The 60,948-nt window shown below is 40.7% G+C and overlaps 2 protein-coding genes across 2 annotated transcripts; one reads left to right on the top strand and one right to left on the bottom strand.

Annotated features, from left to right (window-relative positions):
* The first annotated feature begins 220 nt into the window (after positions 1-220).
* CGGBP1 (CGG triplet repeat binding protein 1) lies at positions 221-4,187 on the top strand. The gene has a single exon (XM_083884842.1). The coding sequence runs from the start codon at positions 633-635 to the stop codon at positions 1,134-1,136; it is 504 nt and encodes a 167-aa protein (XP_083740968.1). The 5' UTR covers positions 221-632; the 3' UTR covers positions 1,137-4,187.
* A 283-nt stretch (positions 4,188-4,470) lies between these two features.
* HEMK2 (HemK methyltransferase 2, ETF1 glutamine and histone H4 lysine) lies at positions 4,471-13,368 on the bottom strand (the record flags this gene model as incomplete). Its single annotated transcript, XM_083884841.1, has 6 exons — positions 4,471-10,562; positions 11,213-11,354; positions 11,458-11,541; positions 12,099-12,189; positions 12,579-12,668; positions 13,235-13,368. The coding sequence occupies 6 exons, from the start codon at positions 13,366-13,368 to the stop codon at positions 10,456-10,458; spliced, it is 648 nt and encodes a 215-aa protein (XP_083740967.1). The 3' UTR covers positions 4,471-10,455.
* Positions 13,369-60,948: the final 47,580 nt, after the last annotated feature.

Genomic DNA, 60,948 nt, shown 5'->3' with positions numbered 1-60,948 from the left:
AATACAGTTTCTTATTTTGCTTTGCAATTTATGCAGTTCTGTGTTCCCATTAGGCTGTTCTAGCAGTAACTGCACTGACAAAATTATTTGCTCTAAACTCCAAGTTCAGGTTCAGTCTAATAGCTGTGGTTTAAAAACTAGGGCTGTTTCCAAACAAGTTTGGTTTGGAAAAGCTTTGGTTTGGTTTTGCTTTGGGGTTGTTTTTTTGTTAGGGGTTACTGGCTTTAAAAAGTGACAGCAATGGTTTTCTTGCTTGCTATGGACAAAATAACACAGAAAAATACTTAGTTTAATTAAGCTGTCGAATAGGTTGAAAAATGGTAAAGAAAGTACCCTTTGTCCTGAAGTGTAAAGGATAAAAAAGGGTCTTCGAGAAAAGCAGAAAGTGTTTTTGTTTAAGTGATTAAGAGTTTGGGTTTTGAAGGTTCTGTTGAGAAACTGGGAAGCGTTTTACTCTGACCCACAAGGAACTCCATTTTCCCAGTTCCTCTGGACCTCCAGCTGAAGAGCCTTTCCCTAGCAGCATCCCAAGTGTGTCCTGCGTGTAGTTAATGCTATTTTAACTGGGCATTAAAAGTCTGGGTACTGAATCAGCTCTTGTTCTGTCTCGCAGCCGTGCCGGGCGGAGCGGGATGGAGCGGTTCGGGGTGAAGTCGGCGCCGTCGCGGAACCGCTCCAAGACAGCGCTGTACGTGACGCCGCAGGACCGCGTCACCGAGTTCGGCAGCGAGCTGCACGAGGACGGGGGAAAGCTCTTCTGCACCTCCTGCAACGTGGTGCTCAACCACGTCCGCAAGTCTGCCATCAACGACCACCTCAAGTCCAAGACGCACACCAAGAGGAAGGCCGAGTTCGAGGAGCAGAACGTCAGGAAGAAGCAGAGGACTCTGACTGCCTCCCTGCAGTGCAACAGCGCTGCCCAGACAGAGAAAAGCAGCGTGATCCAGGACTTTGTGAAAATGTGCCTGGAGGCCAACATCCCCCTGGAGAAGGCTGATCACCCCTCTGTGCGAGCCTTCCTGTCCCGCTATGTCAAGAACGGCAGCTCCATACCCAAGTCGGAGCAGCTGAGGAAAGCCTACCTGCCTGACGGCCACGACAATGAGAACCAGCTCATCAACACTGAAGACCGTTGAGAAGAGAACTCTTTTCATCCTCGTTGTGAAGTTTTACATATTGATGGTGTGGTTTATTTTTATATTCATGCATATATACAGTGTTACATATTGATTTTACAAGCTATTTTGTATTCTTGTAGAAATGACAATCTACTCCTGAACTCAGTGGTGTGCCACAGATTGTTGCAAACCCTGCCGTGGACTTCAGAGCTACGTTGATGTAGAGCTCGTGAGGAATGTAGGGAGCATCCCTGGCATACGCCTGATCTCTGTTCAGTCCAGCTGTGACTGAGGCTGAGGAAAAGGCACTTGAATGGAGGACCACACTCCACAGTGCATCTAAGAAGATGGTGTGGCAGAGATTGCTGTCGTGGCAGTGGATTGCTTTGTCCAGTATCCTGTCCCCAAGTGACCAAGAAGAGGTGCTGCACCTTGGAAACTCAAGAAGCTCTAGGATGGTTAGTTAAAATATCACTGCTCTGTTGGGGGAGGACTATTGCAACTTTCTATTCAAGCTTGGTTTACGTTTTGAAACAGGAAACATTTTTCTTCTAGATCTCTCTCTTCTGCTGTTTGGTGCAACTGTGGATGTATTCATTATCCAGCTTAACCAGCCAGTCTCTTTTACTGACCTCTGAACTCCACTATTCTCATAAGGCTGGGAGTTCTGCAGGTTTGCCATATCTGCTTTTCTAAAGTCACTGTTCCTTTGTCTTGGTTTCACATGCCCCCTTCCATTTCAGTGCCAATATCTGAAAGCTGAGTAGACAAACCAGTAACTGAGTGTGGTTTGCAGTGCAGCTGCTGTCAAGTGGAACTTATGCTGGACCAAGTTCTTAGCAGAGAAGATTGATGCCTTTTTCCTACTAGCAGGACTAAGCTAAATCTAAATTGGGGATGGCAGAAGCACTAAATTGAGGAGTTGGGAAGGCTTTTTCATTGTGCACAGAAGAAGAGGCTTTACAGGTCCTTTACACCTCTGGCCTTGTCATGAGCCTTGCAGTCAAGGGAGGTGAAGTGATTAAAATAGTTTTTAAAGCAGTTACTGCAAAGGCTCTTCAGTACTTGTAAACACAAGCAGGAAGGCACATACACTCTGACCTTGTACTAGAATTACAGACCTGGGCTGTATTTCTTACTCTGTGCCATGGCCACATCTATTGGACTAGCAAAAAAGCAAAATGGGAAACTGAAGAATTTCAATAATGTTACCCTCTCCAAAATCTAATCTGTTACTGAGCTATTCCCAATGATGACGCCAAATAGTTCACCTGACACAAGTATTCTATGAGGGTTTTAAATGAAATGAGGGAGTACTGTGCAAAGTGCTGGAACACAACTGACCTCTGCCTGCTCTACATCTCCTGGAGATGCTCTGGGTTCAGAGAGGTGCCAAGCATCTCCTGGGAGGACAGGAATCCTCCCTCTCCATGGGTACAGTGGCATAAGGATGCTTTAACTCCCGAGGGTGGAGCCAGTTGTCCAGCTTCCTTTCCCCAGCAGAGTTTCCCAGCAGTTTATTTACAGCAATACCAAGGAACTGCTGAAAAGAGACAAAATAACCAGATCATTTGGGGTTTGGAGCTATTTCCCCAGCCGTATCTAGAGCAGTCTCCTGTGCTGGGCTGAGAGAGGCTTATATCCTTAGTTACAACTGGGTTTTTTTGTGCAGTTAGTCTGCAAAAATGCACTTGTGTTCCATGTCCTCCTATGAAACCTGCTGGGATAAATGGACAGAGCCAAAAAGCAGAAGGTTTCTTACCCATGTGCATCAGCCTACTGCTGGTCTAGGACTTCAGACAGAAATAACAGTAGCAACTTTTTAATCTAATGCTAGAGATCAAGATATGCCTTCCTAAATACCATTTTTTATTGCACAAGCTTGGGTTTAGCTTAAAATCCTTAACTGCCTTGGGCTAGAACTGTTAAATAAATCTTCTGAAGCCAAGTGAAAGGTAAACTGCCAATAGCCTTTTCTGTCCTGACAAGAATTGAAAGTATTTTCTCATAGCTGCTGTTTCCTTACAGTGAAACAACATCCTTGCTTTAATTTTTAATCTTTTTTGAAACCTCAGCAATGCTGTGTTAGGATTGATGCAAATGGAGAATAGTGGGATATAGAGAAAACAAAGGCAGCTGGAGAAATGGGATAATCAAAGGGTTGAAATTTGGGATAGTTCACTCAGTTTTTGCTAACATGGGATTTTCCAGGCTACACCCCATAACAATTTTATTTGTGATTAGATGCTGGATGTTCTTCCCTTGACTGACAGACTGACAGACATTTTGAAATGCTTCATGGGAATATTAATTAGGCTCCTGCATAACTGAAAAAAAAAAAAAAAGAAAAAAAAAAAGAAAAAAAAAATCAAGTTGCTTTAAAAGTTGCAGTTTTACATAAAAATAAAAAAAAATTGTCAAGTGTAATTAATTGAATTTGCAGGACACTGCTGTCTTAATATTAGGATATTTTCATTTAAAAATAAAGCCGTAATGCTTTTCAAGGTATTGGAAAAATCAAGACATTGATCCATTGCAACAAACGTTAACAATGGAGTAAAACTGTGAAAAATAAAGCACTTCCAAGTAATTTAAAAAGAATGAATAAGTTTAGGATCATGAACATAACACAAATCATCATGACAATTTTAGAGAAAATATGAGTAAGTGGTTGCATTCTGTCATGAAACAGAGTCCTGCAAACACTCAAATTCAGAACATAATTTTGCCAGTATGGCTGCAGTTGGATAAAACAAACTTTCCTTTAATTGCTGTTGATATCAAGGAAGACTTACAACAGAAGTTTTCTCATCTATCTAAAGCTAATAACTAAATCCTAGTTTTGAGGCTGTGATGGAGTTGTTTGAGCAGACACCACGGGGGTTTAATTTCTTGCACAAGAATGTATTTCTTGTAAAGAAGAAAATTCTCAGAAGTGAAGGGAGGATGGTACCAATGTCAGCTTTTCACTTTACATCCAATTGTAGGGACAAGCGCTAAGGGACACTTTCTGCCTGGTGGTTTTAGGAATGTATCTGAACCCTAAATGTATTAGAAAAAAAAATTAAATGAAGAAAGATTTTCTTCTGTTACTAATATTTAAACTAATTTGGCCAAATTAGCTAAAATTACTCCCAAGTGTTTTTCTTGAAACAATACTTGAAAAAGTGAAATACAAACAGGAGCATTCTCTGTTGTGTGGCTCCTTACATGGATGTACCATGACAGTTTCAGCTTGCATGTTCTTGAAAAAAACATGAGCAAGCTTCAAAATTTTTAATCATTTAGAAGCCTGTAATTTGCCAGGTCCCATGGGAAGGTGAAGCATTCAGCACAATGAAAGGGAAATGTGTTTTTCAACAGAGAGAGAAACTTGTTCTGCAAAGTATGGGATATTCTCATGATAGAAAAGCCAGAGCCCCTTTTAGCAATTCTGTTGAACTGAAGAGTGAGATGCTCCCTGTTAGGTTTTGCAGCATGATGAGCTGGTTTTCAGGAAAAAAAAAAAAAAAGCTGGAAGTTTGGCAAGGATAATCTCTATTTATATTTACATATAAAGAGAGGCAAGGCTCATTGTTGTTGCATTCACATTGTACTCACTGCTACTTTGTGTAATTTGAGTGCTTGTTGTCTTTGTACAATTTTAAAGTCGTGTCTAACTTTCAAAATATTTTTATTTTAACAAAGCTTCTCACTGTAATAGTGCTGTTAGAGTTTAGTCTCTTTTGGTCTAATGAAGATGCTTTATTTTTGTTTTGGTGGTAGGGATGTTTTGTTGATGGTGAGTGGCCACAGAAATGGTTTTATTTAAAAAATAATAAAAAAAAAAGTCATGAACTTATGATTAGATACTTGGGTGAGGCTGAAGATACCTTGGTCCTGCAGTGCCACAAGACTTCCTGTAGGAACAGTAAGACCAGAGTAAGTGATTTAAGTTTTTATATTAAAACAATACTGAAGAGAAATACTTTACATTGTAAAGTTTTCACTTGGTAATGAAAAAACGGTCTCTTTAAAAAGAAAAATAAAGGTATTCCTTTTTTATAGAATTTTTGCATGATCTCTTATTTTACCAATCAAGTGGATTAAGAACATGGTAGTTCTCATAGAGTGGTGCAACAGAAGATAGAAGAAATGGATGGGACCAGGAAAAATTAGGGAGTTGCTGGTGTAGCTCAAGGTAACATCAGATATTGAAGCAGTTGGTTGATTTATCTGTGCAATGACACTGAAGTTTGTTTCAGGACTGGTTACACAAAACCTCTGCTTCCTGTCAGTTCCCGATTCTCTTCATGGTGACAGAAATTCCTTAATGATTCTAATCATCTGATCATTAAGGAAACCTAATGCCTTCTGCTCCAAGTGAATACCAGGTGGAATGATTGTTGTGCATTCTGACACTGCAGTAAATGATTTGTAGTTACAGGATCTTGCAGCTATCCAAGGCCTCAGATCCAAAAAGGTCAGTTTGATCTCTCTCCCTTGAGGACTTAATCAAAATTGAGCAAATAACATCAACCCATCAAAAATTATCATCAGGTGTGGGTTTGATTGTTTACACATTTCTTTTCCTGAACTCTGACCTGTCTTGACATCTCAGGATGGATCAATGATAAATTCAGCCAACTTCTTGACTGATGAATTCATGAACCATTATTTTCTCATTTTCAGTCATTTCCAGGTCACAGCACATTAAGATCAAGTGCTTTTTGTTGTGAAATGGAAAAGCAGAATAGAAATAAACATACCCTTTGTAAAATTTCCTTGTGTGGACAATTCCTGTATGAAACAGCACGTGCACACTTGCAAAATCAATGCATCAGTCAGGATTTGTGTGGAAGCTGATGCAGAACCAGGTGAAGCAAATATTTAAAGCTTAGTAATTAGGCCATGCAGAATTCTAATGGTGACATTTTACCTTCCTAACTGAATCAAGGCAGTTCAATCCATATCCAGGATCCAGCAGGATCAAGTACACACAACTTTCAGGCCACAGTGATAGTGATAATTAGGTTTGATATTTGTTATTTGCATAGGCTGGAGGAGAGACAATCCGTGGCAGTTCTGGGGTTTGGGTTTTTTTCCTCATCCCACCACTTTTTTTACAAGGGGATTGGAATTTGTGGCTCATGTGGTGGTAGAAGCCACCTCTTCTATATCCAAAAGCACATCTCAGGCAGAAGCAGAAAGTGCAGGATGAGAGCGGGAATACAGAGAGCTACTGCAGCTCACTGGAAGAAATTGTTCAGTAGTTCTGTTCAGAGCTGGAAGAAAAGTATTTAGGGATTTTAGAGGTTCTCAGGAGGGGTTTGTATATTGGTTTGTCTCAAGAGGTTTTTTAATCTGTCCTCCAGTGTACAAAATAGCTCAAATTCAGCACTGGATTTCACTGCAGTAATTGACACTTTCTCACCTTAATTCTTCTATAATTAGTTTTAAATTGCTTCCTCCCTCCCCTGATTTCTGAAGCCTGTCATTACCTCAAGACAAATCCAACAGCTACAATACCCATGGTTGCTCTTAGGGAAGAGTTTTACAGACAGCAAACCCCCAAGTGCAGCTTTAACCAGCTCTGGACTGAATGAGCTGAGCCCCCAAGCTCAGCCTACAATTCAGAGCCTGGCTCAAGATGTGTCCTTTGGTCTAACAAGGCTCAGCTCATCTCCTGAAACTGAAATTGCTGAGGGAAAAGTGGGAAGATGTAAAGAATTTCATGTTGTGAAGGACTTCCATCAAAATGAAGGAGCTGATCCCTCCTTTAACAGGGAATTACAGAAGTGGTGCAGCAGCAAATCCTGAGCTCTGCGATCACCAGTGACAGGCAAGGAGCTGATGGGACATTGGAACATTGCTGTTCCTTTAAGGCACTAAAACCTCCTTCAGGCAGTGTTAAAAGGTAATTTTCAGCAGACTTCCTGGAGCCCACTCTGAGAACACTGTGTCTCACTCTGTGGTTTCCTGCAAACAGCAAAAATGCAGCCCCGAAATAGAACGTTGGTCTTGTCAGAAGAAGAACTGAGGTGGGACAGAAAGAACATTGCATAGATTATGGTTTGGTTTCTCTTTTCACTTGTACTCAGTAAAGTATCAACAGCCCTGACAAAGGGGACTAAATCAGGTAAAGAAAGTTTCTGTGTAAAGCAATTCTCAGGTCTGAATTTCACCCCATATTTTTGGAGCCTCTTCCTCCAAAATAATCGTATCAAACACAGAGAACTGTGCTAGCTGTGTTTAAATTGAATTAGTTCTTTGAATTCAATTGCACTGAATGAGGGTTTTTAAATACCTGACATCTATTATGATTCAGCAAAGAGGTTACTGAGTTACTACAGATAGAGCAAATCAGGTCACATATTTTTCTGCCATCTCCCTTTCCTAATTATACAGTTTAGGATTAGGACTCTCATTCCTTACTTTGACAAATACTTATTTTATATTTATTTAGCTTTTACTATCCCTTGAAATGTGCTTTTAAAGCAAAACTAGACTCTTGCAGTGTCTCAAATCCATGGACTGAGTTAAAATAAAAAAATCTAAATTACCATTTGGAGATTGAAAAGATCTCATTTGTATCTTAATGATATCATAAAAATAGAATGGCTCAAGATGGTAATTAAGTCTCAACAAGAGAAAAACTTCCCTGAATAACCAATTTTTCTCTCAGAGCTGGCTGTGGATGCAGCCACTGAAGAACAACCAGGTGTCTTCAGAGCACAAAACCACAATTTGTGGTGGGAGTGTTTTGGTTCAAGTGGAGCCCTGCTGTCTGTGCACTTACACTCAAGGAGTTTTCTTCCATAAATATTTTCCATTTAGGCTGGATTGGAATTTTTGTCAGGCTTTTTCAGTTCCTCACAAACATCAGCAGAATTCTCCTGATCATCACACACTCCATCCAAACACAAAATTTTTGACAGAAAAAAGAAATACAAACATAACATTTCAGAAAGTTGTTCCATTATTTTCTCCAAAATATTTCTCTGGGAAGAAAATCCTGGTAATTCAGACTTTGGTAAACATTTCCATCATAAGCAGAGGTGACAATTGCTATATACAAAATTCCTGTTTGCCTTCAATTTGGTTCTAACTTTATAAAGAAACTTTATGAAGTTTATGCACAGGCAGAAGTTTTTGGGAACATTCAGCTAAGTGCTTCAATGTCTGAAAAATATTTAGGGGAAAAAAAAATCTTAAAGACATACTGAGAAAGGAACACACAAAATCTAAATTACTTGTCCTTATGAAGATGCTGAGAACAAGCAGCAGAAATCATCATCCCTTAGAGTGCAGATGGTTGTGTGAATAGTGCATTTTTTCAACTTCTTAATTGACTGATGTTGAATTAGAGTCATGCAGAAGCACTGAACAAGTTGAAAATCCTGCTTTGCTTCCCTCCTCTCTGTCATCTTGCTTCTTGTAAAATTAAAGCTTCATTTGCAGGAGCATCTTTCAAAAAACCAAAAAACCTGCAGCTTTGTTCATTGTTCTGAGGGAGTCAGGGGCCAGTGAAGGGGAGATGTTTTTTAAACCCTCAGCATCACCTTCTCTTTCCAATGCCCAGACTCTAAACATTTCTCCAGTCATGTTGATAAAAAGGATATTCCTGTACATTCTTCAGGTAATGCTGGCTCAGAGCATTTATCAAGTCTACAAGAAGATGTGGCCTCATAATTAAACCTGTCTGTAGCTATTAAACATTACAGGTGGAGAACAGAAACCAAAGCAGTGCTCAGTGCACCCAGGGGATAATGAGTCATTTTATTACCATAGCAGAGCCTCCTAATTGAATTGAAAAGGATGATAATGATAATAACTGAGAAATATTCAGTAACTGGCTAGATAAGAACTGCAGCACCTGAGGACAAAGTACTTTTGAACCATGGCCAAAGGTTTTGGTAGCATTCGGCCCTGAGCTCAAAATCTGGAAATCCTACAAGCTATAGGTCCAGTCTGCAGTCAAATTATCCTTTATTTGACAGTGTATCTGTAATTATTTAACCTAACCACATCTAATTGTCATCCCACTTTCAACTCTGAATGGCCACAGTTTTTAATATGAGGCTCTGCTAATTTGGACTGATGTGAGGACTATGCTGTGCCCAGCATCCTCCTGTGATAAAGCACTGCTAAAATGACAGAATGACTACAAATATCAAATAATGCTTATAGGAGCATTACACAAACAAGTCTTGCAAGTCAGTCTCTACGGAACCATGATGGAAATATATTTTTAATGCACTTCCATCTTACCCCTTCTAAACTTGCTTAGTTTTTATTTTGGTCAAAAGTAAGCTGGGAGTTGAAGCCAACTTATTTAAGCTTTGTATGTTGCAAAGCCATCCACAGACAAAATAATGAGAGCTCCAGGAAACCCTCCAGAAAAACCTCAGTAGTGTTTCTTTAAAATAGGGGGAAAAAAAGTGAAAAGGACTAAGATTCAGTTTCTATTTGCAAAATTGCAGTCCTCAAAATAATCCCAATGGCAATATAAATATGTACAATTACTAAAATAAAACTTTCCATCATTCCTTGAGAAGCCTTCTCTGAAGCTCAGCGAAGATGTTTAATGAGTTGCAGAACTGTTGTGATCATTACAAGGGATTGAAGAACTGGAGAATCCTCCTTATCTGCTGCTGGAACATTTTCACATGTTGGAAGAGAAGTTCAGTACCCTGAGTAGTAGAGCAGCAAAACATTTGACAGGTGTGTGAGAACAAGTGAAACAGCTCCTAACTCTGCCTTCACATTTTGCATTGTAAAAAGTGCCACTGTATTTCCATCTGTGCACTCATCCAAACTTCCTCCAAATGCTTTTGTGGTGAACTCTGAGCATCTGTGTATTTTAACCAGGCTCTTTCTTCTTCTCTGAAGGTCAGAGGGACGTGGAAGACTCTGGTCCTTAATCATGGCCAAAGTGATCCATGCTGAGAACGCTGATCCTGGGAGAGGAAAGAACTTTTTAAGCCAACAGCAGGATATCTCAATATACTGCTGTTTGTAAACTTGCAATTTGTTGCTGATGGTGTAAAACGATCCTGGTTCTGACCAATGACAACTGAAGACAACAAATCAGGTGATACATGTGCATGGCTTGTGGGAGTGAGCCTCTCTGGTGTGTGGCACTGATTATGTCAGAGGATATTAGACCATTATGAGCCCATTGATATTTTGTTCCCTAGTTCACTTTTTGGATTCATTTCTTTCTTGATGTTTTGCTTGGATGAGTAAGTTCCTGCCATTAACAGAGGGCAGACTGCATTCACTTCAGTGTTTACCAACTGGCAACTCTGTGTTCAGTTTTCTTCGTGCCTACTACCTGATGAGTGAGGAGAAGTTATCAAGACTTCGTAAATCTGAGGATTGTCAGCATCTCTTGTCCTGCTTGCCTGGAAAGTACTTGTGTGCCTTTTAAGCCACTTTTCTTCATTGTTTCCAGAATTTCATCTGTAATGGAAAGTGCAGTGTTTACAAATGAGTTGAAATTGGTTACAAAAGATAGTTCTAAGGTATCTGTCAAGCTGTAAAGCAAAGCTTATATACTCTGTCCCTCCTACTGTTTCAGACAGGAATTTTTATGCAAAAAAATCTCCCACCAAGCACAAATAAAGCTCAGAGTTTATAAACTGACATTCAGTATGTTGCTAGAATTCCGAATGAAGCTAAACTGTAGAAGAAAGTGAAATTTGTAGCACCTTCTCACAAAAGCTGCCTAATAAATCAGGTGGGAAGAATAATCTTGATATTACATGATCATGGCAATTAAGCATTAGATGAGGAGGAACAAGTCCAAGTCTCTTCTCTACACATGTAAAATGAAAGACATCACATTTCTCACTAAGCCTTTTAGGTTAACACCACCATTCTCTTCCATAAGAAAGAGCTGGCCTGGCATCATTAATTAATTCAGACTTAATTAATCCATCTTTCAAACTTGGAACTGAACTCCTGCAGAGCTGCTGGGGTTCCACACACTTTCACTTTCCAAATTAGCTTGGGGGGTTCTTAGTTTTGATAAATTTCCTTGCATTTTTGTTTTGATTTATACCATGTTAAGTCTGGTTTGGCACATTTGAACGCGCAAGGACAGCGATCACCTGGATTATTTTCTTTAATTGTGACCAAGTAGAATAATCCTCCTGGTGAAAGCAGGTCTGGTACTAATGGGAAAACTCTATCCATTACTTCTCTGCCCTGTTTGCCCCCAGCCCAGGATGCCTCTATTCCATGGCTTTTCACCTAGGAAGAAGGAAAGCAAAGCTTGTCACAATACAGAATGACAGAATTGTTACAACAGACAGTTCCAATACTATTTTTACTGTGTATTTCAAAATTTTCCTACCTCTTCAGAAGGTGTTACCACATATGGTGGGTTAAACAGCAGTAGATCAACCTTCCCATTTAATCTCGGGGATAATCCTTTGACCTGTAGGTGAAGTTGATGATTGTGAGGGGTTTCTTTTTGGGAACATGAAGAATGCAAATGTTTTGTAAAGATACAGTTACGTCGTGCGGTTGTTCAGCCATTTTAAATTCGATTTATTGTGGCCTACCTACATCATCTTTTATAAATATTTAAAAGGGTTAAAGAGATGAGAAAAAATAGCTTTTCTCCATATCAAATGTTTTAAGAAACTAAAGGTAAAAACAAACACAAGTTCTAATTAAATCAGAAAATGCTGAGAACCGAGAATTGTATAACTTTAGACAAAGGGCTATGATAATGTCAGGCCTCTGTAGAATTCTTTGTCCAACACTTTCCAAACTATACCTACAGATATTTTTTTTTTTTTAATTAATACAACGTATTTTAGAGCTTACTTTTGAATTTTAGAGCTTGAGTAGTTGGCTGAGGTTTTTTTGGCAGGGGCTGATGTCCAGAGGTCCCTTCCAACCCCAACTATTGTGTGAGTCCATGACCTCCAGTAAGCATTAAAGAATTACAAACTATGAAGGAGATAGTAATTGAAACCTCTCTCTTACCAAGTCAGTAATGACAGGCTCCAGGTGAACATTGTTGAGCAGAGCTGTCTCCTGGGTACAGTAAGCTGCCATGGGGTTGATATCTGTGCATCTAAAAGGGAAATATTACAAACTGTAAGTTATAGGCTACTGTACCTGGAAGCTTAACCCTATGAACCACCAGCTAGTTTATAGAATCATGGAATATTCTGAGTTAAAAGGGACCCACAAGGTTTAAACCCAGCAAACAAAAGTGTAAGCTTAGCAATTTGTCTGAGAAATGGGAAAATGGATTTCTGGTTACAGCATTATTCATTTGTTACAGAACCTGAAGTAAATAATTCAGGCTGCACCATAAGCTCAGAAATGCTCAACAGGCTCTCTTTGCTTTGATTTATATATCTGTAGAAATAAGAAAAGAATAGTTTTTAAAATGTGAAAAAGAGAGGGCTAAGCATCCTTTTTTATTGCCTACATCAGTTTAGGTGCTGTTACACTTACATGTACAGTGCACTGGGCCCAAGAATGGAAGAAGCCAGAAATGTTGAAACCACCCCAGATCCAGATCCTATTTCAAGGCAGATCTCGACTCTAAAGAGAGAACAAATTCTCTGGGTGACTTTCGCTCGTTACAGACACAGAACTGGTCAAGACAGCGCTACAGAACGTGCTGTCCTCCCAAACTCGTTGCAGTCGAGAATTACAGAGTATCCTGAGCTGGAAGGGACTCATGAGGATCACCCAGTTCAACCCCTGGCGCTGCACAGACACCCCAACAATCCCAATCCCCGGGAGCGCTGTCCCAAGCCTCTCCGAGCTGTGTCAGGCCGGTGCCGTGACCATTCCCTGGGGAGCCTTTTCCAGTGCCCCGCCGCCTCCAGGAGAAGAACCTTTTCCCGATATCCACCCCAACCCTTCCCGACACAGCTTCAGGCCATTCCCTCCGGTCGCAGAGAGCACATCAGCCCCTCCGCTGCCTCTCCTGACAAAGCTGCTCACAGTGCCGCGTTTTCCCCTCTCCAGGCCGAAGGAGCCAAGCGCCCTCAGCCGCTCCCGGCGCGGCCCTTCCCCATCCCCGCCGCCCCTCTGGGCTCTCCTGTGGCTGTAACACCGGCACTCCCCGCTCGGCTCAGCCCTGCTGCCCTGCCCGGCCGTACCCAGCCCCCCGCAGCCTGCCCGCGTCCCTCTCCAGCGCGTCCAGCAGCAGGAAGGTGTCCTCGGCCGGCTCGTACACGGTACCGAAGCCCCCCCCCGGGCCCAGGGGCCCGTAGCGCGGGGTGGGCAGCGCCATCCCGCCCGCATCCGGGGGAAGGGGCGGGACCGGGGCGGGAACGGGGCGGGATCCCCTCAGCATCGCTCGGGGGGTGCTCGCCCGGGATTCCAGCGGGTGAGGGGCCGTGGGATGGGCTCGGTAGGACGTGGAGCAGCCTCGGTGTGTCCCGGACAGGGAGGGCCGCGGCCCCGGCCCCTGGTTTCCCTGTCGGCCCCACAGGTTGTGTTTCCATCGCGAAAACGACCACAGGGAGTCAGCACTGACCCGAAGGAAAGAGGTACTGAGGAAGTTTCTGAAACGCACGGGGAAAGCCCTTATATTGATATCCAAAAAAGCAATATTTTCTAATATTTTCTAATAATAAAAATACTATATTTCTGTGGTTCTTAGCCAGCGACACTAGACAGCATCCTCATGTACCAAATATCTGAACCTCAGAGTCACAGAAACACAGACTGGTTTGGCTTGGAAGGGACCTTAAAGCTCATCTCATTCCATCCCCCCATGGGCAGGGACACCTCCCACTGTCCCAGGCTGCTCCAAGCTCCAGTGTCCAGCCTGGCCTTGGACACTGCCAGGGATCCAGGGGCAGCCACAGCTTCTCTGGAAAAACTGTGCCAGGGCCTCCCCACCCTCACTCAGTAAAAGAATTTCTTCCTGATATTCATTCTAAACTTGCTCTCTATCCATTTGAAGCCATTCCTCACTGTTCTGTCACTCCAGCCCTTGTAAATTGTCTCTCTCCATGTTCCTCGCACGCTCCCTTTGGGTAGTGGGAGGCTGCAATTAGATCCTCCTGAAGCCTTTTCTTTCCAGGCTGAACAATCCCAATTCTTTCAGCCTTTCCTCCCAGAAGAGCTGCTCCATCCCTCTGATCATCCTGGTGCCTCCTTTGAATTCTCTCCAACAGCTCCAGCTCCTTCCTGTGCCGGGATCCCAGAGCTGGGGGCAGTGCTCTAACAGAAATGAGCTCTGCAAAGTTAAGAATTGAGGAAAAATTTCAGGCCACAGATCGGATTAATAATTTTCTCTACTCAACGAAACCCAAAAACATTCTGATCAAAAGCAGCAGAAAGAGCTGAACAGATTCTAATTCACATTAAATGTCTGTGTTGCATTATTAATGCCCTGAACACTCAAATTCTGAGTGAGGTGACTGTCTAGGGCAATGAAGGAAAAAGGTGATGTTAACAAAGTCAGTGCAATCAGATATCCAGAGATTAATATTCACAGATCCAAAGAGGAGGTTTTGAGTCAAGGATTGTTTTTGTCCTGTCACAGAAATGAAACCACACAGCTTTATCTTAAAATAGGCTTCTTGCTCCACTATCTAAAAAAAGCAATTCTAAAAACTCAGAAGTTCAGAAAATTTCAGTTTCCAGAGTAAATTTATTCATGGACCTGATCTTGTACTAATATTACCTTTTAATTTAAAATGTTACGTTCTCTTCAGGAGACAATACCAGCTTTTTTTGGCTCCAAAGGAAACGTAGTAGATGCTCCTTCATTTCATCTGCCTTCCCAAAGATTTGCTGCTGTGCCAGAGAAACAAGTACTTGTAAAACATATTAAGCTTGAATAAAATTCCGTTCCTTTGGCCAAATGAAGTCATGTTAAGAGACAGAATTTTGCACTGTGCCCATATTAGGAAAATTAATTCTTCAGATATATTTTTTTAATCTCTCCAGGTGGTCAAGCTTTGGAGTGCAGTAGGAGAAATGACTTCACCTCCTTCAGCTGTACTGGTTATTATTTTTGGCTGTTTCATACTTCATGAAATCTGGTTAATTATTATTGGGTTTTTTTTTTTAATACTTCTAAGCCCTTGTGGATGAATTTTTTAAAACATTTATTTTTACTGCTTATATAACTACCTACCTAAAATGTTTTTCTTGGTAGACAACTGTACTGTTTTTGCCAAAACAGATTCTATTTCAATTTGGGGAAATTGTTGGAAAGCTGATATTCCCATTTTTTCAGCAGTGCCTGTGCCATGTTATTAAACTGAGCTTTATGGAGATGAAAAATTGATCTTGACAGGAATCATAACCATTTGTTTACACTAAGCTGTATGGCTTCATCCCATCTGGAATTCAGTGCCATGCTTCTCATACAGAATCCTTAACCCATGATTTCCTGTCCACCCTCAAATGCTTCCTCTGTAAAATTCTCAAACATTTCACTGATGCATTTCCTGGAAGAGACCTAGGCCTGTGCTGGACCTGGGAATTCTCCTGTTTTGCTGCATTTGAAGAAGTAGAACTACCAGGATAACTGCAAAGACAGAACTGCTAAAAGAAGGCTGGAAGAAATCTCATAATTTCTTTCTTCAACTCAGGAAGTATCTTCCTAAAAGTAGATCATTTTCCTGCCATCAATATTTGTAATTAAAAGATAACACTTCAGTGCTCTAATAATTAGAAACCTTGTAAATCCTGGCCTAAATACAGAGGGGATAGGTTTTATACTCACTCTTCTGGCAAGTATGTAAACGTAAGCAATTCTTTTCACAGTTTTTCTTGGTGGATTTGTAGGCAGGAAGTTCTCATCAGCCCTTGTTCTGCTTGACTAAATAAAACGTTCTTAAAAGTTTCCTGTCACATTATTTTCATTTCTCTTACCACACTTCCAGACTTTCTGCATATGGATTCAAGTCTGGCTTCACGCTGAATGTGACTGACACAAAATATTACAGATAATGCCTTGCTGATGCTTTGAAGAATTTACAAGCTTCATTACCTTTTGTGGAACTTTCATGGTACATGCCAGGCTTGAAGTTGCATTTGCTTTGCAGAAATTCTTTTTTGCCCTTTTGTGATCAGCTGGTTTTCCTAAGTTTTCCTCAATGATTTCCAAATAACTGACAATGAAGTGACAATTCTGTAGCACTTTATTGGTTTTAATAGTTCCCTTTTGGCATGCCTATTGCTCGCATTCTGATCATTTAATTTTAAATTGATGTCTCCTGATTTCTTGTTGTCATCACAGTGATGCCAAGGATCCTGATAAAAATGCTAAGCACAGTCAGCCCTGGGATTGAAATTTCAGGAGTCACCAGTATAGGGTATGACTAACTTCTATTCAGTTTCTTTTTCACTTCATGCTCCTGCTGTCAATTCCAGCTTAGTTCATACTTTTTCCACATGACATCACATCTCAAGCTGCATGGGAGCCTAAGCAGATGAATTTTTGGTGTTTAAAAATGGAGATAGACACTGCACTAATGTAGCAAGGTGTCCTGCCTCTGCCACATGGCTAAAGTCATCACTTAGCTGTTATTTTTAATTGTTATCCCGGGTCAGTGGCACAGATGTCCTGCTGTTTTCCTTCTTGTCCTCTTGAACACATGTCCAGACTTTTTTGCTCTAGTATTTAATATTTTCAATAGAAATATTGAATCATAAAATGGTTTGGGTTGGAAGGCAATTTAAAGATCGTCTCATTCCAATGCCCTGCCATGGGCAGGGTCACCTTCCACCAACCCAGCTTACTCCAGGCCCTGTCCAACCTGGCCTCGAACACTTGAAATTTTAATAATTCTTATTTTGCATTATGTTTTCTAGCTTCCAAAACATTGCTTTTTTTAGTGATCAGTCTTTTACCCTATTTCTTTTTGACACTATCTTATGCTTGAGATGGTTATTTAACCAATAAACTTTGAAGACTGTTCCTGCTCTTGTTCATTCCCTTGCTTCCCTCTCTTACCTCAATCAAATGTTTTCATCCCCTTCTGACCTTGGCATCCTTGATTAACATGCTCATCACTTAACTAAGGCCAAAATAGTACTATCTTTTTACTGCTTTCCTGGCTATTAAGTGAAGAGCAACTGCTGATGTTGATGTGAAAACCACTGGGATGTGACTAATTTCTAGTCTCTGGGTAATTCAGTTCTTTTTCCAAGTGTCCCATTTCCCAATGAACCTTTCTAATCATACACCTGAGTTCCCTAACCTACCAAACGACAAACCTTGGGGTTTATCTTCCAGTAAACCTCCCCATTCTCCACAGAAACTGTCAGATTAGTCAAATCTGGGGTCACACACAGTTCTTTTGTATTTCTAAGATGAATAGCTCAAATCTCTTTTCACTTCCTTGCTTCCCTCCTGACTGATGAGGATCCTTGCCCTCACATCATTGCTGCAGTACATCATGGCATGGCTGTGGGATTTTTAGACCTGCTGAGGAATGGTCCAGGGGTGACATATTAGAGAACAGAAATGCTTGTTTACAGCCCTTCCTGAAAAGATCCTGGAGTGCATGTTAAGCTTCAAAAACCAATTGCAAGCTCTTGCAGGAATTATTACATCACTCCAACACTGAAATGCAGCTGCCTCAGGGGAAAGGCAGAGCATTTTTAATAGTCCAGAGAAGTATTTCAGCACTTCAGAAGAGAAAGTGAATAATGCCATAATCAACTGAGCAGAAAGGGAATGTTTAGTAAGTAGTCATATATAGTTGTTTTAACTGGATTTAGGCCAGAAACCTGGGAAAAACCTGCTGTGCTAATGGCAAAAATGGAATTGGGGTTTTTAAGTCACCAATGATCAAGTCCTTTTGTTTTCATTTGCATTTTAAACTGCGGCACCTGAGGCATCAGAGTTGTAGTGGAGCTTTCTTCTGTAACAGGTTGCCAACATTTTCTCATTCAGTGAGCAGGAGTGATGTCTCATTTCCCCAGGAACTCACAAGAAATTAAGTTCTATACAGGCCTGTACAGAGAAGCAGCAACACCACAGTCAGATGGTTATTCAACTTAGTCAGTGCTAGAAAAAGCAATAATTAACACTAATTTTTGTCTCATTATAGGTATCTGAGTGGGTTTAAATCTTTACCTATTTTAATTTATCATTTATTTTAATATATCATTTTATTGACTTCATCAGACTTGTAGCTACTCTAGTGTTCATAAACAGAAGATACAAAACCTAGAAAACACAGCTATAATTGTCCTTATACATTTCAGGGTAAATTTATTGTCATCCATCAGAAAATAAATCAGCATCATGGAAAATCAGGGAAAAATCTGTTTGAGATACCACAAGCATACCTTAGGTTAGAAGGAGAGGAAACAAAATTGGAAATATGATTATACTATTATATATATTGATGTTGAGATATATAAGCATGCATATATTTATAATGGCAATTTTAAAAATAGTATCTTATACAGTATATGTTACCTGATGATGTATTTTTATATCATAATTTTTGTGTCCTGGGTTTGTAAAGAATCTCATAAATGGGTGATGGAAAGCTGTTGAAGCCAGGAAAAGACTCAGACTTTCTGGAGAATGGATTAGGATGGGAGACAAGGGAAGAATGAGAATAAAATGTGATTGGAGCTTTTAAAATAGTGAACGTTAGAAATTACACTGTATGAAAGGAAGAAATTGAAACTATGAGGGAATTCTCGGGAACTCAGAAAATTAAAGAAAGGTTTTCCTTGTCTTTATTTTAGTATGAAAACCTAATGAAGAGATATTAAAAAGTGTTATTGCTTCAAAACAACCCTTGAGATGTTCTTCTTAATGAAATTCTGAAATCATACATTGTTCAGTCAAAAATAGAATAGCAAAATTTGGCCCATAATGAGGGATTTTATGGCAGTACAAGACAGGAGCAAACTGCCACCAACACAATCTGAGTGCAAGGGACTATGAATGAGAGACCATGTTTTCTATAGCTTTCCATAACTTTATATCAAGACTTTAATTACTTTTCTTAGCTTTTTTAAAGGAAAAGTAAAAGAAAAAGACAGAAAAATGAGACTGAAAGAAGAATATATTGTGGGAAGGAACCTGAAGATTAGCATATTCCTGGCTGTGTTCGCCTGATCTACAATCAGAATGTGAGATTTGTGAAACTTTTTTTATTTTTGGCTTGTAACATTTTCATTGGACTACACCCAAATGGAGTCTTTGTCCAGTAACAACAAACCTCCTTAAGTTGTCTGTTTTTCACGCTCACACCTGTTAATATATTTTAAAGGAAATACTAAAAATATGTTACAAGTAGAGACATAACATATGTCAGGAAGAATGAATGAGGTGATTTAGAATTAAAACTTTCAAGGTGCCTGGTTGGTGGGCCATGCTCCAAAGCACTGCAGGTTGACCTCAGCTGGATCCAGGACAATTGCTGTGATGGATCCTTGTCATCCCTTCTCCCTCACTTTGATCTCTTAGTGTGGGGCTCAAGTTTGTAAGAAAAACAGGAAAATATTTTGTGATGTGGTGGTGAGTTGAGACAAAGCTCTGGAGATCTGCATCTGCTGCATGTAAACTTGGAGGGCTGAGCTCAAAGGGTTTTGTCCCTTTCAGCAGCAAATACTCACCAAGAGGTATTTAAATTACAAAGGCTGAGAAGTTGAGGAGCACCTCAACTAGGAGGAATTTCCTAGCAAGGAGAAACACAGAACAAATAAAGAAAACAAGAAAAATGCTCTTTGCTTTAGAAAGATCTCAACATCTCTCATATTGTGTAAGAGGAATTGCATTTTTCCCCCTATTGCTGAGTCTGTAAAGGTTTTCATCAGCTGTCACCTGTATCAGTGGTACTTTGGAATATGCCAGAAGATCTGGGGGATATTTGAGCTCCTTGGCACCTTTGGTGCCTAAACACAAGGGTTGCCAGCTTCTAGGGGGGGATTTTGGGACTTATTTCAGGAAAAGGAGTACTAAGGTGGAGTATTGCTTCTAAAGGGAGTAAACCTGTACTATCCTCACTGTGCAAACAACCTTTTGAAACATCACTTTGAAATGCAATACCCTGAACAGATATTCAGTCAAACAAATATTTAGAGAGAGATGTAAGCAAGCCCTAGGAGGTAGAATTTGGGAAGGGAATATAAACCTGTAAATAGATACATAAATATGGTCACTCTTTAATAGGGCCACAGCAATTGCACATGGAAGAAAAATGTTATAAATCATTTCTGATGGTACATATGTTAAAGAAAGCAAAACTAATCAGTCACTGGGAGATGGGCTGGTGGTCTGATTAGTTAATGTAATTCTCCCAAGTCAAAATTATTTTTTTTAAATATGCTAGATGTTACCATGAAACCTATCAAATAAAAATTCCTACAGCCATGTTTTTTCATTGCCAGCTTAAAATAACAATACTGACCTTGGCATGAAATAATTTCTTGAAATTAATGACCAGTTGGGGTTAATGACCTTCATCCCCTCCCAGCCAGGCATTAATCCTCAGGAAATTTGCTGCACCTTGACTGTTATTGCTCACACCTGTACAAGCCTCAGGAGCTGGGGCAAACATGTAAATTGTACATTGCATCAAGAATTCTTACAGCAAAAACCAAAGCAAGAACAGCTTTGAAACTTTTAAAAGGTCAGAAAGACAAATCATCTGATTTTGATCAAAGAATTAGTAACAGCCTTCACTGTGCATTGTTCTCTCTGTATGAGTCTTGGAGCAATTATTGAGGAGTATTACAGAATACAAAAAATATAGCCCTTGGCGTTGACTATCAGGGTCAGGCATTTCTGAAACTTCTATCAGCTTTGGATTTAAATGCCAAATACAATATTTTGCCTAGTTGCAATTCTTCCAAGCACCATCCATCCTCCTTTCACTGGAAATGGTGCAAATCAGAACAATGCTTTTATGAAGGTATGAAATGAATGGGAAGGTTTTGGCTCCTCAAGCCTCTTTCACTACCCACGCATCACATAATTAATTCTTGCACTTAGCTACAGCTTGCAGAGGGTTTGCACAAGACCTTACAAAAAGCCATATGTAGAATTATAATTATAAAATGAGATGTTTCTAGTTAATACTCCTGTTGATGTTCATTGCTGAAGACTTTTTTTCTTCTCTGTGCTAAGGATGTGATGTTTATATACCCGTTGATGGTGTTACCTTTTCTAGCACCAAGAATTTCATCAGAGCTCCAGATACAGAAACAAATAGGAAGAAAAATAAGTGATATGATCGTCTTTTCTACAGTTGTTTGAAGTGGCAGTTTGGAAAAAAAATTACATAAACCTCATGGTTGAAATTAGACATAAATACTTTACTGTATCAGAGGTCTTACTGTTAAATTTGGATCTAACTAAACTTCTTCCTCCTTCTGAAAATGAATACTAGAATACTTTAGCCACATCAGTTAATGCCTGTGGAATTTTTTTAGGCAAAGAGACTTTTCCTTGAAAATTAATGGCTTTAAAGGCCTTGGCAGATCCATCTTCTTCCATTTTTTGTGACTTTCTTGTCCCAGTTCTTTAGCAGCCTAGGTTCTGCATTGCCTCCCATTGGCTAAGGGAAATGGTATGAAAACCTTGGAAATATTATATTTTAACCAACTGTGCAGATAACCCGTGAAAAATGTCAGGAATTTATTTCCCCCACAAACAATTCATCACAATGTTTCCCCCAGCATTCCCATGTCTGCCAGTCTGAGAGGCAAAATACCTGAGGAGCAGGAATAAAACACCTCCTAAATGTTTTATTTCCAGGGCAATTTCTGACTCTCTGTAGATGTAGATGGAGCAAGTGAAAGAGTGGTTTTCCCAAGAGAATAAAAAAAAAAATCAAAATTCTTTTTAAGGACTTTGCAAAGACTGTTGGGCATTTTTTAATTACAATAAATAGAGTCATCTTTCTTCCCACACTATATATAACTCTGTAAAGCTTCCATTAGAACTATTTGTATGTAACATAAGCTGCATCCAAAAATCCACTTAAGTCATTACAAAGTGAACATTTTATAGATAGTTTCCCCTACTACATTTTCATGCCACAAAAGTACAAACAATTTGGCCTTTCTCTAGTTCTAAGAGGATTTTACTGAGATAAAATGAGAAGTTCAGCAGTTGTTCAAAGTTTTAGTGTAAATTCGGTATCTTGCAGTGCAGGGAAGAAGGAAGATTCTCAGGGAGATTGAAAGAACTTAATATGAAAATAATAGAACTTTATACTTTCTGTCAATCCATTTAATGAACTGAAATGTTTTGTTCTCCAAATCTCTTATGACTTTATAGCATTTCACTAACATGAAGTTTATCTAATTTTCAAATATTCATTCTAGCATCACACTAGCGTTGGAATATAAGTGATATTTTTAGAAATAGCAGTGCAGGTAATAAACATTAATGATTTAACTAGGAGTAAAAAATTTTGGATGGCTCATCACTCGACACTATTCTAGCTCTGCCTCAATATCCCATACCTGAGGCAAGGATCCTCAAATATTTATTACTGATTAACAGCAGCCAGCTTGAAAAGATTTTGAGAAATAGAGACTTATTGACAATGTAGACAAGAGCAGATGTGTGGAGAAGAGCATCAGAGCAGGGCAGGAGTGTGAGGATATTCCCATTGCAGTGCTTTGTCTTAAGGCATGGAAGGAAGTGGTTTGTTATCTGACCTCCCAAAATTACCAAGCAACATCCATCCAGGGTAGATACTGCAGCCTCCCCCTCCTGGTGGTGGGAGAGCAGGTCTGTCACTGCTGTGGCAAAGGGAAGGACAGCTTTGAGCTCCCTCTGGTTCACCACCCACAAACCTGGGGGCCACGGAGGGTCGGGGGAGTGCTGAGGACAGGCTGCACACTCTGCTGGCCTGATTCAAAGCTACATGGAGTGCCTGGCACAGCTGAGCCTTGGACAGGCTCAGAGGGTTTTTCTCTGATCTGTTTTCTTGTGAGGAAATAGAGAAAATGCTCAAATCTACCATTACACCCACTTCCATCCACCTGAGGGATTTAGAGTGGCTTTTCTCTCATGCAAGGAAGGACCAAAAAGCAACTGTGGTCATTCCTGACATGTCCTTAAAGATATCCATGACACAGGCTCCAGGCTTACATGTCAACGCTTTTCTTAAAATTAGAAAAGACTTTTCAAAATGCCTATCCCAAACAGCTCTCTTTTCAGTTCAAGCCCAGGTCTCCTTGTTTCCACTAAAGAAATAAGATAACTCCTTGCAGTGTGTCCTGCAGTGAAAGATTGTTGTCATGACTGCCACTTTGGGCACTGTGATGTTTAACACCGACTGGAAATTCGACTCCAGATAAGCTCCTGCCTTTCCTCCCTGCTCCCTTCAGTTACAGAGGGACAGAGGCAGAGACTGAGGGTTGAGATAATTTACTGAAAGCAAACAGCAATGGGGTGAGGAAATGCACAGTAGCAGCAGCAACCCGTTTGAATAGATCAAGATTAAACACAATCACACCTGATTCACTCTATATGTGCCAGAACAAGAGGAAAACAATCAGCCCTTCTCTCCATTCACATCACATTTACTGCGCAGAAAAAGTTCCTTTCTTCATGCTGGACCATTTTTTTTTAAAGGGTTTCTTTTTTCTCTCTAGCCCTGCCAACATTCCTTTCACATGAGGAAACTTGAACAGATTTAAGCTCTTGTTCAGAGCATGGTTTCTAGTACAAACATGCTACAGTTATCAACTCACAATGCCCAAACACACTGGGGCAAATCCAGACTGAGCTCCCACAACTTTATTTTAGAAAGTGTTACAAAAAATAAATGTTCTAAAAGCAGATCACTATTTTATCATCTATTCATGAAAAGTGGTAAAGGTTGTGTTGTCTATAAGATTTAAGACATATACTCAATAATTAAAATGCTCAAAATAAATACAATTGTACAAATTAAAACTCAGCACACTTTTGCTTTGTCTGCTCAGATTCCTTAAAGGTTAGCTTTATAGCGCAGCCAAGGAGACAGGAGTTATTATTGAAATTCCACCTGTCCCCACTGGTATGTACCCAAAACTGAGGCCAAGTCTATCATGATGTCAAAATGGATCCACTCACACAAGAACAGAATTAGCCTAACTGCAAGCACTTGATGTTATCCAGACACTCTTAGAAAAAGGAGAAAAGCTAAACTGGGCTGAATTTTTTGCTAGGAAAAACATGCAAAAACAACGTGCTAAGATTTCTGCTGAGTATTCATCTCTGAAAATTATTGGTTTTAGCCTTCTCACGTTGAGTGGGACACTGCTAAGCAAGGGGATGACAGCAGTATATACACATCTTGCATCCTAGTTGAACAATAGGATAAATTCCAAGCCCTTTTGCACATGGTTAGAGTGCAAATTCATGGATCAGCTCATGGAAGCCTTATCTTGTGAGATGACAGAATAAACCCACAGTCAGATATATCGCAGTGCCAGTCCCAAGTGGGTCTTCTAAGAGAACAAAAATTTTCTGTTTTCTTCTCATGTGGCCACTCATTAGTTTTGAAGCTGTCTGAGTTTTTGTGGAGGCTGTTCTTTTGCATACTGTGTCTGAAGTAGGAACCATTTGGAACAGAGTAGTGGGTTAGATTTTTTCAAGATTGCTTAGATTTATCCTTAAAAAAAAAAAAAAAAAAAAAAAAGAGTAGGCTATTTACAAATAAACTGGCAGAGAAGGAGATCTGAACCCACAATACACTGGGATTTTTGGTGGCAATGATTCCATTAGTTCCATTAGTGGAGAACTAGGTTACTAAGACAAAAAAGGTTGTCACCACTATATGATTTAATGGATGATTTCTATTTCTCACCATTCAATTGCTGAGTCATCCCTTTTAGTATCCATAAGGTTTGCTAAGGTCAGGTTCTTTCTGGTGTCATGTTGCAACTGAATTGATTCATGTAATACTTAGCAAGAAACTCACAAATGTCTATTTTTCCCCTGAAAGAGATATTTAAGTGAGGACACTCAATATTGATTTGGGCATATTTATCAAGAATACAGAACCAAGGAGAAAAAAAAAATGGAGAAGGGAAAAAAAATTGAGAAGGGGAAAAATAATGGAGAAGGAAAAAAAAAAAAGAAGAAAAAGTTCCAGTATTCCCTGGCAGATAGATCTGTAATGACTAACTATCTGATGGTTGTAGTAGCATTTTGCTAAACAATGTTTATAGTTCCTGTAGTGTATAATTTGGCAGGACACTGTTATTCCTTGAGAACATGGAATTCAAATGCCTCAACGTTGGAAACATACTGTAATTAAAACTGCTGCTTTATTAATGGGTGGTTTGTGAGCTATGTGATCCTTCATTCGAGCAAAATTGGAAGTAGTCCCAACAGTTATGCCTGAACTGGAATAAAACCTAGAAATTCAATGTTAAGTGCAGGGAAAGCAGCTGCATGGGTCACAGAGCATGAGCATGGAAATATATGAGATTTTGAATTTAAGCTCAAAGAATAGTTTTAAAAATACAAGTAGTCTGAGATCTGCATAATTTCCTTTGCCAGGCTATACGTGAGATCATCCTTTAACATTTTTAGGAGGACACTGATGAGTTCCGAGGGAGCTGTGTTAAGCTGCAGCATTCCTAACACAATGCCACAGCACAGGCAGTAGAAGGTGCTCTTGTAACAGCAAACGGTGGTGCTTGATTTGACCAGCGAGAGCTCAGAATCCTCCTGCCCCTCATGCATCCTGTGTTCCAAAAGCCACGGAGCCAAAGGATTGCACAACCTGATTGTTTTTAATCAAGCAAGACCAGCTTTAGCCACACTGAAGTGGATAGAGAGAGAATTCCTTCATGGTATAGCGACTTACCCGGTTGCTTTTGTTCCATCTTTCCACAGCACCTGGCTTGTCCCACATTGCTGGAAGATCTCTGATGGTGCAGAATATTTCTCTATTTAAATAGATGAGAAAAGTTAGTTTCTACTAAATATGGTTTACCTGCATAACAATTAGGATAGGTGAGTGTGAAACAACTTTTACTGCTTCACAGTGCCAGATATTGGGAATCCTATTCCTGCAGTCTTCAGGAAAGGGAGCTGAGCTTTTGCCTGAGCAGCTGTTAATGGTGAATGGGAGAAAACTCAACAGTTTTTCAGTTGATTTAACATCCTGTCTGTTTTCATCTCAGCATCGCAGCTACAAGACAGCTAGCACTTTCCAAGCCCTTTGAAACGCCCAGGTAAAACAGAGCATGAAATTGTGAAAAAGGATCTTGTGACTGGACAGTTGCTGATGGTTCTGGTTCCCATTGTTGGGACATGGATCTCAGCACTCACAGAATGAGGTCTGTGGAAGGGAAACAGATAAGTAACACATGTTAACTTAGCTGGAACATTTGAAAAAAATGTTAACATTTTTCTTTAGACATTAGTGGATGAATTTCAGTTTGTCCCTTCAAGACTTAAAACAACTTACAGCTGTTACTTGCTAGAGGAAGGCATATTTTAATTCTCACTATTCCCTGGAAATGACTGTGTGTTTTCACTCACATCTTAGTATCAGTAAACCAATACTACTAGAATTATTCTTTAAATAAATCTCTTCTATGGATTTTTATAGTTAATGGTGATTCCCTGTCTGAAGAAGAGTAAGTGCTAGTGAGTTTTTTCCTAAAATTTAAAGGAAGAAATTATCTTGGGTATCTTTTACAGTAGTGCTTCCTAATAAATGACAGTGTTAATAGTCAGACAAACCAAAAAGGCACATGCTTTAAGAAGTCTCAGGCATCATACATATTGATTAATACATAAGAACTTGTTAGTGTGTAGAAGAAAAAAGGAAATTGATGTTTTGAAGTCACAAGAACAAGTTTGTTTCCTTTTATGTTTTAAATGTGATTTTTTTTTTATTTACCCACTAGTGGGTAAATGTGATTTTTTTTTATTAGCCCACTGCAGTTGTACTCATTAGCAATGACTGAAAAGCTGTGCCAACAAGTTTCCATTAAAAAATTCTAAATAAAAAGAAGAAAAGAAGCAACATAGAATTACATGATCACATACCTTGTTGGTTTTTTCTGAAGCAAAATTTGGTGCATTGCAAAGCACAGAATTCCAGATTCAACAGATATTTCCCTAAAGGAACTGTCCTGTTCTTCTGTACAATACATAGAGATTATCCCTTTAATAGTTTTGGCCTTTAAGCTGGCACAGTAACCCACACATCTTCAAACTGTACCACCAGATAGCCTGATGCTTTTTTTGGCAGAACATCTGAACAGAGGATACATGACAGGTAAAAATGATGAATTCACCCAGAGAATTATCCCTGTCTCTTAAAAGACAACAGCACTTGTTACAAGCCTCATCACTGCAATTGAATCTTCTAGTAGTTGAAGTTATCATACAATGGTAAAATCACAGGATGGTTTGGGCTGGAAAAAAACCTTAAATATAATCTAGTTCCAACCCCCCTGCCATGGGCAGGGATTCCTTCCACTAGATCATGTTGATGCTTAAAGTATCACAAATTTATGGAAATGATGCACTGCCCTAATATGGCACTGCCTCTGTTGCCTCAGAGACAGGACCAGTAGGGACCAGTGTGTCCCCACACTCTCAGCAGTTTCCATTTGCTTTTTCCCATGTGTATTCCTCACACAATTCACTCCTTAAATGGCTCTGACGTACCCTCAGCCACCTCCCTCCCCACATCCCGTCAGAGCACCGATCATCACAAGGCAAAAGAGCCAGGCTGGGCTTTTTTCTTAGATGGAGTTTTGGCAAATGAGCAGATAGTTTTGAGCACAGATGTTATGAACTGCAGTTGCCAAGTCACAAGGCATTTTCCTGATCTTGCTCCTCTCGGCTCTGTCTGATACAGAGATTTGGGTGCAGCTAGTTCATGATGCTGCATTCCCTAGAGACACATTGCTCACTGTCACCTTTGCCAGCTGATGTTGGGTCTTGTGCTTCCAGCATCCTCCTCCTATTTCTGGAAAATTTCTTTTCATCATCCAGGTGCCTGGGAAACCAGTGTGGTTCTAATGCATCCCGTCCTAGCAGCAGACAGAGGAGTTTCAGGAAAATTCATTGGCCTTTTTGAGCCACACATGATGTTTTTTAGGGGCAGACGTAACTGCACCGATGAGAGGTAGACGGGAGCCAGGAGAAGGCAAGCACTGTGCAGACCCCACACACATTTCTGTCATGTATCCTGAGGTCCAGCACCCTCCTCAACCTCATATTCTGCTTCCTTATAAACACAGCCTGCCAGCCATGCTCCATCAGGCAATATTTTTGCAATGGGACCTCTTAGGCATTGATGACATCATTCAGATATTCTCAATAAAGCAGGAAGGCTTTGCATCTTCACATCTGGAAGCTCTAGATTTGTGCTGGAAAGTTCCCTAATGTCTCCCAGAAATGCAGGTTTGTTGTCTCCCCTCTCTGTTTTCCAAATTTGATTTTCAAATGAGCAGTAGGAATTTTATTTTGTGCTGGGTCTGGGTATGTCCAGTTCAGCACTTTGTAATTAGTTAGCTGATTTCACAGAACACTGCATGTGGCATGCAGCAAGTGATTGCAAAATGAGTTATAAATGAGTCCATAAAAATGCAAAGCTTTGGCCCATGATGGATTTGCAAACAAAAGCCTTGGATGCCGAATGTTATTTTGATTTTTAACACCTGCAAGAAATTGAGATTTGTTTCTCCACCACGCTCCTGGCCTGAAGATTTATTTTGCTCATATTACAATCAGGCTTATCTGGGGTTTAAGGTTTAACTTCTGGTTAAGCTTCCAGATGTAATTATTGTTTTAAGATGGGTGGTTGTACCTATTCCAGCGATGCTGTGCTGCTTCAGCAGATTTTTAATTCACATGCATACATTTATTTTGTAGTTTGTCTTGGCCTTACAGGAGACATTCTTCGTGAATCTCTTGAAATCCCAGCAGCCTTCACCTTTACAGCACTTTTACATGCATTCTTATAGGAAAGAATTCCTGACAGGCTGTAAGAAGTCTGATAATTTTATTTCTAATCTGGACATCTGGGTTGTGCAAGTGTGCTGTAAGAGGCTCCTTCTTATTTTCCTATTCCTTTTTACCCAATTGCCTCAGTGAGCTTGTAGTAATTACCACATGTGACATCTGAATTTAGGACTCCCCTGGTACTCAGTAGAGAGTGAATTGATGTCACTACAATAATACAGTAGATTCCTTTGTTTGCAATATATTAAAACATGCCTTTTATTTTAATATATTTTTGTTCTCCTCTTGCGTTCAAACTATTCCCAGCAATTAGAGGAGAACATTGTAAATTCGCTTCTGATTTATGGAGCTTGAAATCATTTTCTCCAGTGGAAATTATCCTGCTGCTTGTATGGTCAGCACATGTTAAACACTTACTCTGTTAAAGCACTGCTAAGCTCATTAAACTCAGGAGAAAACCCCCAAGAATTTAGTAGAAGCTAAAGTAACAATGTTAATTTAAAATAAATGGAGGCTTCACTGTTTTAAAATGGGTAACTTAAAAGTATCTGCAGGTGGATGAGAGGCTGGATATGCCCTGGCTGTATGCTCTGGGAGCCCAGAACCCCACTCTATGATTCCGTTTTAATTGCTGCATTTATTTAAAGTACGAACTTTCTTCTCCATGACTGGACATTCTTCTACTTTTAAACAAAATAATAGTTTTGCTTTTCTTCAATTTTATTTAAAAATGCTGTTTGGATTTGCTAACAGTTGATTGCTGATCTTGGAAAACAAGCTTCAAAAAAACATTCAAAGCAAAATGGTTTTGTGCAACCCTTTAGAGTGGGGAGAGCGGCCTGTAGTCTTTAATTAATAGACACAGTTTGCTATTTATTGACTTGTAGATTTAATTGGTAGTGCTGTAGGAATTCCAGGAGTAACTGAAGATTTAAATTCCTCCAAAAATATGTTGCCAAGTCGTCCTGCCTCAAATCTGCAAGAATGTTTTTGTTTATTCAGCCTTTAGAGTGCTTCATCCACATATTTCTAAGTAGAGCTGATCTGGGTTTTTGCTGAAGGAAAAGCTTCTCTCCAGACCTTGATCAGGGCCAAGCCACACGTTTGTGTGCAGATGGACGTACAGGAGGCGAATTACAGTCTCCTGAAGCAAGGAGGGAACACTGATGCTGCTTGTTTCAGGTGGAATGAGAACTTGCCTCCTGACTGCTTTGCAAAAAGGAGAACTGGCTTTTTTCTAAGAGATTAATTCCATGGTTAAAGGGATTGTACTGGAGTGTCCAGTTCAGTAAAAAAGTGAAAATGCAGAAGCCAACGTGGCTTGAGTTGTGTTGATCATGAAGTTCTGTGATTTGTTTTCTAACCTGAAAAAGCCCCAGAAGGTTTTCTGTGGAAATTTCAGCAGAATTGCAGCACAATGTTCCTACCTGGATCACCTCTAGTAGGAACCAAGGAAACAAAGGAGTCAGCTTGTAGAGCTTGTGGAGATGGACTTGGCAGTACTGGTGCCACCTCCCTTTCATCCAGGCACTAATGGGGGCCTCAGCATCAGTGGCTGTGATTTCTGCCTCCTGTGTTCCTTTGCTTGCTGATTTCTGCAGTCCCACGTGCACATCCAGCTCCCTTTCTTCAAATTTTTTATCTCTGCTTTTCCCTCTCTACTTCATCCCTTGTCCTCTGTTCCGGTCAACCTACCAAGACAAGAGATCAATGACAACCTCTGAACAGCAGATCATAAAATCACAACAGAATTTGCAGAATAAGACTTTCCAACATAAAGTACCTCTAATTGTTCTGGTTTTGAGCTCTGTCTTGTGGGAAAGACTGTACTTGCATTTGTGTTTTTTCAGTTATTCTTTTTCCTGTCTTTGGAGAGCTGCCTGCTCTTCTCATCATTCCAGCATTGCTTGCTTTTCTCCCTGTTTCTCTATACATTGCACTGCTTTCTCAGAGTGCTGTGATATCTCTTCACTGTGATGAGCTGGAGTGAGACACTTCATAACAAAAGACAGTCATGTTGGGTTTTCTTGGCCAAGCTTGGTTTCAGAATTGGTGGGAGAAACAAACTTGAAACCAGGATGAATCTAGGTGGGTCTAGAATTAAGAGCTGCAGAACAGGCAGGAATTTCTACAGGGATACAAGCAAGCAGTTTATATTTCACATTCCTTATGAAAATGGCAAAAATTCCAAATCAACTGAACAAGCTCCCTGAAGCAATTTCTGATATTTATAAAATCCAAAGGCATCAAGTTGCAGAATTAAGCACCTGGTTTTGGAAGTGCCAGTCATAGATTTTCTGGCCAATCTCAATACCTCTGAATTATGAATTTGTTCTGCAAGAATTCTGGCCCATGTCTCATTTGCATGTGAAACACTGCAAAGAAGTTCCATATTTCACTTATATGTGTGAAAAGAAGAGTGTTTATTTTTGCAAATTAAGTGTTCATCTCACACTGGTTGAAGAAAACTCTCCAGATGTAGGGTCCTAGACCTTGCCTGCACTTTATTAAATGTCTCCTGCTGAAGAGAGAGTTTATTCCCCATCCCAACTGAGCAGCTTTGCCTCGGGTTGTACAGAGGAACCTTCAGGAAACTCATGTGCAAAAGTCTTTTTGCTGAATTGGGGCCCTGGAAAATGTTGCCTACAGAATCCCAGGATGGTTCAGGCTAGAAGGGGCATCTGGTGCCACCTCCCTGCTCAGGCAGGGCTGTCCCAGGGCACAGGGCACAGGAGTGTGTCCAGATGGCTCTGGAATATCCCCAGGGAGGAGACTCCCCAGCCTCTCCAGTCTCTGCTCAGGGCTGGGCACTGCCCAAGGCAGAAGCTCTGCCTCCTTTGCAGGGGAATTGCTGGGATCAGCCCCTGCCCGTGGCTCTGGGGCCATTGCTGGGCCTGGAGCAGAGCCTGGGGCTGCTCTGACCCTCCCTGCACACGGGGATGGACAGGGAGAGACAGGGACACCCAGGGACACACAGGGACACCCAGGGACAGACAGGAACACACAGGGCTGGGGTCCCCTGTGAGTACAATATCCCTCCTACCATCACAGGGCTTCCTTGGAGTGAGCTGTGGCACTGGACCAGACCTGGATCATCAACATCCAGGGACATCCTGAGGACTCCTGAGCTTGCTGCTGACCGTGTTTGACTCTGTGTGGTTTGTCCAAGCTGAAATCCTGATCTCTCATGGCTGGAGCAGATCACTAACATTCTGCACTGGTTTACTGGCGCCTCCTCCAATTTGGAACCGTGCCCAGCTGTATCAAGTCCCCAGGACTTTTTGTTCAAGCTGGCAGGGGTTTTGCCTTTTTTAACCATTAATCACTAAATTGTGCAAAGTAGAGAGTGGGAGACAGGGCATTGTATAGCCCCAGACATAATAAATAGTTTACCAAGGATATTGCGTGAAGTCACATGGAGAATTCTTTAGTTATTTATCTTTACTACGCACCAGCTGAGAGCAGACTGGAGTGCATTCACTGACAAGATTTGTGTGCCATCAGGAAAACATTTTCTAGACCTACCACAATAGTCCAGATATTATGCTAAGAATAATAATGACAGCACTAACATAGTACCTGAAGAGCTCCTTCTAGCCAGAGGATGCTTTTAGGTGCACAGATGGAAAAGATAACAAATTTGCCTCATCAGGAAAAATTTGAAAGCCAATTAAAATATTTTTCCTTTGCAAAGACTGTGATTTGGCAGCTGATTTTATAAATGTTCTTTAATTCAAACAAAACTGTTTTCCATTTTAAAAAGCCTTATTCTTTTGCTCTTGAGTTGCGTAAGACAAGCCTGGGACAGACATTTTATTGCTGAAGTCTGTTTAAATTTATCTTATGACTAATTGGGCTTTGATTAAAGTATAATAAAACATTAAGTGTCTGTAGGCTGAGTCCAAAAACTACTTTTCCTTTTTTGCAAAAGATGATTTTTGAGCGTGTATGACTCAATATTTCAGTGCTCTTTAGTCTAAGGAACTCCTGGTACTGTAAGTACTTGCAAATGGCACTTACAATCTGTGGTTACTTGTAGTGTGTAGCAATTTGTGGTTACTTGCAGAAGAAAACCTCCACATAATTTACCCTATTGCTGTGCTATCTTTATAAAAAATTACCATGGTTTGATTAGCTTGTAAAAACCAGCAAATCTTTACTCTCAGGGTGGGAGCTGGGAACTCCACGTCTCCAGGACTGGAAGGATTTGAAATGTCTCTTGCTCTGAGCATCTGCCATAAAATCTCCTGACTAAGCCCCTAACTCAAGGTTTATTGCCATTTATAGTCTGCCTGCAGTTGCCATAAGCTGAAGGGTGTCTATTCTGGTTTCCTACTGTTTTCATAAATAAAGAAAGGGATGTAAATAATACAAATAAATATTTACTTCTTCCACCCCTCCCCTGCCCTCACTGAGATAAAATTGAAGTGTCCCTAATGGAAGAGCTGGCCTCAGGGTCAGTAAAGTATTTGGGATAATGATTGTCCTCTCTTCTATTATTTTTGCATCTTTTATTAACACTCTGGGGTTTTTTTTTCTGACTTTGTCATGAGGCCGATGATGTGCGAGTAGTAAGGCTATACATGACCCATTCAAATGCAGTTTTCCAGCTCTGCTCACTGCTGGGATCCATCTGCAGTGGGTTTTCAGATGTGCTGCTGTCCTAAAAGCTCAGCCACGTAGAAAAAAAATCTCTGCCCCAAGATCTGCCACTGTGAAAGTGTGAATATATTCCTTTACATTGAAAGAGCAATTTAAAAATTTAGATGCACAATCTGAATTTTTCTTTCTCCATTCTCTGGCCGTTTTTTACCAGAAGGGAAAACAAAGTAAATACAAAATATGTGCTGAAAGGCCTTCTACATTACTGACTCATACTCTGAGCAATAGCACAGAACATATGGCATGATATTGTTTCATGCCTATGTAACAGCAGCTTTCATGGCATTTTGTTGAGTCCACAAGACACATTTGTCCATCTTCCAGCTCTGCTGGCTTCTGATCTTCTTGAAATACAAGATGCAATCTCCTCAACTTCTTGTCACGATAACTTCCCACCAGCCAAACTGTCTTGCATTGCATTTATGCAAGCACACATTCTTCAGATTCTGTTTCTGGTTAATCTTTTTCATTCCTTGTCTTGCAGAGGCTGTCTGGAGAGACAGGATTATGGCCTTGGGTTTAGAACATATGATACGTGATGCAGAACAGAAATCCATTAACTCACAATGCAGAACAGCAAAACATATGGAAACATGATGCAGAGCAGAACTCATTGTTCCTTAATGGATGTGGCTTTGCAGTATTCACAAGGGACACAAATAAGAATAAATATCTACTTCAGGAAGAAAAAAAGTATTATGACTCCTAATATCAGCAGGAATATATGATTTTTACAGATCTGCTTGCCAGAGCACAAGTGCAGCTCTTGTTACATGTTAGAGTTGCAGTCGCATGTAATTTAGAGGCTAAGGTTGGGTCCAAAGAATGGGATGGCAATAACTAAGTTTGCTCATCTCATTATACATTTCTATAATGCCAAATAACCTTTATTCTGTTGAGGACCTGTTAAAAGCATTATGATGATCATGCAGAAATAGCAAAATTCATGTTTCAAATGTGGTTTTCCTGGAAGTGTTTCCTTCCAGGCAGCAGGTTGGTCTGTGTGATATTGGGATTTTTCCTGATCTGCAGGATGTTGCTCCTCAAAACTCAGAGATTATTCTGCTCTGTGTACAGGAAGTTTCACTTGCTGGCTCATTGAAGGTGAGAGACACTGCCCAGCATTTGAAGTGTATGTTTCCTGCATCCTCTGGCTTTTGCAAATCCCAGCATCACAGAATGGGTCAGGTGGGAAAAGACTTTTGAAAGGCATCTAGTCCAGCCTCCCTGCTGAAGGAGTCTGCCTTCACTGGCTGCTGACTTCCACCAATGATGCCCTTAAACCTTGTGCCAGCATTTGCAGGAATATTTAACATGTATGAAGGTGGATTCTTGTCCTGGGTTGCAGTGTAGGATGTGCACAAAATATTTATTCTATCACCATTTTCATGAACTGTTAAACCAGGTGGGGCAGTGTTTTCCCAAGCCCCTGCCTTTGGGCTGTCTCTGCTAATGGCCCATCAACGCCTGGCCCATGACTCACAGGTAACTCCCTCCAGGAGCTGTCTCTGTTAAATGGGCCATCAAGGACCCACTTCACAACTCATCATCCCATTGTGAGATGCTCCGCCCAGGGGGGGGAGCCAAGCATTCTCACCTGGATATAATCTGGGATTTGGGACAGTGCAAGGAGCCTTTACCTACTGGATTCCCAGAGGAGCAGAGCTACCAGACCTTTCTACAGGCTCACTGCTTCAGGAAGAGCACCTCATCTGGACTGCTTTCACCATGCTCAGGTTGTATTCTGACTCTGTCAGTGATCCTTTGTGTTATTGCATTTATTTTATTTTTACCTTTTTACCTTTCTTCTTATTAAATTGTATTTCTGGCTTGGAGCCTCTCACTCATTTTGCTTTCAAACCGTGACAATTCTGCAGCTTTTTATCGAGGGACATACCTTTTCCTTAGTGTCACAGTGTAGTCTGTCAGGAAAATGGCGTGTGGGATGTGCTAAATGCCACTTTGCCTGCTGTCCTCTGCAGTTTACAGCCCCACAAAAAATGTGACATTGTCTTACTCCTCATTGCTCAGCATCTGAAATCTCTCAATAAGATCAACATTTTTGTAGGCTCAGTTTACTTGTTGGAGTCATCCGTTGAAGGTGAGGAGTTTAAAGTGTGCCATGTACTGAGGTATCACTGTGCAAAATTAATGCAATCTCCCTTTTCCCTGGTTTGCAGCCTGACTTAATAATGGAGACAGGGAAGGGTCTGGTCAGTGTAGGTCTGTGACCTGCGGGCAAGGCAGGCTGAACTCTCCTGTTGGAGAAGGTGTCTGTGAAAGCCAATTAATTTATGGGGGGCATAGCATAGTGCCAAGGAAGGGAGAACAAAGCTGAATCCAGAAAATGGAGGGAGAAGGAGCAGTCCTGAAAGCAGTATGTGATTTTTGGCTTTGCAAAAGTATGAAAGTTGACAATAGAGAGAGAAAAAGCTTTGCAGGTGTGAAGAGCTGGGTGGCTCTAAATGGCTGAGTTCATAACAGAGAAGTCTTGGAGAGGCAGCAAACATAGAAGGAAAACAGTGAGCAGACAAGAGTATAAAAAAAACTGAAGGAAAAAGGGAGAGAGAACTAGGAAAAGGGAGCAACATGAACACTAAAGAGAAATTAAGAGGCTCGGTGGGTGAAATTGAAAGTGATAAGGCAGCGCTGAGACTCACGAGATGAGAAGGACTGATGAAATAGAAAAATCGGTATATCCAAGCTGCACACTCAGGATGTAATTTAAGTCTTCTACTGGTTTATCATAGTGCACTATTATCATATTGTTCTAAGAAAAGTTAGAATTTTGGAATATTTTCTTGGTATTTCTGAAGCTTTTCTTTTGGCACTCAACCTTTGTCACACTCCAATTACAAACAAAGCATCTTTCCACACAAATGCACACATTTATCATCAAGCCCTCTTTTAAAGTCCTCTGCATTTCCCATATTGTAATAAAAGCTAGGATTTGAAGCTGGAGCCCACAGTACTGCTGGTATAAAACATAACAGGGTGTGACCAGAGATTTTTGGCTCTCACTGAATCCATTGGAAGATTTACTGTTGACGTCAATGGGAGGAGAACTGGGCCCACGGTAAGAGCTACAGTAGTAAAAACAATGCATTTGACTTATTTAGCTGCATCTCCGCTTGCCAGTGGCCCTTTGGGCACTGCATCTAAATGAAGACAAAACAATAAAAGAGATTAAAATGTCTCTGATTCCAGCAGATTTAGAACAGGCAGACAGTTTGAATAATCAAAGTATGCAGTGGTGCAAACTGTGTTGTCACACTGTTTATGGCAGACCATCCCACACTCCCATGAAACCACTGCCTGCTTAGGGTTTTGCTAGCATACAAATCAGCACAAAAAGGTGGATATTGATAAAAGAGAATATTTTTAGGCTTGCAAATCAGCCAGAGTCAGTAGAGTTCTTGGCCCCAGCTATGTGCTGCTGAGCGGTGTCAGATGCTCACACATACACAAATTGACATTTACAAGGCACACTGTGCCTAGTGCCAAGTTCAGAAACAAATTGCCTCTTTTCATAGGTTCACCAGAGCCTCCTAAGTACACTAGAGCCTCCTAAGATTCATTTATTGTTTGCTACTGAAGGGATTGGAATGCTCCTGGGCAGAGAATGAAAATGCATTTAGGGTAGCATAAGAGAAACTGCATAAAATGAAGTGCAATAACTGCAAAGCTGCTGTTTCATGGAGTAATGTTTTGGATGTGCTGCATGTGGAGGATTAGGTTTGACTGTAATTAACAGCAGTGTGGGCTGCATAGTTAACTCCATGTGGATGCTGCTGGAAACCAACTAAAATAAATCCCAGCAGCACATACCTGGGGAGGGTAGAGGAGGCTGGGTCTGGCACCTGAGGCTTTGCTTGTAAAGAATTCAGCCCTGAATGGATTTTTCTCAGCTGCACACAGCTGCTGACTGCTGGTGGATCTCTCCAAGAACACAAAGTATTTTGGTGTTGGAGAAAGCTGAAGATCCTCATTTTGCCTCTTCACTTGTCCAGGACCAATGTGATATTGAGTTCTGCAAGTCCACCTCAGGAAAAATCTGGGCACATTTATAGGACTAGAAAGAGGAGAACCTCACTTGTTTGGATGAGCCATTGATCAAAAATCCAGAGCGGTGTCACTTGGCTGTCTGATACAACTCATGGTAGCTCAAAAGAAATATCAAATTTGCTTGAGCAGTGTTGCACACCAATATGAGACACAGCAGCTCTGAGCTTACATCTCAGAGCCAGGAGAGCCTTGTCTAAACCCCTTCATGGAGTCCTGAGAGCCAGAAAAGCCCACATCTACCAGCCTTTGTCCTCCTCCTCGGGCTGTTCTGCCTCCTGGAGGAGGTGCCGACCCTGACTTTGCTGATGAGGCCAGTTCTCCATAGCATTGTCTTTGTGCAGATAATTATAGAATGAGTTTGGACAGCTAAGAATGATGATCTCTACCACATGGGGCTGTAACATTTAACAAGGGAGCTGAAGAAGACAAAGCTTCACCACAGACTCCCCTAATGAGGCAAGATGGTGCCTGTGGTGAGAAATTCTGTTTCCCTGACACAGTGACTGAAAACATTGCAAGAGAAACAAAGACAGAGGCCTAAAAAGAGCTACAAATACATGGCTGCTGGCTCATCTGGTTCTTCAGACCTGGGGCAGGCCTTGAGCTGTGTTGGTGCCGCCAGAAGTTGTCCTTTGGTTGTGATGGTCCCTCCTGACTGAGGGAAAGTTTCTAGGGAGAAATGTGATCCTCTGTTGGGCTAGTTCATACTCGTGGGAGAAATCAGACAAGATTTAGGAGACACAAGCCCCTTTGGGTGAGAAGGGTTTCAGCTTTGTGCCTGTTTATTCCTGTTTTGTCAGTGGGTCTAATCTAAAGGTGTTGTCACACCCTGAAAACCTTGATGTTCTTGCATCTGTAGTTCCCAGAAGCTTCAGTAATGCTTCCAGGAGTATTTATCCTGTTTAGAACTGACCTATGCAGCTTCAAGCCCTGGTATAAAGTGCTGTGAGCATGACCTTGTCTTGGCTTTAGCAGTGCCAGTGCTGCCAGCTGTGTCTGGGGTGGCTGGTCTGAGTTTTAAGAAAGTTCAGAGATCTCCAAACACTGCCCCACTACCTCACAATAATGATAGGTAAATCTCTCAGTCTTTAGAAAATGCTTGTGTTTTAAGGGCTTCTTGTAAAGACAAATGGGAAATAAGAAATGGAATGATCTACTGTTTTCTTTTATTCATGACTGTGGGAAAAGAAGTGCTTTGGGAACAGAGGGCAAGAGCTGGGAGAGCTCATGCAGGCATGGTACCCTCTTACCCACACAGCCCTTCAGCTCTGCTTTTAAATATTTGCCCCCTTTTGGGGCCAAAACTTTAAATTATCTTGTAGAGAAAAGAAGGGAATATGTCTCCCTTCCTGTGGGAAGACTGGATATTTTATAGGCAGAGTTTGTTCAAAATGCAATGGAACTGAGAAATGGCTTGGGAGCAGAGTTGGGAAGGATGGGAACAACCTGGGGATCAGAGATGGGAACACCAAGTCCTGCCTATGGGTGCCTTAGTAACTGTAACCAAATAGCTCCAGTCCACTTTTATCAGCAAGCTTTATGTGTTATGGGATGGACATTAAACTGCAATTTGGGGTGAATGTCAGGTGTTGATGAAGAGCAGATCCCAGCTGGGACAGCAAGGACATTTCATCCAGGCTGTGTTGGAGGTGCAGGAGTGGGGCTGTGTGGGAGACTTGGCTGAGTTTATTGCTCCAGGCCAGCTCAAGCTGCTGATCCCATGTAACTTCAGCTGGAGTAATTTGATGTGCTTGGGCATGTGGCTCCAGTCTGCCCTCAGAAACACCTCTCTTAGCATGGTGACCTTAATTCCTCCCTTTCTATTCTCTCATGCTCAAAATAAGGAGGAAAGAAATCCAGCTTTTATTGGCAGAGTGTTCTGCTTGTGCCACTTGTCCTTGGGGGATGACACCCACACTGAGCTCCCAGTGCCTGGGTGTGGGAAGCCTGAGAGTAACATTTGCCCAGGCATCAGGAGTGCAAGGTCTTCAAGGATTGTTGGGACATTTGCCCCTTAGTTTGGGTCAGCCCAAGTGTCCTGGTTTAGGAGACAGGTCTCACTCCTCCTTCACCTTCCATGGAGAGAGGCAGAGATGATGACTTTGGATACTGCCCAGCTTTAGATGTGCTCTTGCTTTGGATTCTCTTCAGAAGTGTGCACAGCATTTATGGCATTAGCAACTGTGACCTGTTCGTAAGAGGAACCCCGGTTTTTCTCCATTTCTATGAGAATTCCCACTGCAGGTGCAGGAGACATTCAGTGCCCTCAGGCAAAGGGTGTGGCTCTTGGAGTGTCTGTGCAGGGCCAGGAGTTGGGCTCAGTGATCCTTGATGGTTCCTTCCAACTCAGGGTATTCCGTGATTCTACAGTTCCAGATTTCCTGGTTGCAACCAATGATACAGTGAGGAGTCACACACTGTTCTGCTGAAAGAAAAGTGTATAACTTTACAATGTTTTAACGAAGTACAAGCTAATTCCTCTCAGATGCATGCTCAGATGTCCTGTACAAACCACAAGATGTCAGTCTGGCTACATGAAAAGTCAAGCACAGTCCTGCCCGGGTTCATGAAGTATTTTAAACTCTAATGTCTCTGGTAACACAATCTCTTCATTTACCACTACAATTTGTCCTGCCATATAGCCATAAATCTTCTTTTTCTTTGCAGTGACTCTTTCACATAGGGCAAAATATTTAAGATAAAAAATTATGTCAGGGAATGTAATTTACCTCCTGTTAAAAATAGTTTTTAATACTGAAGTGTCCTTGATCTTTATGTTCTGGCTCTGGTTTTGCTGTGCTAACACTTGCAAGGACACACATTGGCAGGTGGGATTAGTTGTACTCTTACAAACCATTTCCTTGAAGCACTTTGTGCAGAAAGCACTTTCGGTATTAAACAAGTCATGGGTCACCTTCTCTCCATGTTTCCCTATTTGACTGATCCCTGTGTTACACTTTAAATTTCCACATGAATTCCCTTTGGCAATTAAATGGAGCAAGTCCAGGGGAGGCCACAAAGATGATCCAAGGGCTGGAACATCTCTGCAATGAAGATCAGCTGACATAGAGTTGGGATTGTTCAGCCCAATTGGGATATTGCAATCCCAGAGTTGGGATTGTTCAGCCGGGAGAAGAGAACGCTCTAGGGAGATATTGGAGCGCCTTCCAGTGCCTAAAGGGGCTTCAGGAGAGCTGGTGAGGGACTTGGGACAAGGGCCTGGAGGGACAGAACAAGGGGAAATGGCTCTAAACTTACAGAGAGTAGGTTTAAGTTGAATATTAGGAAGAAATTGTTCCCTGTGAGGGTGGTGAGGCCCTGGCACAGGCTGCCCAGAGAAGCTGTGGCTGCCCCCTGATCCCTGGAAGTGTCCAAGGCCAGATTGGAAACTGGGGCTTGGAGCAACTTGAGATAGTGGAAAGCGTCCCATGGATGTCAGAGGGTTGGAACTAAATGATCTCTAAGGTTCCATCCAACTCAAACCATTCTATGATTTTGATGTATATATATTTTATTATTATTATTATTTTAATTTTTGTGTGTGTGTCACTGGTATCTGGGGAGCTGCACGAGCTCAGTTCAGGGTGGTCAACTTCATCAGCTATGGGGCTAGAGCCTAATTTTGAAACTCTTCTTGCTGATTTCCTTCATGTAACACTTTTCCTGGCCTTGTGCCTGTGTAAGATTTGCCTCTGGCCCAGCCCTGCCTCCTGAGAGGCTCCTGGGTCTGTTCCTCAGCACTGTCACTTGACCATGCAGTGGGAGAAGCCTTTGTCCCTTAAGGTAAAACCATTCCCCCTCTGCCTCCCAGGGCTGTGGGAGGATGACTGAAGGCAGGACCTGGCCCATGTGCTACTAATGAGATAGAAATCTTTCAGAACGTGACTATCGCCATGAATAAATTTCTTGGGATTGTGGATCTTTTCAGGCTCATTCTTTATTTCAGACCAAATCCTACCAAACCTATTTATACTTCCCTGGTGATAGATGTTTGGGGATGTATTCAATTAAACCCCAGTTTTAATGCTGTAGCTGTAGTTAAACGAATTTAAAACAATTTCTATGTGTAGTTGAGACATCCTGCACAACTTCTAAAGGGTCTTATTTCTCAGTGTATTACAAATCTTCTAGGTTAATAAATATGTTTCACTTTGCATCTGACATTCAATTTGAATTGGCAAAGACAGTGGAGTGAGGAGATAAAGCAGAAAGTTAAAAAAAAATCTGGAGAAAGAACAAACACAATCTTGAAAAAGAGGGATATTTTGGTTATTTTAGCACGACAATATTTGTGGAAAAAAAGTCTGCCTGCCACTGAGCACTCCTAATGTTTACAGGAAGGATGTTGCTGCCAATGTCAGTGTGAGCTCGTGGAGAAATCCAAATACTGTGGGGCAGCTGCAGATGGCAGTGCAGGACTGTGGACTGAGAGATGGCCGCTCGCAGGAGTTGGGTCTGGTCCAGTTGTGTAGCTGAACTTACTCTCTTACTATGATGAAACCCTGCCGTGGTCCAGGCTTGCTGCCGGTGTTGCTCACACTGTTGAGGGGATTGCAGGTGATTTTCCCCTCATGGGAGGGTTTTCCTTCCAAGCAAGTGTAACAAATGATGATTGCTGAAAAGAGTGATATACTTCAGTAAAGGATGTAAAAAGGAATTCACATATTTTTTTATTGAGGGTACCACTGATCTATACATTCATATTTCTGACTATTTTCACTCATTTTTCTGAGGGGGTAACAAGCTGTTGCTTTAACAGAGCATGTTGGGAGACTGAAAAGAAGACAGGGCAAATATCTGCCCAGGCTTTGGCACACCTTTAGGTTTTCTCCTAAAAACCTTCTGAGATGTGGCTTAGGGGTTCAGAAGATAAATAACTTCTTATAAGAATGACTGAAAGCAAATCTAGGCCTTGATCTTGCAGCCATGTGTTTTAGCAGGTTGACTTCAGACCCTGCGTAGGATCAGTCATATGCAGAAAGTATTTATGGAACTGATGCCCATGATGAATATAAAAACCAGAAGGCCCTGCTTCCAGATAATAAAATAAGATGCATAACATTTTTGTTGCATAGGATAAATTAATTATAGAATCATAATAAATTTGGTGTTTAAGAGACCTGGATTTGAATTCCAGTTTTTTCACAGACTTCCTCCTGTGACCTTTGGGCAGGGCAGTGAGGTGTAACAGAAAGCAAGGCTCTTGGGGAGAGTCTCTGCAGCCTGGAATACCAATTATTTAGAATACTGATTATTTGGAATACTGATTATTTGTTTCTAATGGGACTGGCAGTGGGAGATAAATTCCCTTTCTGCCCCAGGATCTGTGTGTGTGACCTCTGATGTTTTGCCACCACAAGCAGGGAGCGGCCTCGTAGCTGCCACGTTTGACCCAAAATTATAAAAAGCTGCAGGGAGAACCCTACACAGCCTATGGAAGGTTCTGTGCTCTGTGTGTGTCCCCCTCAGCCAGTGCAGTGACATCACTGGTGCCAAGTGCTCTCCCTTTTCCAAAGTGCTTCCCGTGGGTGTTGGGAAGGCCAGAAAGGCATCAGCCCCAGCCAAGCCTTTGACGGTGCCTCCACCTATGAGAAACCACAGTTTGTGACTGTAACTGGTGCTTGGAGGAGCCTCACTTCTGTTGGACTGGGAGATTTTTGTGAAGTCAGAGCCAGGGTCGTGTGGTTTGGAAGAGGCTTTTCAGAGATTAGCAGCAGATCAGTAGATTTCTCAACTGCCTCTGACAGCTACGAGTAGGAGGGAAAACAGCCTGGGGTTTAGGAGAGTCAGGATTATGTGCCTTGATCTTCCACTTTCTCCTCTGTGACCCCGGGGCACGGGACTGGAGCCCAGGTGAAGATCCAAGAACCAGATCTTGGGAGGAGAGCAGAGCAAGAAAATAAAAGTTGCCATCAGGGCAGTTTCAGTGCAGGTGTTACAGTGGTGGCTTCACCCCCAGACCTCAAAGGCTTTTCTTGGTTGACTTCTGCACAGTTGAATTCCCTAGGCAGCCAAGTTGCCTGTATCCTTAGGTTGGGAACAGGTAAACTGTATGCCTGCTTGGTTATTTTAATCTAAATCAGAAGCCAAGTTAGAGTTACACTCAGCACTGGGATAGCACTGGAGACTGTGCTATGGGTGAGTTGTGGGTGTGCTTTTAAACTCACCCTGATCCCTGTGTGAGATAATGGGGACAGCTGAAATGCCTGGGTAGACATGGTAAAAATTCAAATATTGACACAGGCTACCACAGCTGAACAAATGCCTGAACATGAGAAGATCCAAACTTCAAGCTTGTGAGGGCAAAGTTCTCTGTTTATCCACAGAACAGATCCTGCAGTTGAACAGCTCCTGGTGTTTCCTCAGCCATGTGCCATCACTTTGTCCTTTGGGGACCACTGGTGAGCAATACCTGACCAGGACCTGGCATGTGGACATTAATTCATGGATGACACAGATTTCTAAATAGCTGGAACTGGAAATGTCCAAGGCCAGCTTGGAAGGGGCTTGGAGCAGTCTGGGATAGTGGAAGGTCTCCCTGCCCATGGCAGGGGATTGGAACTGGATGGTCTTTAAGGTTCCCTCCAACCCAGATCATTCTGTGATTCAATGAAATGGGTGTTTTGGTTTGGTTTATTTTTTGTTTAAGAAACAGCTCCTGAAATTGTGGTTGGCAAGATGTTGGTGATCTTTATGTAGGAAGGAGTTTATAGTTAAAGCATGAAGATGAAATTTGGAAAATAATCTTATATATAAACTATGTAGTACGTGAAAGTGATAGGTACAAGCAGATGGTCCAAGTGATAGAGCATACCAAGAAAAATAGTTGTCTATACTGTTTGCAGAGGCCTTTGATTTTCTTGAACTCTTCAAAATCACTAATTAACTAATCACTCAGTAATTATCAGCTGGGAAGAAGTTATTGGTCTGAATTGTCACTGTAAGCTTATTTTGAGACTTTGATGGCCATGAACAACTGACCTTCTTCCATCTCATTATGATACTACAGCAGCTTTAAAGGCAGACCTCTTTCAGCTGCTTTGTTGAAGAGGCTGGGCTGATTTAACAAATTTTGGAAAAGAACTATAAAATACCTGACCTGCTTGACCTGAGGCTGGTGGATATGAGCTACATGTGGAGTCTGGCAGCTGAGAGGAGGAAACAGGCAGAGTTTGCTGGGAAATTGTGTTAAAATTGTTCTGCTCAGTCATGACCTTCAAAACTGGAATTTAAACAAGGGACCTGTTGCATTAAGAGCAGACAGCTCAGATCTTGGTCTCCTCTACCAATACTGTTTTTACCCTGTATACTGGATTTAAAATGATGAAATGGCTTTCCAGTGGTGATAACTTTATTGAATTTACATCCTAAATCACTTTTAAATGAGAACAAGTGATTATGATTCTCTTTGTGGTACTCTGAAATATTTACGATGATTAAAATACGATCTGAATCAATTCACAAAATTATAAAGCTCAGTCCAAGCGCTGTCATGAAGATTTGAGAAGGTCCTAAATATCAGAGTATTTTATGTCTCTAAGAAGCTTTTAGAGTCACATGAGTGTCTGATGCCAATCAAGACACCTCCATTGGCATGCTCGTATTTTTCCACTGAGATTTTAATTATGATATAGCAAAGTTCACTGTTGAACTTTTTTCTGTGAATTCTAGTAGTGAAACAACAATATATTTGCTCCCACAATCATGCAGCATTTCACAATCCTAATTTCCTTTTTAAAGACTGTAGATATCATGCTAATAGCATTAAAGCATCCTCAGGCAATTAAAAACAACAACAATAACTTCTGGAAGTACATTATTGTGTTAGGGTGAAAAATGATCTGCTACTTATACAACTTAACTAACACAAATAACCAAATAACAGCTGCTGTCCTTTTTGGCTCAGGTCTCACAGACTGAGTTCTGAGCTCTTTTTGCCCTTTTCCAGCTGCTACTTTGGATGTTTGCGGTGCCTAATAGTGTGAGCATCCACAGAGAGGCACAGGCTGCTTTCTGGAATGATAAATGTTAAAGGAGAAAAGTAGAGTATATAATGCTACATGCTTTACCTTTGAATTTTCTAGCTGTTCTGAGATATACTGCATCTGAATCATCCTGTGAAATACTTCATTGTTTTTGTTCAGCTGGAGAACAAGAAATCTAATTTCATAATGACACAGGAACAGTGGATTAAAATTATCCAATGTTAACCAAGCTCAATCTTGTTCCAGACCTTTACCACTTTATTAAATTTTGTACAGGGTTTTAAATAGATTTTTTCAGTTCACAGTAAAGAAAATTGAATCTTCAATCTGTTCCATTTGGAGATGGAAATTCTAAACATGTCTTTATGAAGAGAAATCAAGTAAAAATGATAAAGAAATCCCAGGGTCACTGCAGGGATGCAGCAGGAACCTACATGGTGATGACTCTACTTAATCTGTCTCTCTTTCTCTCTTCCCTGCCTCTCTCCACCCCACATTTGCTGTTAAATAAAATCCCTATTATTTATTTTGGCCTATTTTCATTTGCACCTTAATTTGGGCAGAGGCATCTTCTAATAGTCAGATCCTACCACATCCTGGCTTGGGACAGCAGTCAATGCTGAGTTTGCAGTTGATTTAGTGATTTAGCACAGTGAGAGTAGGCTTGTTTTTCCTTTTCCTTTTTTTTTGTTTTTCTAATTTTATATGACACTTTTTCAGATAAATGGCCAGAAAAATGACTCCTGATAAGGAAGCAGGCATGAGACATTCAATCATGCTGACTTTCAGCTTTTTTTTTTGGGTAAAAAGAAAGACATTTGCTGACATCTTGCATTGCCATGTGACTGCTTTCAGTGCTTTCCATGACTTTTTTCCTGGAGCAGGTTTGTTTATAAGTGTTGTATTTCCTAGCCAGGAATTTTAGCTGTGCTCTCTCCATCCCAGTCCAGAGGCACATTGCGAGATTCCGTCAGAGCAGCTCAAGCTCTCCGAGAGCTCCTTGGCCAGAGTGCAGCTCAGGCACATATGGAGAAGATATCAGATGCAGAGATTGCACAGGCCCTCAAAAGTTCTCTTTTTTTCACTCCAGGCCTGTTTGAAAACACCCGTCAATTTTGTTTTTAAATGTATTTATGGAAATGGTCTAAATCCCCTACACGTCGGTTCAGTTTGCTTCCCGAGGCCACAGCAGATCATTTACGGGTTAGTTACACTCCTTGAGATTGAAAAACCCGTAAAGAGTCACACCAAGGCCTGGAAATCTAATTATTAGTTGCTTACAGCTTCCAAGGGTGAAACCTTGCTCTCAGGTCCTTACCACAAACTGCTGATTTTTAACAATAATTTATGTGGGTGTGAGTTTTTGGAGTTTTTGTTGGGTTGTTTTTTTTTTTTGGTCAAGAACACACTTTGTCTGATCTGGACAATTTTAGCTGGGAACTGATGCAGTCAAGTGCTTCTTTTTGTGGGGAAATTTGCAGCAGATCCAAGGACTAGATATCTAAGACATGAAAGTCATGGTTTGATGGGGTTTTTTTTCTCAGCATTTCAGTCACTTCCCGATATTGGAGCATGGGAGCATCGCTCATGGGCACAGCAGTGATCTGCATTTTGTGGGCCAAAAGCAGCAGTGTATTTTTCAACTTGGTGGTCATTTTCTTCACTCAGAGTTCAGCCCCTACCAAGATGAGGTATAGAAAGCTGTTCATGCCAGGCATTTAATAATTTAATAAGCTTTGGGTTGTCCTCTGATGTCAGCAGGAAATAAACAAGCAAAGCTTATCCATAACTGGCTCTCAGCGAAGAGCCAACACCAAGTTATAAAGTAAAGGCAGTCTTTGAGCAACCTTAAATTACTTTCATACTTTACCATCACTTGCAGAACTCCAAGGCAGGCAGTGAGAAGGTTTGGGGAGAAAAATCCATCTCCATGATTGATCTCCCAGATATATGTGAGCATGTAGCTCAGACAGTGTTTTGTTTAGGGAGTCAACACTGTTTATGTAAAGACTTCTCACAGGTTTGATCCAGCATCATTGAATTAAAGGGTATCTTGCACTTGAATTTAAAATAAGACTCAAGAGAAGTCCTGATTAAAAAAAAAAAAAATTACTTTCTTCTTCCTTATTAAACTTTACTATCCCAGCCAGAAAACATATTTTTTTAATCCATTAGAAGAAAATATCCCCTTGCAAAATAATCATTTCCTAAACACGGTGGATGATGATGTTAGCACAGATAAGAAGTAGGAGGCTGGATTTCTCTTTTAAGCTACTTGAAATCACTCAAACAGATTTTTATATTGAGCCAGGGAGAATTTGAGAGATAATGTAAGAAGCTTCATAAACTTGCTATGTATTTCACATCCACTTGCGGAAAACCACTGTAATTCCAGTCCAAAGATGCTGAAAACTCCTCACTCAGGACTATTACCTGTTCCTTGTATTAAAAGAATTCATAGTCAGTACTAATTTATCAGTGGAACAAGATGAATAAAGATTTATAGGTGAAATTATTCCCTTGGAAGGAGCCAGAGGTGACTCTGGGCACTACTTAAATATTGCCCTGCCCCTGCTTCATAAAATCCAGTAGCTTTTAAATGGTGTCCAGGCTTCTGACTGACATTCTCCATGTGGAATAGTTTCATAGGGGATGAAAGGAAAGGGACATCTGTCTTTGAAATTGGTTTCCATCCCCCTGCATGCAAATCTAACCACCAGAAAAGTTTAATCAAGGGAGAATTAAAACCAAGAAGAAATTGCCCACTCAATAAAACTCAAAACCTGTGATTGCCAACTCTTCAGGAAATCACAGAATTCCAGAATAAAGATAGAGAAAAAGTGATGGGAGATTTCAGCAAACTTAACAGGCAAATAATGCATATGCCTTTAATTATGTACAGATATATTTGTAGATGTTATATTTATTTTAGTTGCTCAGCTGAAGCCTATTGTTTTATTGAGAACAGATTGAAAGTCATCACTTATTGCCGTTAGTAGATGTAATTGTGCAATGAGATGCTTCCCCAAATGAGCAGAGAAACCGCATAAGAAGTTGGCTTTGTGTTGTTAAACATTATTTTTTACTTATTCCTGTTCTATCACACCACCTGTATGCTGCTGTGCTCTGAGTCAAAGGCCAGATCAGAAAGAAAGGTTTCCCTGAATCTATATGGTGATTTTCTTGGATTTGTGTTAAAGAATGATGCCTTATGTTTTAGCTTTCATTATTTTCAGATTTTGTGCTGCCTAAGGGTGCAGTTCTGAGCCTCACATTAAGTGCTGGTGAGCTCTCTTCACAGAGCAGGGAGACAAAACAAATCCTTTTCCTGTTAAAGACCAAGGACAACTTTCAGGCCCAAAAGCACAAACAAGGGTGGCTGAAGGGAGGAACAAGAAGGATGGGACCTCACAACATGAAGCTGTAACTGGACAATTAAACCCCGATATTCAAACAGACCAAATCTTATAAAAATATAAGATCTCGTGACTGGTCAGCCACTTTGTGACCATTTTGGGTCCACCTTGGGTGTAGCCCTGGTCAGGCCCTGTCCTGCCCAAGGTGGATCCTGGAGGCCTTTCAATAAATACCTGCTTTATTCTCTAGCTCTGTGCAGTCTCTATTTCGGGTCAGCCTTCCCAAAGCATCACGAAGAGAAGACAATCCTGAGTTTGTGAGGAAAAATTTGCAACAAAATGTAAGTAGGAGGCTTTTTCTACTTCAGGATATGAGTAACTTCTCTTCACGCAAATGGGAGTTATTTATGTGCAAGGTTTTGTGAGGTTTGCATAATTAATAGAAGCAATAAGAATTATAGAGAATAAATGAAAAAAAAAAAACCCTGAAAAAAAAGCAGGACACTGTATTTGATACATGCAAGGAATCCAGTTTAATTTATCTAATATTTCTTATTCATCTTTTGGAGGCATCTCTGAAAATACTGTTTCTGGAGGGAAATGCAATTATAAGAGCAGAAAGTAATGTTTGCATTCGTGTGTGGACAAACACAGATCAAAAAACCTCTCATATGTTAGAGATCACTTGAAAATCAGATGATCTCAGTGCATCCCAAGAGATGATTAGAACAATATTTGTTTCTTCACAAAGGCAGTTACTAAAAAAAACCCTAAATGGGTGAATTTTGGAGCACAGTGGTTTAGTTATTCAATGTCAGGATTGTCAGACAGCTGAGCCTCTGGAAGAGGATAGAGAAGACAATATATTTACTCCCATGTTCAAAGAAAAGAGACTCCTTTGAAGGCCAAAGGTAATTTTACCAATTGCAAGATGAATACAAAAGAACAAAATAATCTTCTTTTACATTCAGCAACTTTTTGCAGAAAGGACTGAGCTGTGCCAAATCTGTGCTGAGAAGCCTTTCTGGATCTAGAAATCATTAGAGGTACACTGCAAACATCTGAACAAAGTCTGCAAGGTGCCCTCTGGATCTCACAGCTCGTATTTGCACTACTTCAGATATTTTTGGCCCCCGTTTGCACTGTGTAATGGACTATAATGTCAGGATTGCATAAACTCCAATATTTTCCTTGGAATTGGTGAAGATTTCATGAGGCCTATGGATTTGCTTTAAATATACAAATATCTCTTCAGATGTGTGGCTGCAGGGAAATTCAGCCCTTACTGCCTGAGCTCTTCTGCTTTGCAGCCTGTGAGAAATTCCAATCAGCTGAGGGAGTTTGTTTAAGGTAGCACAGCTAGGAATTGGGATTATTTCATAGGGATGCTCAGTAGCTGCCCGTATCTGAGCTCTTTCTGCCTCTATTATGTCCATAAAACAACTCCACTCAATCTCAGTGCAGACAATGTGCTCCTGCCAGTCTGCTGAGAAAAAGAGAGAGAAATAAGAAAGAAGGAAAAAAGAAGGAAGGGAAAACAAGAAAAAAGGATAGGAAGAAGAAGAAGAAAAAAGATAAAAAGACAATTCCTCCCCTCATCCACCAAATAAGAAGGAAGGCCTAACAAAAGTGTTATTCACTGCTGAGCTGTAATACCTTATTTTAGCTTCTCATCTGAAATCCTTTGACGTCAATGAACTTTCTTTGACTTTAATGTGCTCTGGCTCAAGCTTGTCATGTGGATCTCAGACTTGCTGTCTGTGAATTAATATGAATCTGTGGATTAGTTTTCCAGAGCAAACAAATAACTTTACCAGGTAATTAGGCTGGTATTTCAACATTAGCTGATTCCAATACCCAGGTCCCTGAGCAGATATGTAGGGTGATGGGTTTGAAGGGTGCAGGATGAAGTAATTTCTCAGCACTGTGCTTTCTTGGGGGGGGGCTAACAGAATTTAGGTTAATGGAAAACATGCCTGCCTTGCGCAGTATTTCCACAAGAAATATTGGAGTCTGAACAAAAACCTTTCCCTATTCTGAAAAAAATGTGTTGCTGCAGTAATGTGCTTTTTTTCTCTTTCATGTGTACACTTATATCACTGAGTATATCCATGTCACTGTAAGGTGTACATGCAGCAGCTCATATAAATACATTAAAATGTAGACATACCTACCTTATGCATTTATAATAAATACCACTTATTATTCCAGAATAATGTTTTCTTGAGCTCTGCACATTTGATCTTAAATACTAAAATAAAACCTTAACTGAGAATTTTTGTTTTCTATGTTTTTATCCATATCTTGGTTTTACTTTAAAAGAGTGTTTTCTGACTCAGCAAAATCGTTACATTCTTTTTAAGATCCCACTGCCACTCAAGAAGGGATTTAGTTTGGTTTTTTTTTTTTTTTTTTAATGGCAGTGGATGAACATGTTTGTGTGCATATAAAGAGGATAAAGAATTCTTTTGTTAACCTACTAGGACTAATTTTATATGGTTGATATTCTGTATTATATTTAAATGTGGAACTACCTATTTTAAACCATTTACTGATTTTCTCTGATCAGTGTCCCAAATGTTGCCCTTTCACATGGCTAGATCATATTATACTGCAATTTCTAAATTGTGCACACTTAAAGATTCTGCCAAAGTATGCAATTTAGTACACAGAAATTACTGGTTGAGGAAAAATATATGTAACAGTTAGCATATTGCGTGTCATTTCTATGGATTTTATACTTGAATATTTTGACAGAAACAACTAGAGTGAGACCAAAATGACACCTATTGAGTCGGAATAAATTCCAAAGTTTCTGTGTTGTTATTACATGTCATTTAAACTGAAATAGAGTAGGTTTAGATGGGATATTACGAAGAAATTCTTCCCTGGGAGGGTGGGGTAGCCCTGGCACAGGGTGCCCAGAGAAGCTGTGGCTGCCCCTGCATCCCTGGAAGTGTCCAAGGCCAGGTTGGATGGGGCTTGGAGCAACTTGGCATAATGGAAGGTGTCTCTGCTGCCCACGGCAGAGGCAAAATGAAACGAGCTTTGTTTTGAGGTTGTCCAGAGCCCATTCAAATTGTCCCCCTTTAAATTCCATCCCCATTATACCCATGTAGTTTTTATTTAGTCTCATTAAAAGAGAGAAACAAACCACAGCAATATAGTTTTATCCCCATATTTGGAGGCAAAAATCTGTATCTAGTTCAGGGCAGAATCAGGATTTGTCCATATGCTGGGCATTGTTAATTATTTTTCCTATCCCTCTTTGTTGCACTCTGGTCAGAAAAACCATCCTGCAAGGCAAGGCTTGGCCATAAGCCACATTCCTCTTTCTATGCATCTATGCATTTGTGGTGTATAATTTTAAAACAATGATTGTGTGTTATTCAAACAGAAGCTAATCCATGTAGCAGTGTAACAGGGAGCCATCAGAAAAAAAAAAAAAAGAGCTGTGTTCTGAGGTTGAAAGGGAATAAGTGGTTGATGTGTTTAAAACAAAGACTCATTTTCTCACTGCACGCTCTGGCACAAGCGCCAGTGACCACAATTGAAAACTCCTTGCCTGGGTGATGTAACAATGCTGATCTGAGCCTACTGTTCTCCTTATAGAGGTCAATCACAGTTGCTCTGTTTCTGTGGCTTTTCTTCAGGGCAGCCTGACTCCTTGCTGAGCTCTGTGACCCAGTGTCACCATCATTGTCGTGATGATCTTAAAATATTTATGGCGTGGCTCCAGTGTCCTTTGAGACACCCTAAACAGGACAGGTCTGGCTGCTGAACCCAGGAGCAGAACTGAATCCTGTTTTTATTACAGTTTCTAATCTTTTTCTTAATTTGTTTAACCAGAAAAACTTAACTCATTCTCTGAGCTAAGAGAGTAATATATATATTTACACATAAAAAACCCCATATGTATATATGTCTGTGTCTGCAGTTATCATTCAAGTTTTAACGTTGTGTTGGATTTGGCTGGAGCAGAGTTTATTTTTTTGAATGGGAAATGAGAAGAACCAAGTGCAATGTGGTGATGCAAGAAGAGAAGGAGACAGGGAAGTACCTGGCTTGTACAGGGGACATCTGCTTTTACTGGGTTTTACACAGTAGGGAGGGGAGGGAGGAATAATGTCACACAAGACAAGAAGACAAAGAATTGACAGAATTTTATCTGGATATAGAGAAAGGAGGAAAAAAGAGAGAGAAGCCTAAAGCATGAACAATTTCTAAATATGAACACCCAAATTTTTGAGTAACTAAATAACTGATTTTGAATAACTAAAAAAAGTAAGGGTTTGTTTTGGGGTTTTTTTCTGTTGTTCCAAAGTTTATGAAACATCTGGGGTTTTTGTTGTTTTATCTCGTTCCAAATGAAGTGGGCTGTCTTTTAAATCAGATATCCTTATAGTCTTTCAATTGCGAAATGGAGGATTTCACATTAAATTAAAAATTATGCTATTAAAAAAGCATTTTCCATTAAACATTTGATTCAACATTTCCGCATTTGTTGCCTTTAAAATGGGATCAAAATTAGAAGCCAAAGTAAAGGGGGGACTTGGAGACTGTGACAGAAAATAAGTGAAGGGAGGAATTTGGAAAGACTGGTGAAATTTTGCCCAGCAAGACAACACTATTGAACACTGCAGTGTTACTTGGATGTGGCTGAGTATGAGCTTGTCTTTACAACAATAAATACAATTCATACGGCACAAAATTATTGCTCTTTGTACTCTCAGAGAGACAACAATAAAAAATCTTACTGGAGAAACAATGGAAAATAAAGTAAGGACTAAATGGTTTCTTAAAGGGCAGTTGCAGGGAGACCTCCCACTTCCATGAGATCTGGCTTTGGCTCATGATGCTGCACTTCAGCAACTGAATTTGGGGTGATGCTGAGAAATGGAGAAAGGGCACAGATTTCTAGATTTTAACTACTTGGCCAAAGTGGTAGAAAGGCCTGAATGGCAGAACTGAAGGAGAAAAACTGAACCACAGGGCCTGTTTTCTCTGCTTTAAAATATGCTTCCATGTACAGATTTATCATAAGGAACTCCAAGGACACAAGTGTCCACCTCTTGAATTCTTCATGGAAACATCATGGATTTTCAGCAGTAATCATTATATTAATATTTTACGTAGGAGAATTCCAGAGTTCTATATCCAGTTCTATATTCTATATCTATATCATATATCCAGTATGAAATACTGTATAACTGTAGGTTATGTAATCAATTCTTTTAAGTGGCACAGGATTCTTCAGGAGCTTCACCTTAACTGCAAATTAAAACAAAGTAGAACAGCAGAAGTGAGAGAGACTCTCTTAAAGCAGAATTAAGATCTACTTTTGACTTCTACTGCCTGCCATTTTATTGACACCAGATTTTATGCCCAGTCCCACCTCACTGGCACCCTGATGGCCATTTCACATGCCCAGTCTGACTAGTGTGACCACGTGTGCATGTATTTTATTCCCTTTCAAAAGGGTTTTTATTTCCTTTCCAGATGGTCCAAGCCCCAGTGGACCAAAGTGCAATCAGCCATTGTGGCACAGAGCTTTGGTAGCAGTGTCATTGGCACTTGAGTTTAAAAAATTACTTTGGGTACGAACTGTGATCAGAAAAGAAGATGAGAAGGGGTCAGAAGAGCCTGTCACTGTGTTTTAATTTGGGATCATTTTGCCTAGAATAAATTCAGTGAGTATCTCTCTGAGGGCACTGCACATGCCTCTCTTGGGTCTGAATTTAGCCTAATTGGCAGCAGGCACTTGTTACCACCAGTAGACAGCACTTCTGGGAATCTAATTACAGCAGCTCCCAAAACTGGAACAGCATCTTTCAGGGCAATAGCATTCATAGCCCCAAATCTCCTGTTCATCCATATTATATCTGTGAGGAAGGACCAGCATTAGGTACAAGGATGTGTTTATCACTTGTGACAAATGTATGCCCCTTAGGACAGGCCCAAGATGCAACTGGGCATTTACAAAAACATCTGGGACTAAGAAATTTCAGGATAATTTCTAGGCCCTGCTGGAACAAGTGACAGAATTTCCATGGGGTTTGGTGTATCTGGAATGTTCTCAGGTGCTGTCAGGCTGTTTGGAAGCTGCTGGCAGAGATGCTGTGTGGGACAGACAAGGCTCTAATGTTCTGAGTGGAGAACCTTGGGACAGGAGAAGCTTTGGGATGAAAAACAGCAACCTTATTAAACAGGGAACTTCCCTTCTCTGCAGAAGGGCAGCTGGCATGGAACTTGTCTGAAGTATCCTAGAAATGGGCAAGTACCCACAGAATTTCAAACCCCTCTTTCTCTGCTTTTTGAAGAATATAAACAATGAAGTGATATATATAATCATTTGTATCCTTTCTCCTCTTGCATCAGCTTTTCACTTGGGCAGTGACAAAGTCCCTCTGTTTTGACATGAACAGATTGTTTCTTTCTCTGTTCCTGTCTCTTTTGGTCTGCATTAAAAATGTGTCTTCCTGAAAATAGAAGCCTTTGCTTGCACATTGGCTGTGCTCTCTGTATTTTGAATTGCTCATCCTTTACCCCTGACTTGGCCTATTGGAGATGCAATCAACAAATCACAGTATTTCCAGTCATTTTTCTTGCAGAGCTAATCTGGGAATAGTTCTTTCCAAACAGAATGTCTGGGGCCTGCTACTGGATTATTTCCTCTCCCTTTTATCACCTTAACGAACAAATAATTGCAAGGGTAGGAATAGAAGGGTCCTGCAGCAAAATTAACTTAAAAATTAGCTGTAGTATTCTCTGCTGAGAGGACCAATTATAAGAGAGATGCTGAATTTCTCTTCTCTGTAGGACAATTAAAACTGATTAACAAGTGCTTTTTTCTGTTTTTTTTTCCATACAGAACTACATTCAAAATTTGAATACTGCTATTCCTCAGCAGTACCTGTTCATTTAGCACAAATTGTCTCATTGAATCCATTTTAGTCACTAGTTCTAAAATTGCAAAAAAGAATAATTTATGAGGGCACTGACAGGAATCTGTGTTAGATGGAGTCAAGGAGGATAATAAAGACTGTATCTATGGAAAAAAAAGGGCCATTCTGGGAAAAGTTGCCAGACTTGACTCATTCTAAGCACAAAAGCTTGGAAAAGATATGAAAATTCAAGTACGGAAAACAAAGAGAGGAAATGACTTTGCAGGACAGTAGCCAGTGAATTATTTAGTTCTTTGTAGGACTGAAATAAAAGAAGCTTTAGTTATGGGACTTGGAGAAGACTGAGGCTTAATTTTCAGCCATAACTACCTAAATCCATCAGATGTACTTCAGGCTTTAACCTCCTTTATCTTTAAGCTTTCTGTTTTTTTCCCGGATATCTATAAATCTTTGGGTATTTAATCAAGACATATTATAGCACTATGTCAAGTTATGTTCTGAATAATGTTTTGATGTTTGCTTTCAAGTTTAGTTTGGTATGTGTTAATGGGCTGAAAAAAAGGCATTTTTACATATGAGAGACAAGCAGATACATAGAAAAGTATGGTTGAGGTTTTGTTGGTTGTTGTTGCTTTTTTTATTATTATTATTATTTTTTTTCCCAGTATTTCAAAGCCAGTGACAATATCCTGACTATTAATGGGATGGAAAAGAAAAAAAAAAAGGAAAAAAGTAAGAGTATTCTGGGACTCTTATGTACCTCAAATAGAAATTCAGGGGAGAAAGAAAGAGGACAGAAGATTAGGTCCCTGAAAACAACCAAGATAAAAACACAGGCCTTGTGAAGGCCATGACATTTTCTGGCCCAGGGTAATGTTTGGTGTTCACCATGGAGACAATTTAACAGGGAGGATTATCTGGTGTCTTCGGCTGGACACCTTGGGGCAGACGCTCAGGGAGAAGGAATAAAACTGAATCCCAGGTTATGCTCCAGCTGGGAAAGCACAAAAGACATCAAGAAAGAGCACTCAGGTCCTTGGCTCATTGTTTAATTACAGTATTTTGCTGCTACTGGCAGCTCTGGTGGCTTTTCTCTGCATCCAGCAGTCTCTTAGAGCTGCAAAATTGTTCATGACACTATTCAACACAAATTGGGCCTGGAGATAAAAGCCCTCTGCTGCTGCCCTGCCATGGGCAGTGGAAAATGATGACTGAGAGCATCATGAGGGTGTTTGTCTCATGCTCTACCTTATATTTGCTTCTCCTGTAATTTCAGCTTGTTCCTTCAGGATTTTGCCTTTATTTTCTGTGATTTTTAGTTGATTATGAATTAAAGGGCAAATATCTACTCATCCCTAAGAACCCCTGTTGTATTTTCCAAAACAGTGTGAGATGATATGACATTTTCATTTGTGCAAATCAGGGTCTATTGACACCACAGGTAATTATTAGGTGTTTCCAATGCAAAATACAGAACAAACGTTTAGTTGGCTCTATATGTCTGGAATTGTCTAAAGTGTCTGAAACTGGCACCTGGAATTAGTATAACTGTGAGTTTACAAAAATACAGAAGTAGTTCAGAGATTCTCTGGTTCACGAGCAGGTTAGAAACAGGTGATAAGAATTGAGTGAACTGAGAATGGTTATCCATAAGCATAACAATATTTCTATTCTAACCTGAAAACATATATAACATAAATTTATATATATATATATGTATGTACAGCTATTGAAACCCTTCATGCTAGCATGAACTTCCTTCAACAAGATTGTTTCTGGTCCATTCAGCTGAGAATTTTGGTGGGAGACAAATCTGATAAATTTATAATTATGCAAATTTGCCAGGCTCTCTATAGGTACCAGGAGGAAGTAGCAGTACTTTGCAAATGCTTTATCTGTCAATGGAAAGATAGCTTTATTTTAGCTTTCCTTCAGCTCTTGGAAAGTTTGCTAACAGGCTGCTGATTAATGTGATGTGCACTTAATTAGTGAATGCCTATTTCTAATCCTTGCAATAATTAACATGAACAAGAGTACTGCTGGCAAGGAGGGTGACTTGCAGCCAGAGTGTGATGGTTTGACTGAGCTTGGCATTAGGCTGTGGGAGTTAGAGAACACCTGAATTTTGTCCTCCTCTGTGAATCATTTGGTCTTGGGCTTGGCCGGCCTTTGGCTTATTCCCTGAAATAGAATTGCCAGCTGTGAGAAGCAGTGGCAGGCTGATCCCAGCTGAGGATTGCTGGGCAGCTCCTTCCCTCTCCTTTGCCTGGGGCTGTTGTCTTCTCCTTGCTGTAGTTGTTTCCCCAGGAAAGGGCTTCCCTGCTTCATTTACACCAGGCTACCAGTTTGTGAGCCCACCAGAAGGGACAGAGAATATCTGACCCTCCCAGGGAATCTTGTTTCATGAGGGATTCATTGTATCCTCCAATAAAAGACGTTCAGACCCAAAGGGCTCCTCTGTTACTCTTTTGCTTCTTTGATTCCTGAGCACAATCCATAGGATTGGATTCAGAGCAACATGATATTCCCATGATCATTGCACTTTCATCATTGCATATCACTTTCTGATACACGAGCTGCTGGGATAGTTCATTTTGAGAAAGCTGTGGCTTGATTAGAAGTGGGACACAAGGTGTGAAGGAGCCACCTCCTTGGCATTTTTCACCAGGCTCTCTCCACTTGCCTCAACAGCCATGACTTATGCAGCTACTGGATGAAAAGGAGACAACATATGGGATTACTGACAGCTGATTAATTGATTTTATTAGATAATGAGGACATTAATAGAAATTTTTGATATATAGTGTTATTCAGAGCTTTTTGCCAAAAGGTATCAGGAATTAGCAATGCGAGAAATTAATAATTCCAGATGAAAGAGAGAAGCTTCATAAGAAATTTCTTGTCTTGTTCACCTCATTTAATTTCTGACTCATTGACTCACCTAATGTAGTAGTTGTAATATTTAAAGTCTTGTACTACCCATGGCTCTCTTAGAGGCTACTTTACTGGATTATTTCCTGAGGGATGTGGCAGTCCAAGACAATGAGGGGTGATTCTGTGTATAGAAAACTCTCACTTCTTAAGTGCGTTATTTTTTTTGGTTTTTCTCCCAAAACTTTCAGGATGGGTTGGATTTAGTGTGCAGCAGTCCCAAGCGTCAACTCACCATTCTTGAATGAAAAAAAAAGGAAGTGTTTGGAAAAAGCCAAATGTATAATAGCATAAAATTTAATAATAGGATCTCACAGGTAAATAAAATAGCACTGTGCTCTTTCTTGCTAGATAGATTATATATATATATATATATATATAATTTTTTAAAAAACCCTTTCTTTAACCTGCCTTTTTATTCACAAACATGTCAAGTTCTTTTAAGGGATCAAGGAGCTGGTGCAATGGTGGGCAGGTTTCTGAGGGCCCTTGCGGGCTGCCAGATGGCTTTAAAAGGGAACATGCAAACCTATCTGGAAACAGAGGGTAGAGAGTGATACAAATCAGAAATCTGCTGATCTACCAGCTGGAAGCAAAATACCTGCAATGGAACAGGAAAAGCTGTGTGCAAATCCTTCTGATTTCTATTCCATTTCCCATAGACCCTTTGAATTTCGTCTGTTTAAAAACTTCAGTGGTTTCCAGTCTTTTTGGCTATTTTGAGTTTTAAAGTGTTTTGATTTTCTTTGAGGAGCTCGTTATAAAAGCAAGGTCTGAGCACATCCATCACAGTGTTGTGGCTGAGTCCCTGGGCCATTACCTCACCCCTCTTTCCCTACAGGAGTCATCCAAAGGGAGACCTTTGAAGGTGCAGATGTCCTTTGAGATCCTGGCTCTCACCAGTGTTCTGTGGATTGAAAATCTGCTTCCTGTGTCTGAAGGAACAACCTGGAAAATGTCTGCTTGTGTTGCAGTGCTTCGAGCTGAGCCAATGGCCTTGCACTGACATTTAGTGCCCTTTTAACACAATATTTTAACCTTGATTTCTATGGCACTGGCTGCAGAACCTCTGCAGCTGAAAGCCTAAGGAGTTTCCTGGCTGTGAAGATAAAGTCTATGTATGACACACAGTTTGGAAGTGGGAACCCTCTGGTGGCAAATCTTGTTTGCTCAGTCTGACTTAATCCAGTCCCATTGATACGGCAATTTCCCAAAGCTGTGTTACCCCTGCTTTGCATAAATCTAAGGGAATTTCTGTCTTGGCTGTGAGATGGGGATTTTCAGTCTCATTTTACAGGTGAGGAACTGAAGCACTGGAATACCTGTTCCAGCATTTACAAAATCTACTGCCAGGATAAAACTGAATTTAATTATCCCAGTCCAGTCCTTGAATTAAATTTACCTTCTATGAGTTTGTCTGCTTAACAAAGAGAGTGTTTTGTTGTTGATACCTTTTTGACTGAAGATAGATTTATTGTAATGACTGACAAGTTTGGGCTTTTTATGATTTGAATGCTTTATGTGAAATATAAATGATACCTGCACAAATGCACTATCCAGTATAGCACAGACCCAGATAAATATATGTGTTCTCACCTGAGTGGGGCAGAGGGGCAGAATCCCCCTTCTCCTGCTGCCCACAGGGCTTTGGGTGCAGCACAGGGGGGATTCTGGGCTGGGGCTTGTCCAGCTCTCACCCACCAGCACCCTCAAATCCTTCTCCCCAGGACTGCTCTGGATCTATTCATCCTCAGCCTGGGGATTGCCCCAATCCAGGTGCAACATCTTTCACTTATTAAGACATCCTGATCTGCTGAATGGGTGTCTTTGTCCCCATTTTACACACCTCTGGAGATAAAACATGAGCTGACAACACCTGCTTTATGTGCTCAGCTTTGGCCACTGCTATCAGCAGCTTGTTTCATTTGGAGGCACAATTCCACATATTTTTCCATTTAATGGACTTGCATGACCTTTTAACTGAAATCCCCTTTGAACTGGGATTCCTGCCCTCTCCAGTGCTGCTGGTCAGGT

This window comes from Zosterops lateralis (assembly GCF_965231275.1).
Source record: "Zosterops lateralis genome assembly, chromosome: 2".
Lineage (NCBI taxonomy): Eukaryota > Metazoa > Chordata > Aves > Passeriformes > Zosteropidae > Zosterops > Zosterops lateralis.
Note: the sequence above shows the minus strand (reverse complement) of the source record. Positions and strands in the feature narration are given on the sequence as shown.

Coding starts and splice junctions, on each gene's coding strand:
- CGGBP1 (XM_083884842.1), top strand. CDS start 633: ATGGAGCGGTTCGGGGTGAAGTCGGCGCCGTCGCGGAACCGCTCCAAG.